This window comes from Lygodium microphyllum, chromosome 2 (genome assembly GCF_053477565.2).
Source record: "Lygodium microphyllum isolate KBCC chromosome 2, Lygodium_microphyllum_v1.1.10, whole genome shotgun sequence".
In the NCBI taxonomy this organism is placed as follows: domain Eukaryota; kingdom Viridiplantae; phylum Streptophyta; class Polypodiopsida; order Schizaeales; family Lygodiaceae; genus Lygodium; species Lygodium microphyllum.
The window spans coordinates 39,394,020-39,466,108 of NC_141136.1; the positions used below are offsets into that span (position 1 = coordinate 39,394,020).

Sequence of the window (72,089 nt, forward strand, 5' to 3'; positions counted from 1 at the left end):
CATACGAAATGCATATTTTATCTTCTCTTTATCTTGAATCTCTCTTACTATTTTTTTTGCCTCTCTCCCTCTCTCTCTCCCTACCCCTTTTCACCCCCTTCTCTCTTAGTGACTCCTCTCATATATTTGTTACCTCTCTCTCTCTCTCTCTCTCTCTCTCTCTCTCTCTCTCTCTCTCTCTCTCTCTCTCTCTCTCTCTCTCTCTCTCTCTCTCTCTCTCTCTCTCTCGTATATGCATGTATAAAAGGGTAAAAATACATTTGTACATAGGTGTACAAACACTCGTATATATGTGCAATGACCATGCACCAAACTTGTAAACTTGTATCCATACTTGCTTTGCGCAATAGTTAGAAGTACCTCTATATTATCCTTGGATGTCACAATTATAAAGTCTAAGTGTATCCAAGCATTACAAAAAAACTCTCAATATTAATAATACACATAGGTGAAGTAGAGCTTAAAACCAAAGTTTATTCTAGAGATTGCACCAATGTGAACAAAAAAATCAAAAATTTCATAGGGAGCCTAACCAAAACAAAGCTTTCTTTTCTTCGAGGAAACACAGGAAAATTTTCCACTCTCCAACACAACATGGTTAGGTGATGCAAGTCCTGTTGCCACTCCTCGCCTTGGCGATGCTATAGGGGACATGATAGTCTTTCCTCTCTTTCTTGCACCTAAAATTTTAGAAAGCCACAACGTAAACGTAAACACATCTAATAATTGACAAAGATTACTTAACTTTAAAATAACAATACCTTGCCTAACACCTACAAACCACTCAGCAAGCATCGTCGTAGCTTGATGTAGCATCACAAAGCAACCAAGGTATTTAAATTCATACATCGGCCACCCCCTTGGTATTCTATCAATGTGAGATCGTTGAAACCTCTTATCCTATTCAGCTTCACCCATATGCACTCGGAAACACTAAGTATATCCACAATGCACCACCTCAATAAAAACTGGAAGTAAAATCTCTATATTGACATCATCATATAAACGCTTAATGACCCTTGCAAGTGTTCTTCTTATAATATCATGCGTTGTTACTACAGGCAAGATACATTGTAGTTCCTTTTGATACTCATAAGCTAAATAATAGCCCCAACATGGAGTAAGTATTTGCAAAAGTGTTGCCAACACTTAAATATAGTGTAGGAAATAATTAGTTACTATTGAGTATATACCAACCGAACGTGGCATAAAGGCCATTTCACATATGATCCAAGCAATGACTACGAAGCTATCAAATTTCAATGGATACATCCCTGCAAAAGAGCAAGCATACCATTGCACCCTCCAAAAAAACACATCTTTGCATGCATCCTTGCAAAAAAGCAATACATCTTATTACATCTTCTGAAGCACATTCTTGTATACAATGTTCGTGGTGACATTCACAATGCTCCCATTTTCATCCAGCAAGACTCTCACGCCACATGAGGATTTCACCCTTGAAAATGCAACATACAACTGTCCATGCGTAAATATCGGTGTCTTCAAGTAAAGACCAACAATAAACAAAGTCTGGCCCTGTGACTTATTGATGGTCATAGCAAATACCAATTGAATAGGAAACTGCCTCCGCCTCATAGTAAATGGAAATTGCAAAGTGCTAGGAATAAAAGTGATCCTAGGAATGAAAACTCATTCCCCTACATTTGTTCCTATTATTATCTCAACATCTATCACCTTTCTATTGAATGCCTTACATATCAACTATGTGCCATTACACAAACCTTTTCCCGGAGTTAATTTCTTAAGCATAATAATAGGTGCATTCATCTTTAGCAGCAATAGACGAGGAGGAAACCTACCTCCAAGATCTAGTGCATTTAGATACTTTGTAGAGTACAAATATGAGCTACCATCTATCTCCACAATTGAATTCGCACTATAGTACTGTATAACCTCTCCATGCATCGATTGCAATGCATGATGATTTAAAGACGCCACCTTTGTATTCCGCGCTGCAAGTATAGCACGCTTGCTAAAATATGCTACAAAGTTTGTCATGGTGGACACTTCACTGTACACACTATCAACCAAGGTTTCAATAGAGTGTCCTTTTGATACCATGCCAGATGGATATATGTAACTTATCATAATTCTCTATTATACCCACTCCATCCCCTATCCCTTGAATCCAATCAATAAACTCATTATCGATTACATCACCAACGGTTGACACCCACATATTCCCAGACAACCTTAGCACCTTAACACACTACCATAAATGAGAGTAACTATAGTAACAAAATAATAAATCAAAATCAATAATTAGCAATAACAATAACAATTAACATTGACATTAACATTAACAATTAGAATTAATCAACAATAATAATTAATAATTAATAATAATAATAAAAATAAACATTAACTTAATAACTAACAATAACAACAACAAACACAATATAATAAGAATAAAATAATAATAACTCATCACAATGATAGCAATAACAATAATAATATAATAATAACTATAACTAATTAACAAATACATACAATATAATAAAACTATACAAAAATAACTAATAACTTTAACTAATAACCATCTTATCTTAATGTTAATCTTAATGTAAATCAACTAGTAAATATCAGTTAAATTAACTATGCTCTACTTAACAACAAACAAACAAACAAATATAATATAACTACATAAAAACAACTAATAATTAACAATAATCAAAACAAATAGTTATTAAATAGATTCAATAACAATAAAGAAAAAATTACACAATTATTAAAATCAATCAATTAATATTAATAATATTTAAATTAATTAATTATAACAATAATCTATATCTATATCTATAACAATAATAACAAAACAATTAATCAAAATCAATAATTAGCAATAACAATAACAATTATAATTAAACAATAATATCATATTATAATTATAATTGTTATTGTTATAATAGTTATAATATAATCATATGATATATTATAATATTATAACTATTATTATTATTGATAACTTAGAACAATAACTAATACAATATAATAATATAATAAAAACCAATATAATACAATACAATATAACAACATGATAATAACTATAACCAACAAATACATACAATATAATAACTATATAAAAACAACTAATAACTTAACTAATAATAACATTTATATCTATACTCTTTCTTATTTTGGCTCTTTCTTATTATAATATAAAGTATAGATCAATCTATAATATAATCTATATGTATAACAACAATAACATCAACACTAACACTAACATTAACTAGAATATAATACATTATATATGATAAATAATAACAGTTATAACATAATTATATAATCTATATCTATACTCTTTCTTATTTTGGCTCCTTGTTCGGTTATCTCCCAAACCTTCATTTTTACCCCCGAGCCTATTGTTCCTCCCAAGCCTATTTTGGACGAAGCCTATCTTGAATTCGAATTCATGCATGCATGGTATGTGATTGTTGATTCCAGTTGAGGTGGCTTTAAGGCCTGATGTCCTCTCTCTCTTCTTCTTCTCACGGTTAGAGTATAGATTAGATTATAGATCTCTTTCTCATTTTTGATTTTGCATTTTGCGGGCTTATGATTCGAATCAGTCATAGATTAATAATAATAATAACATTAATAATAAATATTAATTATTAATTAACATTAATATTTATATCATATAATAATAATAATAATAATTTATTGATATTAATAACTAATAATATAATATAATAACCAACCATTAACTATTAATTAACATTAATATTAATATCACATCATAGTATAATTATATGATATTTATAATAATAATATTATTATATCTATAATTATTATTCCACATCTATATTTATATTTACATCTATAATCTATAATTATAACTATAATAATTATTATATATTATATAATTATAATATAATGTCATCTAATAAAATAATAATTATAAAGTATAGATTAATCTAGAATATATCTATCTATCAATATGTATAAAGTATACAACAGTAATAATTAATAATCTGTATACAATATATATATTAATATTAATATACTAAATATAGATATAGATACATATACATTAATGATATGTATTTATATCTATAAACTATAAATATAATATAATATAGGTAATAATAATAGTTATACTATAATATAATATAATTATATTCATTCATCATCATTCATCATTCATCATTTATCATTCATATTCATATTCTTAATTAAATTAAAATTAATGATAATCATAGATTACTAATAATAATAATATAAGCAACCATTAACTAAACAATGAATAAACATAAAAATTAACAACAACATAACATTAATGTTAACAATAACATTAACATAAACACTAACATTAACATTAATATCCACATTATCTTATGACATTAATATAACCACATTAACTTAAAATATTAATGTCGAAGAGAGAGAGAGAGAGAGAGAGAGAGAGAGAGAGAGAGAGAGAGAGAGAGAGAGAGAGAGAGAGAGAGAGAGAGAGAGAGAATCCGCACCTGGCCCGTGCCTTGCCCGCGCTCGTGTCTACCCCTGCTCGGCCTCTGCCATGCCTCCGCTCGCGGCCACCCCCACCTGGCTCGCACTTGCATTCGCCCCCGCTCGGCCTTCGCCACGCCTCCGCCTTGCTTTCACCCCGCCTACCCAATCGGTCGAGGAGAGAGAGAGAGAGAGAGAGAGAGAGAGAGAGAGAGAGAGAGAGAGAGACACACACACACACACACACACACACACACACACAACGACACCCCCAAGCTTCCTCCTACGTGCTCCTTACTCCAAGCTTCCACCTGCGTGCCCCAAGCTCCCCGATCAAAGATGAGGTAAAAAATGAGATCTTACTCTAATCATGAGAGAGAGAGAACATCGGGCATTAAAGCCACCTCAACCCCCCTCAACCATACATGCATGAATTTGAATTCAAAATTTGCTTAGGAGATAGGCTTGGTAGGAACAATAGGCTCAGGGGGAAAAATAGTTATACTATAATATAATATAATTATATTCATTCATCATCATTCATCATCATTCATCATTCATATTCATAATTAAATTAAGATCAATGACAATCATAGATTAATAATAATAATATAAGCAACCATTAACTAAACTATCAATTAACATAAACATTAAGATTAACATCAACATTAACATTAATCTTAACATTAGCATTATCATAACTTTAATGTTAACACTAACATTAACATTAATATCCACATTATCTTATGACATTAATATTAATAACCACATTAACTTAAAATATCAATGTTAGAGAGAGAGAGAGAGAGAGAGAGAGAGAGAGAGAGAGAGAGAGAGAGAGAGAGAATTCGCGCTTGGCCCGCGCTTGTGCCTACCCTCTCCCGGCCTCTACCATGCCTCTACTCGCATTTGCCCCTACCTAGCCTGCACTCGCATCCGCCCCCGCTTGGCCTTCGCTATGCCTCTGCTCGTGTCCGCTTCTACCTGGCCCGCACTCGCATCCACCCCCACTCGGCTTCCGCCATGCCTTCGCCCTGCTTTCGCCTCGCTTGCCCGATTGGGGGGAGAGAGAGAGAGAGAGAGAGAGAGAGAGAGAGGACACCCCCAAGCTTCTACTTGCGTGCTCCTTGCTCCAAGCTTCCACCTACATGCCCCAAGTTCCCCGATCAAAGATGAGGTAAAAAATGAGATCTTACTCTAATCATGAGAGAGTGAGGACGTTGGGCATTAAAGCTACCTCAACCCCCCTCACATGAATTTGAATTCAAAATTTGCTTGGGAGATAGACTTGGTAAGAACAATAAACTCAGGGGGAAAAATGGAGGTTTGGGAGATAAGAGAACTTCCAGCCAAAATAAGAAAGAGTATAGATATAGATGTGGACTTGGACGACATTCGTGATCCAAGAAGAGCCCCGAGCCCCGAGTAGGGGCCATGGCGTCAACCCCCCAATTTCCAAAGTTTATATTGTGCACTTGGAAGTTGGGCTTGGAACCCTGTGATGACCGCTGAGGTCAAGTGTGACGACAAGAGACTGTATTAAAGGTCGCGCGTATAACGTAATACGAACATCAAAGAATTGTCGGAAGGCAGCTTTGCTGGTTCAGTCAGGGAGGCTTTTTGATCGAATCGCGCTATCTTTCTTGCCGCAACCTGCTGCAGAAGTCACTCGAGGGGCAACTCTTCCTGTTGACAGACAATTGAGCGGTCGCAGATGCAAAATCCTGTGTCGCACGCATGGGCGGCCAATTGTGACGAGAAACATGTATCAGAGGTCATACTGTGATCCCATCGCATGTGAATCTGTGCTGGCAGCGTGTTTCCCTGTGGTGTGATCGCCTGTGGAGCTTGCTTTATTACGGCTTCTACATCCTTGGTCATCCTTGTGCATGTGGCCTGTTCAAAAGCCGTCAGTTCAACCTTTGGGAGCTCCGCCCATAGGAGTTTCATAGCAGGCACATGTTAGCTTATTGTTTTATAAATGCCAATTACTGGTGCCGCGGCCTGCCCTGCTCATCAAGTTTATACATAAATCACAGTGCAGCATGTTTTCTCTGAATTGCTATAGCTTAGCATGACTCTGAAATTATGTTTGTGAAATCCATGACCGCACAGAGCCTGATACACCATACATCAAATGCAGCTTGTACTAGCTCAGTGTGCTCGGATGCATAATTGAAGCTTTAGCTTCCCAAGCATTCCACAATGTCTTTTATTTGCTGTTTGGTTAAGACTTTATCAAGGCATGAATCAACCTTTGCATGGAAGAGAAGATTGACTGTCAAGCAGACAAACGTGCAGAAAAAATTGTGCTGTTTTGAGTGTTTGTAAAGAGTGTGACTTTAGCTTTTCGCTTAGTATATGGGCCTGGAGCCATCCTCATGGTCCGATGACCAAGTTTGTGGGTCTGATGTGTTACACCTCAGTCAGATAATGTCCTCAGTGCAAGGACTGGAAACTGTACCTTGGTCAGCAGAATCTGGTCAAGTTCATGCAGGTTATCTGGTAGGAAATGAGACACAATCTTATATTGGACCACAAAAAGAAGATATTGACAAAGGGATACAGTTGAAGGACCTCGATGTTTGGGCTCTCAACACCAGTCTTGAGCCAGCTTTCCATTCCACTTGTATGTTGTACATAAGAAGGCTTACAGAAGCTTTGAAGGGAGGGCAGGACTTGTTGTATCATTTGAATAGAGAACTTGAGCAAGAGAGGACTGCAGCAGCCACTGCAGCTAATGAGGCTGTCTCGACAATTTCCCGACTTCAGAAGGAAAAAACACTTTTGCAGATGGAAGCTAGGCATTACACAGAGCTTGTAGAAGTAAAATTGTTTCATGATCAGGAGACCATTTCTTTACTTAAGGAAATAATAATAAAACAGGATGCAGAGAAGGCAGCTTTGGAGGATGAGCTGGAAAAGTACAAACGAGTCCTTGGAATACAGAAGAGAAGGGTAAGGGAAGAGGATCTTGATGAGGGTCTTTGGGAGCCATTGTCAACTGTTGATGTTTCATTTGGAGGAAAAGATCTGGATGATAGCATTTTTGGTGGTAATTTGGACCCCTTTACTGATTTAGAAGGAACCGATAAAAACATCAGACCTTCTATTTGCAGTGTGAAACCTGTACAACTGTGTGAAGAGAATACTTTTCCAGATACTGGTGTAGAAAAGGCCGCTGCAAATCCAAGGTGGACAGATCTTCAAATTGCTGCACACAAAATTGACTCAAACTTTGAACATCATGGATACACACATGTACAGAAGTTTTCACAGAAAGGTACATCTTTGGATGTGGCTTTGGATGAAAGTTGGCAAGTGCTGTCAGAACAGCTTTTACAGTTGCACAAATACATCTCATGCTTGCGAACAATCAAACTGACTGAGTTGAAGGAGCATGCTTCATGTAAAAAGGGTGGAAAATCTCTCTGCATCCATGGAAGCATGAATCAGTCCAAACAATCTTCTGAGCAGAGAACAAAATATGCCAGGAGCTTGTTTGATATTAAATGCTCGTTGAGTGCACTAAACAGCCATGTGATTGATGCATGCAATCATGAAGAGAAATTTGAGCATCCAAAACAGTCATCAACGTTTGAGGGAAGATTGCCAGATTTCCTATGCTGCAAATATGATGAAAGAACAGAAGTCTTTTTAAACACCTCAAATTCCATTGAGTGTTTAGGTTTCCATGTTAAGAAGAAAGAAGCACATGTATGGGAAGAACATGCCAGGTTAACTCCATGTAATGCTGACAGCTTAACATGCACAAACATTGAGGAGCTACAGGAACAGATTGAACTTTGTGAGAATAAATTGCAGGCATTTGATACTTTCAGAATTGGAATGGTAGAGGTCATTAAAATGATGAAGGAGAATGTTAGAAAGCCAGATGTCCTCTTGGTGTTTGCCACTGACCTTTTAGAGGTGAATTCACTTTCCTTTATCCTTAATTTGACATGTTCTGATCACCATTGGTTTTGTTTCTATTTGCAGAAGCTAATTTCGATGAGTTTGTGAAGGTAGAATAGAGGGATTGATGTGTTCTAAAACCATTAGAGAATAAGCTACATTATCCAGCTTTTACAAAAAATATATACATGTTTCCAATACCAATGATAGGTGTATTTTGGATCAACTGCAAGAGCTTGTGCTTTTGGAAGGATTGATCTAAAGAATGGGTAGTACTAGATTAGGACTCATACGACATCTCTTGACCTTGCATGCTGGCTACCCATACTTGTTGTCTCACTGTTGTATAATACTTTAACTAGTATATTCTTGCAAATTAACCTGCAAATGTTGTTCCACCAAAATGCATTTTGAGGCTCCTGGTTTGCAAGCCTTGGTTTATGAGTTGAAATGAGAAAAATTTGTTGGGTAATCTTTTGGGTGTGTCTAATTGGGTCACTTCATCTCAAAATGCAACCACGATCTTGAGGCACCACAAGATCGAGTGGATTTTGCAGTAAATGTGCCCATGCAATTGCATGAACCTTATGTTTTGTCTCAACAACAATACGTGTCTCCTCTTGGGCCTCTTCAAAAAAATGGGCAAATAAATTTGCTTAACACTAGGCTTGAGGGTGAGCCCCATCTCACCTCTCGAGAACAAGCTACAAAGGAAACTCCTTGGTTGACCCCTCTAGGTGTAGGGTTGCATAACATAACTTTGTTTCATCATTGTGTGGATAGAGGATAAAGTGCATTTTTTGCTTATTCATCCATTCTTCTAATTTTGTTGGTGAGGGGTTATCTCCTTTGAACAAAGGTATGCTAATCTTCTCCTTGTATTCTTTGTTATAGTAATAATGCTATCCATTATTGTTAGGTAGACCAATTGGTTGTTGTCTATGAGAGAAATTACCAAATGTTTGTTGTCCATGATTATTGTAAAAAGAATACTATCAATTTATCTTGTTGTCAAATGAATGATGACCAAGTGAATTAGTTCCATGTGGTGGATGATTTTGGTTGTGTTGACCATGTGTCATCATATCATCAAGGTCTTCATCATACTGAAATCTGTCATCTCTCCTTGGTTCCTCGTGAATGTGTTGATCTTGTCCATTCCTTGCATTAGGAACTTGAGGATTTTGTGGATAAATTTTTTTGTAGAAGGAATCACATCCGGGTGTGTCATCATCTTTATTAACATGTTGAAACTCTCTTGTTGTCCTTGATTCTTTGAGAAGTTTAAGTGGTGAAGTGCCATGCACATGAAGAATCCCATTCAGCTTCAATCCATCCATCCCCAACCAATGTTACTCACACTTTTTTTAGTGATGAGGCAAAGGATTTTACTCTAAGCCTCAATTGTCTTGGATGTCATTGATGGGTGTGGCCAGTAAAAGATTCCACTTTGCAGTTAGATAATCAGCAGCAGTAGTATACTTCTTGGATGATAGTTGCTGGTTTGCAATGGGCAGACCTTGTGGATGTTATTCAAAGTGAGATGGAGAGGTTCTAGATAGGCAAGTCTCTAGAAGCAAAAGGGAAAGCACTGCAACAGTAGTATTTACTCGCCTTCGTATTATGAAGCTAGCATTATGGAATGTATAGGGTCTTACATTTGGTAGTAAACAATATAGGATGTGGAAGACTATCTTTGCTGGTAATTGAGATGGATTCAATGCAATCAAATACAAGTAACACTCAACTGCTGGTGCCATTTATGTATGTAAGGGTTCTACTATTTTTTCAGTGCTTATATTCACCATATATTTGGATTATGTTGGCTGTTTGTTCTGAAAACGAGGTTCTATGGTTGGTGTGAGTGTATACACCTAATGCAGCTTGAGATCATAGTCAACTTAGGGAAGAGCTACAATATCTCCTTATGGTGTGTCTGCATTCTACGATGGATGGTCCTGCATACCAAGCTTGGGGTGCTTTGGCACCTTCCTCATTGAAACAAGATGTGTGGTCTTGCCTCCACTCGTCCCTTCCAAGCCAGGATTTACATATACTTCTCTACAGCATCTTGATACTTGGGCTAGATTGGACAGGATGCATGTTTGCTAGAGTGACTCTTTACTTCTTGTAGTACTCAATATGTGAGTGGAGAGAGATGTCCTTTTTGATCATTACCCTTTGGTCTTAGAAATGATTCTTCGGACAATGGATGCTTTCAAGGCCCTATTGGTTCGTTTGCCTTCGCAATTCAATCAATCTTTTTTGCTGCATAATCAGTTTTCAGGGTATAGGTTGTAGTTAATTGCTTCGTTTGGTGGGCAAGTCCTTTCTAAGGGCATGGATGCGTGGTTGATTTTTTGTGAGAAGGCACATACATTGTCCCAAGAAGATTTAGCATGCATATTGCAGCACATGTGATCTTGAAGATTGACGATGGTGTGAACTACTCCCTTTGGTTCTACAAAGTGGAGTATATACTTGATATTTCAACTTATGGGACTTTGTGTCATAGGGACGTGAAATTTTGAGATGCTTTAATCCTGCTGATAACATTTGATTAAGTTATTAATCAAATGTGCAAGGTTGTTTAGCACATGTGATGCACATGGCAGTTGTTTCATGGTAATAAGCCAAGAACCTCGAGGATGCAATGGGTGTCAATGGCAAAAGTTATGATAAGTTATGCCAATTGGGTTTTGGTGGTCAGTTGGTGTCAGTTTTAACTCTAGGAAAATTGTTTAGCCAATAAATGTTAGTGGTGACACCAGGAACTGGTATTAATTAATTAATTAATGCTAGTCTAAGGGTCAACAGAGGTTGGCGACCACTCTAAGTTGCAAATGGCCTAGCCAATTTAATTATGGATGGGCAAATTTAATTTTGGGCAGGATCAGAAGGGTTGAAATTAATTTTCAAGATTATTTAATTTTAAAAATTAATTTAATGGTTGGATAATTCTGAAAAATAGATTTAAAAGGTTGCCACTTGGCGAAAATGCCTATGCAAGATTGAAAAACGTTTTTTAGAGGTTGGGGAGATGGATTCAACTCATTGAGAGAGAGAGAGAGAGAGAGAGAGAGAGAGAGAGAGAGAGAGAGAGAAGGGTGCTGGTCTGATTTTCTTGTAGTGGGTGACCTCCTAGAGGTTGGAACAATAGCAATGAACCCATTTGATGCAGGCGACAGTAGTTTTGGAGTCTATAGGAGGTGGAAACAACAATTTTTGGCATCTCTGGCAGTAGGTGATAGCTTCTGAAGGGTTTCTTTGCAAAGAATTTTTGAATTTTCTCTCTTTGGCATTCTCTCATCTTCTCCAGCTTTTACTTAGTCATTCTCAACATTTCTCAGCCATTTGGAGTAGATCTCAGCCATATTTTATAGACAACAGGAGAATTTTTGGTGTAAACCCTTAATTTTTGCAGAAATTAGGGTTTAGCAACTACCTTGGGACTTGTGCGAACAAGAGAAGGCAGCGTACACTAAAATCAGCATCTAAAATTCATGGAATTGATAGGGTTTAGCAACTACCTTGGGACTTGTGCCAACAAGAGAAGGCAGCGTACACTAAAATCAGCACCTAAAATTCATGGAATTAATAGGGATTTCAGATGCCAGGCATTTGGCTAGTTGATGGTTCCAATTGTGCAAGTCCTTCTTCATGAAAATCAAGGGGCAGTTGGCTTGAATTGCTTAATGATTGTTATTATAACAAGGGGCTTTTGGAGCAGCATTTGAAAATTTGAAGGATAAGATGACTTGAGATCCTGTGCTTGTGTTACCCAATCTAAGAAAGTCATTCATGGTTCAGTCTGATGTATGTGGTAATAACATTGGAGCTGTGCTTATGCAGGATGGTTGAATTGTGACTTATGAGAGCCGAATTCTCCACAGTGTGGAGAAGAATTTGTAGATCTATGAGAAAGAGCTCTTGGTTGTAATTCATGCACTGTCTATGTGTAAACATTATTTGTTGGGGGCTGATTTTATAGTGCAGATAGATCATCAGACTTTGAGGTACTTTTTGACGCAAACAAGGTTGTTAGAGAAGCATATGAGATGGGCAAATTTCCTCTCTATGTTTTATTTTTAGATTGTATATTTTGATGGTTTAAAAAATGTGGTGGTTGATACACTATCATATAAGCCCCAAATTTCAGCCATCAAGATGGTTTATCACACTGAGTTGGATGCCATGAAAGAACAATATGCTATTGATTTGGACTTTGCTAAAGTTTATGATCAGCCTTGCAATGGCCAGAGGCATGAGCACTTTGTGCTTAGAGATGGTTTTTTGATGATGCATGGATGCTTGTGTATCACAAAGCAGTTGACGCCTAGAGTTATCACTAAAAGTCATGCCTCTCCGTATGGAGGACACAAAGGTATTGATGCCACAATGAAGGTAGTGGAGTATTTCTTTTATTAGCTAGCTTTGAGGTAAGGCCTAGAGTAGTTTGTTAGGGCATGCATCATATGTCAAAAGGTAAAGCATGCTAGGCAAAAGATACCGGGGGCTTATTGTAGCCCTTACATATTCTAGATAGGCCTTGGTAGAGCATTGCGATGGCTTTTATTTTTGAGCTTCCTAGGACACCTATAGGGAATGATGGAATATGGACTATCATTTGCAGGTTTAGCAAACATGTGTCAGAAGTGGTGTAGCAATGGAAGCATAAACATAAGCTGTAATAAACTACTAAAACACAAGACAAGAGAGAAGGAGAAAGAAAGAACAATATACATATGTGAACTCAGATATATGCTCAGGAAATGGAATCCATATATCAGACACGAGACTGTCGCATACAAAGCGAGTCACTGGCTGCGTGGGCATTGGCTTCGGCTCCTCTCTCCAGGGGACCTCCAAGTGGTGAACTGAACTATTTGAGGAGGAGCCCAGAATATATATAGTCATGCATAATGTCAGAAAATATGTTAAGTCATGCTGACCGAGTAGGAGCGATAAATGCCACAATAGCATAAAATGCTACACACTAAAAATGCCTAAATTAACTATCTAATATGCCCAACCATAATACATGCTCAGACTCACACATGAGTTGACATACTTTGCTAACACCCCTTCTCAGATCATGGGTGATTTGATACAATACAATGGTACAATGAGAATGAATCAGAAAGCATATAACATAGAACCACCAAGTAGAACCATGGATACCCAAGCAGTGGGTGATCAAGCTGCTACCAAGGTGCCTTAGAGAGAACCTGATGTTGGTATCGATCGTACTAGCTCCTGAAAATAGAGAAGATCATAGCATATTTCTATGCTTGTCCAATGTTGCTCAGTAGGCATACATGACCATCTTGTCAAAAATATCTTTGGAAAATATGTGACCATGGATTCCCTGCCTCTGGCTAGACTGCCAAAGTGTTCTCTCATGTGAGCTCCGGACGAAAGCCACCCGCTCTTTGTCAAAGAACCAGTTCATCATGAACTTGGATGTCAATCCTAGCTCCAAGATTTGAACTTGCCAGACTCCATCAATGCGTCAGGGATGTCCCTCTTTGGATCCTGTGTATTTGTATAGAAATATAGATGAGGCACGGCTGCCCCATCTCACCACCTGTTCACACTTCCTCTTTGGCACTGGAGAGTCGTGAGGAATGATCTCATCACCACCCCTAGAAAGCAACTGAGGAAGGGGCTACCAAGCCCTTCCCGCGATTCGAAGAAGAGGATCCCTTCCGCGCCTTGGACTTCGCCTTGGTCGGAGAATTTGAGGCAGACGATGACTCGTTGAAGGAGTCCGCATCCCGCTTCATCTTCTGCTTCTTTTTCTTCCTAGAAGTTGCTAACTCTTTGCAATCCTTCCGTAAATGGCTCTTTTTGCCACAGTGGTAACATTGGGCCTTTGACTTCTTTATCTTCGAACCCCTCTCCAAAGCTGCAAGAGCCTCACCTGAACCTCCATAATGTGATGGAAGCTGCCCTTGTAGTCGCAAAGTCGCCTCATGCTCAAGCAACATCGAGGACATATGAAGAAAACTGACAGGAGTCATAGATGTCTGCGCCCGTAAAGCATTCGCCACTCCATCAAACTCTTGAGGAAGCTTGTAGAGTACCGTACCAACAAGATGTGCCTCTAATAGGGCAGATTGCATAGTGTAAAGATGGTCCTGGATTTAGGTAACTCGAAGTAGGAATGATTGGATCGTATCTTTGGTTTCAAACTTCAGTTGTTGGAGTTGACCATAGAGAGTAATGGCCCTCATGGTGGAAGGAGCCTTGTACATCAATTGCAACTTTGACCATACGTCTGAAGTTTTCCTGCAGGAGGTGACTGCCAATAGGACTTCTTTGGAAATACACCGAAGTAAGGCCGAATAAGCACGAGCATCATCTAAATCCCATGTAAGCATTGCTTCCTCATGGTTGACTTCATCAAAATCAGCTAGAATAGGAGAAGGTTGTTGAGAATGTGCAATAGCTCCGCCAACCACGTACCATAACCGCTTCTAGATAAACCAGATCTTCATTACTGCAGTCCACGTGTAATAATAAAGTCCATGGAGCTTGTCATTAGTGGATGTGCATGGATGAGCCATTTATAGAGGATTTAGAAGAGAAGTAGAGAAGAGAAGGTATTTGGAGAGGAAACATAGCCAAAACACGAGCACGGACTGCAAAAAAACAAGAGTTCACATACAATATAGCCCAAAATCTGACCAAAAGAAGACAAAGGCTGCTGCAAAAAATCAACAAATTAGTCAAAAACTGCCAAAAATAGCAAAAACGACCTACAAGTACAGTCGCCTGGCCAAGGAGTCAGGAACACCAAAATGCAGGGTGAGTACTGTCACAAATAGGCCGAAAAACTATCGCAGCAGCTTGAAAACTGAAAACTTAGGCAATAGAGGGGCTGTAGACAACAGGCGATGGCAAATTTGCAGAAAATGCAAGTAAAACATGTCGCCTGTATGGAGCAGCAATGACCTAATCAGTAAGGGTGTAAACAGTCCTGAAATCAATAAGAAAACACAGCAAAAGCACAAATCTTGAAATTTGATACCATGTTAGAAGTGGTGAAGCAATGGAAGCGTAAACATAAGCTGTAATAAACTGCTGAAGCACAAGATGAGAGAGCAGGCGAAAGAAAGAACACAATACAAATGAGAACTCAGATGTATGCTCGGGAAATTGAATCCATATATCAGACATGAGATTGTTGCATACAAAGTGAGTCACTGGCTGCGTGGGCACTAGCACTGGCTCCTCTCTCCATGGGACCTCCAGGTGATGAACTGAACTATCCAAGGAGGAGCCCATAATATATTTAGGTATGAATAATGCCATAAAGTATGTCAGGTTGGCCAGCATTTAATACTGGCTGATTGGCAGCAATAAATGCCACAATAATACAAAATGCTAGACACTAAAAATGCCTAAAATAACTATCTAATGTGCCCAGCCATAATACATGCTCAGACTCACACATGAGCTGGCATACTCTGCTAACAACATGCCCATTTCATTCTGATGAGGAAGAAAATAATGTCTAATCATATGGTACGATTATTTTTGCAACACATCTTTAAGTATCATGGTATGCCAGAGTTGATCATTAGTGATTGAGACCCTCGGATGACTAGTTTATTTTGAAAGGGGTTGTTTGAGAATATGGGTACCATGCTAAAATTCTTATGATTCTTCTATCTGCAGACAGATGGTTAGTTTGAGGAAGCAAATTCCATGGTATTGGATCTTTTGAGGTGCTATGTTTCAGACCACAAAACATAGTGGGAGCACTATTTGCCATCAGTTGAGTTTACATATAACAATACAGTTCATAGTTCCATCGACAAAGCTCCATTTGAGGTAGTTGAGGGTGGCAAGAAGGTGCCACCTATCTTGTAGACTAAGAATAAGATCTTTGAGACTGATCGTTATGTGGAAAACTTGGATGCAACCTATGCAAAGATAAAATATACACTTCAGAGATCACAAGAAAAGCAAAAGAAGGCAGTTGATTGCCATAGATGTGCTTTGCAGTTTACAGAGGGTGATTATATATTTTTGCGTTTTGAAAAGGCAAGGCTGAAAAATATGAAAGGAAGAGAGAGATTGTATCTGAAGTTGAGTATGAGATACTATGGGCCCTTCCAAGTGTTGGAAAAGATTAGCAATATAGCATATCAGTTGAAATTACCTCCACATTGACGGATACACAATGCCTTTCATGTCAGTTTGTTGAGGCCTTTTTGTGGTGATGTGCCAGAGGATATGTTTGCTGAAATTTAGCTTGAGGTTGATGTCAAAAGGTGACAAACCAGTGAGACAGTAGGGTTGGCAGGGAGGAACACGGAGTGAACTCGGCAAACATGGAGAAGAGAAGAGAAGAGAGAAGAAACTCTGATGAATGGAATGATGAAGTTCTGAATCATAGAGTGAATGTGATACAAGGAAACAAGGGTGCTGTAGCACAAGGAAGATGATAATGACAGCCACGAACCATGAACCACAATGTCCTCCTGAAGGGGTGTGAGGGTAGTGGAGAGGCTAGAGAGAAGAGGTGACGGGACTGAATGAATCAGCCGTGAGGAATGAATGAGAGTGGCCTATAAACAGGCACAGCCAGTCTAGGATGGCGCCCCTTTTTGGAGCTGCAAACCCTAAATGCAAAACACAGAAACGCAAAAACGCAAACTGCGGGTGAAGTGTTTCTCAACACCCCCTATGAGGCCTAAAAAGGGGAACAAGAGAAGAGTGAGATGGAGATGCAATGCTTATGTAGCAGGTGCCACTTGGATAGTGTCCCTTGTGGGAAAATTGTTCACTTGCCCAAGTGCCCTAGTACATAGATGATGAAATCATGCAATGCATAGGAGGAATGTCGGACTTTGTGTGGTGCCGAGAACCATAAGGATATGCTCGTACTCGATCTCGGGAGGTGGCTCCATGCTAACCAAGTGACCAAGGCAAGAAGAGGAGGAAGAAGATATAGAGGATCCCTAAGATCCAAGATTTCCACCGGACAGAGAACCTGCAGTAAAGAACAGTAGACAGAGTGAACTGGAGAACCCGAAACACAACCTCGGGAAAGAAGCCACTAGCTCCGTGCATCCATGCTAGAAGGAATAGAAAGGCCTCGTCACCAAGTCGTAGTAGCTGAACCTTCGAGGTCCCAATCTAGGTGGTACATGAAGATTATGCGTATCAGGAGAAGAGATGACTGGTCGAAGATAGCCACCCCAAAAAAGTAGAGGATAGGTGAAGAACTTCATGTGGAGTAGGTTCCCTCTCTGAGGTGGGAGGTGGAGGGGCCCCCACTGAAGTCGAAGAAGAAGTAGATGCCCCCTCTGAGGGCAAAGAAATAACATCCCCCTCTGGATCCCCTTTTGAAGGGGATAGGAAATCCAAAAACTCATGGATCACAGACTCCGAAATGTCTAATGATGAAGTGTCGTTGGTCGTGCCGAAGAAGGTATCTGGGGTGCCGAAGAGCACCCAGAGGTAGCCTCTCCAACCTGAGTAGTCGAGGGTGGGAAAGGGTGGGGCTCAGAATGAGCAAGAGGTGGGCAACAATCGCTATCTCTCAGTGGAGTAGACTGGGTAGCCGAAGAAGAGGAAGGAGTCGAGAAGCCACTGTCTCTTGAAGGAGTAGACGGACGAGGAGACGGTATCAAGCAATCACTGTCTCTCGGTGGAGTGGACTGCAGAGCCGTAGGTCGTGGAAGCCACTGTACTTGAAAATAGGTGGGAGAAGACTGCCGCTGGCATTGCGACGATCTCCAGGAGGTCGTAGCACCAATCGATCCTCCATGTGCTCGAAAGGACTTAGTGCGCATCGGATGCGTCTTAGTGCCTTGAGCATAGTACTCATAGTCGATGCAGAACAATCTTTGTGGCCCAGAAAGGAGAGGTGGCACAAGGAGTGCCTAGTGGAAGACGCATATACTCCAGGGGGGTGGGGAGCAAGGGTCGAAGTTGGCAAGCATCGGTGGTATGTCTGGTGATGCCACAGTAGGAGCACCCAGTAGTCTGGTCATCTGTTGGTAAAGAAGCCATGGATACCAGTGCGCCTTGTTGAAGAAGGAAGAGATCAGCCACCATGAACCACGAATTGGAATGTCCGCCTCAAGGGATGTGAGAGCAATGTGAAGCACAAACCGCAATGTCTGCCTCAAGGGGTGGGAGGGCAATGGAAGGGCTGGATGTGAGCTGCCTGTGGGAGGGGGATGCGACCAGCAACAGTAAGAGATTGCAACCAGTAGAAAAACGCAGGTGAGGAGAGAGAAAGACTAAAAACGCAGGTAGGATAACCTGCGAGAGAGAGAAAGACTAAAAACGTAGGCAGTAGGTGAGAGAAAGACTAAAAACACAGGCAGAACAGCCTGCAAGAGAGAAAAAGACTAAAAACGCAGGCAGCAGGAGAGAGAGACTAAAAACGCAGGCAGGACAGCTTGCAGGAGAGAGAGAGACTAAAAACGCAGGAAGAAAACAGCAGCAGCAGTCAATATGCTGAAATCAGCTCCGAACAATGTGTGATAGGCTGGGAATAGGTGCGAGACTATTGTAGACAGCAATGGCTAGCTTGGACCGTGATGTCCTCCGTGTTTGGGGTGTGCGCAGCAAGCTGAAATACCTAAAATCTGCAAAAACGAGATTGTTTTCTGAATGGAGAGTGATCAGCAACAGTCCTGCTGTAAATAACTGCAAACTGTAGGTGGAAGGTTGGAAACATGCGCCAGATTGTAGATGACAGCAAGGGACAGCTGAGATTGCGATGCCCTCCGCGAAAGGGGTGTGGGCAGCAAGCTGAAAACACTTGAAACCTGCAAAAACGAGGTTTTGATGCAGGGGAAGAAGAAGAAGATAAGTGGATGTCGAACCCGCCACCGGTCTTTGCCTTCACTGGAGTGGAGGATCTTTGCCACTGTTTGAGCAAAACCGGCTCTGATACCATGTCAAAAGATGACGTATCAGTGAGACAGTAGGGTTGGCGGGGAGGAACACGGAGTGAACTCGGCAAACATGGAGAAGAGAAGATAAGAGAGAAGAAACTCTGATGAATGGAATGATGAAGTTTCGAATCATGGAGTGAATTTGATACAAGGGAACAAGGGTGCTATAGCACAAGGAAGATGATGATGATAGCCATGAACCACGAACCGCATTGTCCTCCTGAAGGGGTGTGAGGGTAGTGGAGAGATTGGAGAGAAGAGGTGACAGACTAAATGAATCAGCCATGAGGAATGAATGAGAGAGTGGTCTATAAATAGGCACAGTCAGTCTAGGATGGCACCCCTTTTTGGGGCTGCAAACCCTAAACGCAAAATGCAAAAACGCAAAAACGCAAACTGCGGGTAAAGGGTTTCTCAATAGTTGAGGAGCTGGATGAGATTTTGGTACTTGAGCAGATTTTGGCACATTAGGAAAAAAAGGTTAGAGGTAAAGTTTCTAGGAGATACTTAGCGAAGTTTTAGAACTAATCACCAATGGATGCAAATGGATGGAAGAGGATGACTTGGTAGACCATTCTCAGTTGTTGCAGCTTTACCTAGATGCCTTTTAGTGAGAGTCAACTTCAGTTTGAGCTCAGTCAGGTTTAGTAGAGTAGGGGTCTGGAGTATTGCTTGATGCTTAAGGGGGAGGTAGCACTTCCATTTCCCCAATTGTGGATAGCTCTTGTATGTAGTGGATCTTTGATGTATTTAGCATGCATCCAAGGTACTGTCCTGATAGTATGTCTGCCATGAGGTCACTACTAAGTATACTAGTCACTGTGAGATGTATGTGGATAAGTATGGTTGTTACCGTGGCTTTGAGACTATACTTTTGCATCAGTTTGGGATCAGTTCATGATCAATTGGGCATGAGCTTTAGCCTCAATTTTGAGATCAAATTTTGATAAGTTTCGGTTCAGTTTTTGATTAGTCTGAGAACCACTTATGGTCACTTTTGAAATTAGTTTTGCATTGCTTTTTGCATTAGTTACTAACCAGTTTTTGCAATGAGTTTGTGATTAGTTTGGGGTCATATTTGCAATAGTTTGTGATCAGTTCTTAGATTAGCAAATGATTAGTTTATGATCAGATTATGCTCAGTTTTCAATGGTCTTCAACTAGTTCCATGGACAGCAGCATGTTAGTCAATGCCATTGATAATTTCGACCATGGTTGATGCCGAGTTTATGCTTCACTATGGTTGTAAAGTCAGAACAGTTGAGAAACATGAGTTATGGATGCATCCAAAGGGTTTCTAGCAACAGTTTTGGACTGTATTTCAGATTTATATCATGCTTATGTTGGTTGGAAATTTTCAACTGGTTTGGGACATATGGCATGGTCGGACAATAGTGGCCAATGTTGTGACCATGATGCCTTGTGGAAATTCCAGTGCAGTATGTTTTTCCTTTAGCAGAATGCAGTGCAATTGAGGACAATTGTAGGGAGGAGATTCGTTACGAGGATGTGAAATTTTGAGATGCTTTAATCTTGCCAATAACATTTGATTAAGTTATTAATCAAATGTGCAAAGTTGTTTAGCACATGTGATGCACATGGAAGTTATTTTATGGTAATGGGCCGAAGACCTCGAGGATGTAGTGGGTATCAAAGACAAAAGTTGTGATAAGTTATGCCAATTAGGTTTTAGTGGTTAGTTGGTATCAATTTTGACCCTAGGACAATTATTTGGCCAATAAATGTCAATTAGCATCAATTAACTAATTAATGCTAGTCTAAGGGTCAATAGAGGTTGGAGACCACTCCACATTGCAAATGGCCTAGCCAATTTAATTACGGATGGGCACATTTAATTTTGAGCAGGGTCAGAAGGGCTGAAATTAATTTTCAGAAGTCTATTTTAGTCATTGTGAGAGAGGAGGTTGTTAGAGAGTAAGAAGATACTGCTGATGTGATTTTCAACCACTAGGGACTATTCCTACACCATGTAATAGGAAATTGCAGCCACCTCGAGGTACATGCTTAGAATTGAGGGCCCAAGACTTGAATTCGAGTAGTTGAAATTGAGGAATTTTAGGGACAATATCAGATTTGGGACCGAATTTGTCTTTCAAGGAACAAGGTGAAGGCCAACAAACCAAAGGGCAATTGGTCTAAATTGCTTGTTGATTGTTTGTATAGCAAGATGCTTTTGGATCAGCAAAGGAGATTGTGGGATTTCAACTTGTACTCAATCCCTTAGCAATTAATGTTAAAGAAATGCTGAAAGGGGTGCTAGTTTTGAGGCCACTAGGTGTCTATTGTCCAAGATTGATAAGGTAATGTATGCATTTCAGTTTATACTCATTTATTAATTGCTGTAATTAAGTGCTTGAAGAGATTTATCACCCTCTCTGAGAAGTAAGGTTGGTTTTAAGGTTCCATCATCGAGATACCTTCAATTTCCTCAAATTCCCACTTGAAAGTCCAAAGCTTTGCTCTAGTACTAAAATTGAGTTCAACTGAGCATTATAGTAAGAATGTCTTCAGGTAGTGAGATGGGATCCAACAGGGATGATGCCTCTCAATTTGAAAATTCACAAAGTATTGGGGAAAATGCAATGTTTGATCTTGGACAAGGTAGGCAACATGGACAACAAGCTAATAATGTTGGTTTAGACCAAAATGTGGGTCCTTCTAGGCCTTTAGAAGCTAACGATCAGCAAGAGGAAGATGAATTTGATGACTAGTTTAAATATCATTTGAGGACAGCAGTTGAAATGTTTATGCAATTGTCAAATGATGCTTAGTTCATGTGCTTTTTGTACCCCTTAAAAGAGGGCACCAAAGGCAAGAAGAGGAAATCATCTTTAAGAGCTTTAGGATAGCAAGATACACCGAAGTAAGAGCCAATTCAACATCATGATGTTCCAAACGTGGGTAATGAGCATAAGCAAATGATACCGATGGGCAAATTGTGTTAGCAAAGTATGTCAGCTCATGTGTGAGTTTGAGCATGTATTATGGCTGGGCACTTTATGTAGTTATTTAGGTATTTTTAGTGTGTAGCATTTTATGATATTGTAGCATTTATTGTTGCCAATCGGCCAACATTTAATGCTGGCCAACTTGACATATTTTACGGCATTATTCATGCCTATGTATATTCTGGGCTCCTCCTCAGTTAGTTCAGTTTACCACCTGGAGATCTCGTGGAGAGAGGAGCCGGTGCTGGTGCCCACACAGCGAGTGACTTACTACTATATGCGACAGTCTCGTGTCTGATATATGGATTTCTTTTTTTTTTTTGCAAATAAAGTGTGGCTAATTATATTACTTTAGAAAAAACCTGAATACAAAGAAGTGCTCATGCTCAACAGACCAAGCTGGAGCTTGTGAAAGTCACAGATACATCATATATACAAGCCTCTCAAGGCGGTCTAGGGGGGATAGGGGCTAGAAGCCATGGAGGGTGGGTGTATCGCCATCTGTGGCTGCTTGCTTGCATCACGAAGAACAGGTCTTGGCCGCCCCAAGTGCGCCTGAAATGACCTCGGAGCTCCTGACGAGCCCTGGACTCACCCTGAACCTGATCCCATCGGCCTCGAAGGGAGTGGATGATGGGGATCCAGAGCTCCACTAGGGTTGCCTGTACTGAAAGTCTCTCTCCGCCGAAAGCCACCTGACACCGCACCTTCCAGATATGCCAACCAATAAGACTCCCTATGATTTCCTATACCTCAGAGCGGTCTGCTATGGGCTCCAGTAACTGGCGGATGGGAAGAGCCTCTAAACCCACCACTGCGCATGACCCTGCCTCGATCATGAAAATCGTGTCTTGCATTCCGGCCTCATACAGAAGGTGACAGCCTTGGCTGACCTCCTGCCAACAGAAAGCACCCCAAGAGATACATCCAAGGCTGGGTGCTATGCGGCGCAAGATGCGACATACTCCTTTCCACACGAGCTGTGCCGCCTCACAAGACCAAAGGCAGTGCTTTGGGGTTTCCATTGATTGCTGTGTGCAGCACTTACAAACTCCCTCCTTTTGTATCTGGGCAAGCCAGCTTCCCACTGCCAAGCCTCCATGTGCCACCAGCCATAAAAAATACGATACCCTCCTCGGTCTCTAGCTGTCTCATAGGTGGCGCCAGAAGGTCCGTCGAAACGGCTCCGTGATGTTGTGCTCTGCCCAGTGCCTGCTACGTGACGACGCCCAATCCATGTCCTCCCACATCAGTACGTGTCTGCCAATCCTGGCGGTGTACTCCAAGAACCTCTGTGTCTTCTTGGCAACCGCAGTGGCCGGCCAAAGCCACTCTCCCTGATCCCACTCCAGCTCCTCAAGTGGCCTTCCTTCCAAGATCTAGAGGCGCCACTCCCTTAGCTCCTGCCAAAACACCAAAGGGTCCAACCGCCATGTCTTCCCCTGAATGCCAACCACCTGGATTCTCTTCCATGAAAGGACTGCTAACCCCTCATCCTGGTGCCCTCTGTCAAGAGCTAGACGCCCCCCCTCCTGCACTGTGAAAAAGGTTCTAGGTGGAGCGCCACCCACTCTTCCTGCCACCTGTAGGGAGATGCCAGTTGGTGAAAACCTAGCGGCCTATACCTCCTTGGGCTCTATCGGCTCTCGAATCGGGGGGGCAAGCCACTCCTAAGGTAGCGCTTCGTCTATCTCCCTTCTCCTCAGCTCCACTCCTCGCTGGCAGCTTGATGCATGCTTCAGCACCTCCTCGTCCGCCATCCTATACACCTCCCGCCATGTCCTGATGGTACGAGCTGGGCTAGCTTCCCATCCAGCCCATTGGATGTGAGGGCCCTCGCCAATTTGTGCCCCTTTCCGATCCCTGACCTTGGGGTTCCAAATCACCGACTGACGGTCAATCTCCTCCTTGTAGCCTGGGGGGCTCTGGATAAGGGCCTTGCGGAGGCCCTGCCGCACATGGAGCAAGCTGCATAGGAAGGATGATCTGGGGGGGGGTGATCTGGGCTGACGTGAAGATCTATCTCAGGGACGGCCTCTACTCACCGCCAAGCCTCGGTCTACAGTCTTGAAGACCCTCCTGCAATAGGACCTTCCAGGTTTGCCCTCCCGGTGTGAGGCCTCGGACAACTAGCTTGCCCAGGAGGGCCATACTCTGATACTCTGGGTCTATGATCCCGAGCCATCCCTCTGACCGATGTCGTATAATGGTCGCCCACGCCACCTTGGCTCTGGAATCCCTGGAGCCGTCTGACCCGAACCAAAGGAAATTCCGCACTAGGCGGCGAAGCTGCATTACGCAGGAGGAGGAGAAGCACCAACACAAGGCGATGTACCAAGCCATCGCTAGGAGGACCTGGTTAACTACCAGGGCTTGGCCGGCTAGTGAGAGGCGAGCCGTGCTCCAGTAGGTCAGCTTCCTCCGAATAGAATCGAGGACTGGAAGAAACTGCTGGGCGGGAGTGATGTTGAGTCTCACCTCGAACCCTAGTTACCGGATGGTCTGTCCTCTACTCACCCATCTAAATCCCAGGTGGACGCCCCACTCCGTGCTAGAGTTCGGGTCTGTGAGGAAACCAACCGACTTTTGTGAGTTGATTTTCGCTCCCGTTGCAGAATAGAACACCTCAAAAGCCAACCTTACTCTTTTAAGCATCAACTCGTCGTCCTCTATGTAAAGCGCTGTATCATCTCCATACTCTGAGTCTAACAACTCGGTCTCCTCTCTTACTGGAAGTTGGAGGCCATGTAAACCGCTCACACGTGACCTGAGGAAGTGAGACATCGCCTTTGCAAAGAGAAGGAACAGGTAGGGGGCCAGGGGGCAGCCCTGTCGGACCGATCTCTCCAGCCGAAACTCCTCCTCTCACCTCCCTTCTATGAGAACCCTGCTGGAGGCCGATCTGTAAAGTGCGGAGACCCCGGAAATCCGAGCTTGGGGGAAACCCAACCTCACCATGGTGCCCTCTAGGAAATCCTAGTCCACCCTGTCATAGGCTTTCTCAAAGTCCAAGTGTAGTACGGCCAGTCTTTGCCCACTGTGCTGGGCCCACTCTGTCGCCTCAAAGAAGGCGAATACATTGTCCAGGATGCTCCTATCCTTGACAAAGCCTGTCTGTGTGTCATGGATGATGTCAGGAAGCAAGGGGCGTAGTCGCCTACCAATCATCTTTGCCAGTGCCTTATAGGCCCACTGATAGTAAGGTGATCGGTCTCCATTGGGAAAGCTCCAACCAGTCTCCCCCTTTGGGGAGAAGACTGATAAGGCCTGCCGATAGACTCCCTGGCATCTGTCCTGAAGTGAAAATCTCTTGAAAGGCCAACAGTAGGGGGTCCTTCACCACTTTCCAGAAGGTAGTGAAGAAAGCCTTAGAGAGGCCATCCTCTCCCAGGCATTTTTGCCCGTCGTGTGTATGGAAAGCCTCCTCTAGTTCATTCTCTGTGAAGAGGGCTAGGAGGGAGTGTCCCATCTCCTCTGTGACAAGGGACGGGATATTATCCCAGACTTGCTGTCTACCTCGCTGTCCTCTAGCTGAGTTCGTCTCCTGCTGGAAGAGGCGACTATAGTAGTCGGTGGCAATCTCCATCACCTCGTCTGGGCAAGAATGGATCCTGCCATACTGATCTCAGAGGCTGCGTATCTGCTCTCCTAAGGTGCGAGGTTGGTGCGCTTGAAAAAACTCCTTGCACATCGTGTCCCCCTTCTGCATCCAGAAAGTTGTTGAGGTGCGGAAAGAGAACTCAGAGCGCCTGTCCTCTAGACTAGCAATGGCTGCTCGTGCATGCACCTCTTGTGCGTGGAGAGTGGGGTCCCCTGGTGCTACCTGTAATAATCTCTGCGTGGTTGCAAGGTCCCGTTGGAGTGCTCTCTCCTCCCAGCTCTGCTGCCTGGCCTGTATGGCTGCCTCTTGGCAGATCCTACTCGACCCAGCTAGGGCCTTTGCGACCTCCTCTGCGATCTGGCCCCTCCTGCCCCACTCTCTGGTCCAAATCTGCTCTATCTGTCTCGTCACCTCCTCCCTCTTGTAGATCGAGTCAGGGATCTGGCAAGATCGTGAATCTAGGGCAGATGCTGGGGGATCTAGTGCCAGGAGAACTGGGCAATGATCGGCGGACAACGTGGTGCCCGCCAACTGCCCAATTTGGCCTCCCCGAGAGCCTCCCTACTCTCCCACATAAAACCTGTCCAACCACTCTAGCAAAGCTCCACCTAGCCGTCTGTATCCCCAAGAGAAGTCCAGCGACCTCTCCCTCCTGTGGAAGGCAGGGTCTCTCCAAGCATCGCGTGCTCCTACTGCCAGTAGAAACACCTCCCATACCTCCTGCTCCTCCCCGACCAATGCCCTGGTAGTTTCTCCCTCTACCCTACTGGTCCTCCAAAGCCTCTAGGTTGTTGAAGTCTCCTCCAACAATCCAGGAGTCCACCTCTGAGAGTCCTGCGATCTCCACCCAGAACCTGTTGCGTGCCCTAACCTCCTTGGGGGCATATATATTAAGGACTCCAAGGCAAGAGTCCCCGATATCCAATCTGATCCATAGCACCCTCCCTGCCACTATCGTCTCGTGGTCGTGAACACAAGCGGTAAGACTCGGACCAATAGAGGTGCACACGCCTCCACTCCTGCTGTGGGCACCTATGGCGTGCTCCCAGTAAGCGTGCAAGATGCCTGGGAGTACCTTCCCTACCCGCTGGGCCTGGGCGAGGGTGAGCTTGTGCTCCTGTAGAAGTAAGATGTCGATCCGTAAGGCCAGGGCAGATTGTAGCTTCTGCTGAACAATCAATTTCCTGGAACCACGTGCCCCACTGTAGTGGAGGCTATTCACATTCCAGGATGCAAGGTGTAAGCTCATAGGGAAACCTGTGACTGCCCGAACAGGCATCTGTTTGATGTGGAGGCTCCTGATGATGAGGAGGAGCTATGAGGCATGTAGGTGTGCTTCGTCACCGATTTGGATGGTGAGCTCCATTCCCCCATGGTGGCCCTTGGCTGGACCATAGGGGTGATAGACGTTCCAGGTGGTACTACCAATTCATCTATCAGCCATGCAGAGAGTCGAGACTCTGTGCATTGGTAGTGTGCCAGGGGCCACTCGATCACATCCCTTGGAACCCTCCATTGTGGAGAGGCTCGGAAGATAATGCTCAGGTGAGGGACCTCGGCACCAGCCCACCAGTTAATGTTCATCATGCAACTAGGCCACTCCTGTGCTAACAATGCTATCCTTCTTCTCCCATCCACTGGGAGGTGTGGTCCGCCACCTGACTCTTCAACTTTTCCTCTATCTGTGTCATCATCCACTCCCCTGAGTGAGAGGGCTGAAGAAAAAAAGCATAGTTTGGTCCATCCAGTGGTGCTAGAAGATGGACCTTGCCCCTCCTTGACTTACGAACCACGAAGATCCCCACCTCTAGAGGTAGTGGGAACTCTCCGTGCTCTGCAACTCTCAAGTAGGACCATGGGTCACTGCGGAAGAACTCCTATGGCAATAGGTGAGGCTATCTCGGGAAAGTGTGACGGGCGGCAGGGGTGGATGAGCTGGTGGCTGTGTGGGAGGGAGGGGACTACTGGTGCGAAGAGGATGTAGGCATGTGTGGCTCATCACCTCCTGTGGTTGGAAGGGGGGGGGGTCGCTTGAACTAGGTGCGGATCAGGGGGGTGCTCGGTACGGGAGGTGGTGGAGGGAGGATGATCGAGGGATGGTGGGATGGACAGAAGTACATGGCGGGTGTGGGGGGGGGGGGGCTGGTGGTCTTGGAAGTGGAGGGCTCTGGGCCAGGGTTAGTGGGGGGGGGGGGCATGGGATGTGGAGGGAGATGGGTGTGGGGGCTGTGGGGACTCAGGAGAGGTAGTCTGTGGCATGGGTGGTGGTTGTGGGGGGTTGCGGTCCTGCCGGGTGGGGCGGGTAGGGGGGTTTGTGGAGTGCTCTGCCGAGGGGGCATCACACGCCCTCCTACTCCCTGCCGAGGCTGGGTCTGAGATGCTGGCTGCGCCCCTCCTGCCGTCTCCCTCTCTGTCGTCTCTGGACCCATGTAAAGCCATCAATGTCCACCTGCGGGCCTGTTGGCGGTGCCACCTTGGCTCCGAAACGCGTGCAACCTGCTGCCTGATGCCCAAAGTCGTGGTAGCGTAGGCACTGCCCTAGCTGCCCCATCACAATGACCTGTTGCCTAAAGGAGTGCCGGCCCGCCTCAATCTCTAGGAACTATGGGATATTCTTGACCTCTTTCACTGCCACCCGTACTTTTGGGACTTCTATTGCTTCGCGGATGCGGGAAGGATAGTGCCGAAGAGCCGACCAAAGTCTTCCACCAACTGGTGATACTCTATTGCCAGGCCGGGGAAAAGAAGTGTGACTGGGTGTCAGAGAAACCTTTTGTGGAGTGCAAACGCCTCCACAATAAAGCCACTGTACCAGGGGACCATGTATATGACCCCCTTCGTGGACGCATACGGTGAACTGGCAAGTAACTCACGAGCTGTGTCTGTCGAACTGAGCTGGACCATGAAGATCCCTTGGCCTAGTAGGACCACCTCCATGATCTGCGTTGTGCCGATGTGCAGCGTGGAGTGAAGCCAGTCCCGAAGCTGGGCCCTGGCTAAAGAGTGTCCTACTACCTGACCATAAATTGCTGTTTCCTTTAGCTCCAGCTCCTTACCTCGGACGGCTAAGAGCTGCTCCTTAGAGAGGACGACATGCAAGGTGTTTGACTGGGGGGCACTCGCTGAGTGCGCCGGCGTCTGACCAGAGGTTTCCATTGCACGTTTCTTCTGCGAGACAACCAGTCACGTCGCGGTGCTACCTGGTTGGGGGGGGGGGGGAGTAGTTGCTGCAGATAGAGAGAACAACTGGGGGGTGGGGGGATCAATCGCAAGGGGGGGGGGGGACTATGTTGGTTTCCGTGGAAAGGAGGCCTGGCGAGGGAGGCCTGTAGACAGATCAATGGTGAGGGAGGCCTGGCGGGGGGGCAGCGAGTCTGTCAGGGCGTGGGGAAACTGCCAAGCAGGGGGGAAACAGCCAGGCGGGTGGGGGGGGGCAGCAGACAGGCGGCCATATATGGATTCCATTTCCCAAGCATACATTTAAGTTCTCATCTGTATTGTGTTCTTTCTTTCCCTTTCTCTTTTGTCTTGTGTTTCAGCAATTTATTACAGCTTATGTTTACGCTTCCATTGCTACTCCACTTTTGACATGGTATTAGATTTCGGGATTTGTGCTCCTGCTGAGTTTTCTTGCTGATTTCCAGACTGTTTTTACCCTTGTTGATCAGGTGATTGCTGCTCCATACGGGCAACGTGTTTTACTTGCGTTTTCTGCAGATTTGCCATTGCTGCTGTCTACAGTCCCTGTGCTGCCTGTGTTTTCAGTTTTCAGGCTGCTGCAACAGTTTTCCAGCCTATTTGTGGTAGTATCCGGTCTACGTTTTGGTGTTCCTGACTCCTTCCTGGCTGGGTGATTGTACCTTCAAACCGTTTTTGCTGTTTTATGGCAGTTTTTGACTTTTTGCAGTAACTTTGGTCTTGTTTTGTTAGATTTTGGGTTATATTGTATGTGAACTCTTGTTTTTTTGCAGTCTGTGCTCGTGTTTTGGCTGTGTTCCCTCTCCAAATACCTTCTTTTCTGTACTCCTCTTCTAAATCCTCTACAGATGGCTCCTCCATGCACATCTATTGATGACAAGCTCCATGGACCTAATTATTACACCTGGAGTGCGGTGATGAAGGCGTGGTCTATCCAGAAGTGGTTATGGTACATGGTTGGCGGAGCTATTGCACGTCCTCAACACCCTTCTCCTATTCCAGTTGATTTTGATGAAGACAACCATGAGGAAGCAGTGCTTACATGGGATTTGGATGATGCCCATGCTTATTCGGCCTTACTTCGGTGTATTTCCAAAGAAGTCCTACCGGCAGGACAGCTTCAGACGTATGGTCGAAGTTGCAATTGATGTACGAGGCTCCTTCCACCATGAGGGCTGTTACTCTCTATGGCGAGCTCCAACAATGGAAGTTTGAAACCAAAGATACGATCCAATCATTCCTACTTCGAGTTACCCAAATCTAGGACTAGCTTCGCACTATGCAATCTGCCCTATTAGAGGCACATCTTGTTGGTAAGGTACTCTACAGGCTTTCTCATCAGGAGTTTGATGGAGTGGTAAATGCTTTACGGACGCAAACATCTACGACTCCTGTCAGTTTTCTTCATATGTCCTCGATGTTGCTTGAGCATGAGGTGACTTTGCGACTATAGGGGCAGATTTTGTCACATTATGGAGGTTTAGGTGAGGCTCTTGCAGCTTCAGAGAGGGGTTCGAAGATGAAGAAGTCGAAGGCCCAGTGTTACCATTGTGGTAAGAAGGGCGACTTGCGGAAAAACTGCAAAGAGTCAGTGGCATCCAGGAAGAAAATGAGCAGAAGGCGAAGTGGGGTGCGGACTCCTCCAACGAGTCATCATTTCTCTCAGATTTTGACTCAGATCCTTCGGCCAAAGCGAAGTCCAAGGCGCGGAAGGGATCCTCTTCTTCGAGTTGTGGGAAGGGCTTGGTGTCCCCTTCCTCAGGTGCTTTCTAGTGGCGGTGATGAGGTCATTCCTCATGACTCTCCAGTGCCAGAGAGGGAGTGTGAGAGGGTGGTGAGATGGGGTAACCATGCCTCATCTATATTTCTATACAAATGCACAGGATCAAGAGAGGGATATCCCTGATGCATCGATTAAAGTTTGGCAGGTTCAAATCTTGGAGTTGGGATTGACATCCAGGTTCGTGATGGGCTGGTTCTTACAGAGAGCAGGTGGCTTTTGTCTGGAGCTCACATGAGGGGACACTTTGACGGAGACGGCCACGGGAGGGGATGTCACAAGATGACAGACCAGTGAGACAGTAGGGTTTGCGGGGAGGAACATGGAGTGAACTCGGAAAACATGGAGAAAAGAAGAGAAGAGAGAAAAAACTCTAATGAATGGAATGATGAAGATCTGAAGCATAGAGTGAATGTGATATAGGGGAACAAGGGTGCTATAGCACAAGGAAGATGATGAAGACAGCCACTAACCACAAACTGCAATGTTCTCCTGAAGGGGTGTAAGGGTAGTGGAGAGGTTGGAGAGAAGAGGTGACGAACTGAATGAATTAGCCGTACGGAATGAATAAGAGAGTGGCCTATAAATAGGCATGGTTAATCTAGGATGGCGCCCCTTTTTTGGGCTATAAACCCTAAACGCAAAATGCAGAAACACAAAAACGTAAACTGTAGGTGAAGGGTTTCTCAACACCCCCTCTTAGGCCCAAAAAGGGGAATAAGAGAAGAGAGGTGGAGATGCAATGATACATGCTAAAGAATACTCATGCAGCAGGTGCCACTTGGACAGTGTTCCTTGTGGAGAAGTTGTTTGCTTGCCCAAGTGCCCTAGTACGAAGATGATGAAAACATGCAATGCATAGAAGGAATGTCATACTTTGTGTGGTGTCGAGAACCACAAGGATATGCCCGTACTCGATCTCAAGAGATGGCTCCATACTGACCAAGGAACAATGAAGATCCACTCTGTAATCTGAGAATACCACTTGAAAGGAAACCTTTGAAGATAGTCAGGAGATTGAATGAGTTGTAGAGCCCGAAACTCAAACTCGGGAGAGAAGCCACTAGCTCCATGACTCTAGTCTGGAAGGAATACGAAGGCCTAGCCATCAAGTGGCTGTTGAAGACCCAAGGGCTTCGATGTAGGCAGATTTTCTATTGAGAAACCCTTCACCCTTCACTCACAATTTGCGTTTTTGCATTTAGGGTTTGCAACCCCAAAAAGGGGCGCCATCCTAGACTGGTTGTGCCTATTTATAGGTCATCCTCTCATTCATTCCTCATGGTTGATTCATTTAGTCCATCACCTCTTCTCTCCAGCCTCTCCACTACCGTCACACCCCTTTAGGAGGACATTGGGGTTCGTGGTTTGTGGCTGTCCTCATCATCTCCCTTGTGCTACGGCACCCTTGTTCCCTTGTATCACATTCGCTCCATGATTTAGAACTTATCATTCCATTCATCAGAGTTTCTAATCTGTTTTCTTCTCTTCATGTTTGTCGAGTTCACTCTGTGTTTCTCTTTGCAAACCCTACTGTCTCACTTGTACGTCATCTTTTGACATGGTATCGGAGCTGGATCTGCTCAAACAATGGCAAAGATCCTCCACTCCAGTGACGGCAAAGATGAGTGGCAGGTTCGGCATCCACGTCTCTTCTTCTTCCACTACATCAATATCTCGTTTTTGCAGATTTCAGGTGTTTTTAGCTTGCTGTCGACATCGCAGTCTTAGTTATCCCTTGCTGTCATATACAGTTTGGTGCCTAATTCCAACCTTCTACCCGCAGTTTGCAATTGTTTACAACAGAGCAATTGTTGCTGATCAATCTCCATTGAGAAAGTAATCTCGTTTTTGCAAATTTCAGGTATTTCAGCTTGCTGCCCACACCTCGGACGTGGAGGATATCGTGGTCCAAGCTGGCCATTGCTGTCTATAACAATCTGGTGCATGTTTCCAGCCTACCACATACTGTTCAGAGCTGATTTCAGCATATTGATTGCTACTGTCGGTTTTTCTTGCGTTTTTAGTATTTCTCTCTCCTGCAGCTTGCTTTTTTAATCTTTCTCTCTCCTTACATGAGTTTTTAGTCTTTCTCTCTTGTGTGCCATTGTCTACATCAGATTGAACCTTCCTTGGCTGCGTTTTTTTGCAAAGATCCTCCTCATCAGAGAAGACAAAGACCGGTGCCGGGTTTGGCATCAACATTTGATTTCTCTATCATTTCTGCTGTGCATTGGGAGATATTCTTTTTCTCCCTCCCACCCTTCCTTCTTCAATTTGCCATGCCGGTACCATGGCGTCTCCACCAACAAATTGCCAGTCTACTGGGTGTTCCTACAGCGGCAAGAATGGTCATTCCACCGATGATTGTTGACATCGACCTTTGTTCCTTAACCCCCTAGAGTATATGTGTTTGCCACTAGGCATTCCTTGTGCCACCTCTTCTTTTTGGGCCACAAAGATCGTTCTGCATCGGCTATCGGAGTATTATGTTCAAGGCAATAAGCCACACCCAACGTGCTCTAAGTCCTTTTTCGAGCACACGGAGGCTCTAAGACCTTTTGTGGCGATAAACCCTCTTGGACACCACCCCACTATGTGGAGGTTTCCCCTTCCCACTTCTGGGTACAATGGCTTCCAAACCTAGATCTTCTCCATAGTCCACTCTCGTGAGAGCCCGTGACCCATCCTTGGCTCATCCCGAGCCTCCTCCTTCCCCACCCTCTTCCACTCAGGTTTGAGAGGCCACTTCTGGGTGCTTTTTGGCTTCTTCTTATGAGCCCCAGATACCTTCTTCGGCACGATCGGTGCACTTCCTTCATCATTAAATGCTTCGTAGTTCGTGAGCCATGAGTGGTTGGATTGCCTTTCTCTCTCAGACTGGGATTCAGATGGATATTTTCTTACTTCGCCCTTAGAGGGGGCTTCTAGTTCTTCTTCGATTTCAGAGGGTGACTCCTATTTCTACTCCTTCAGATCCAGAGAGGGATCCTATGTGCCATGAAGTTCTTCATACACGACCACATTTCACTTTCGAGGACTGGCTCTCCTTTGAGCAGTCATTTCCTCAACTCATGTCCAAGATCTAGAGGATCTATCTAGATCCGGGCCCTTGGGACTTTAGTAATGACTTGGTGACTAGGCCTTCGTATTCCTTCTAGCATGGAGTCACGGAGCTAGTGGCTTCTCTCCCGAGGTTGAATTTCAGGTTCTACAGCTCATCCAGTCTCTTGGCTATCTTCAAAGGTCTCCTTTCAGGTGGTATTCTGAGATTACAAGGTGGATCTTCTTTGTCCTTTGGTCAGCATGGAGCCACCTCCTGAGATTGAGTACAGGCATATTCTTATGGTTCTTAGCACCGCACAAAGTCCAACATTCCTCCTATGCATTGCATGTTTTCATCATCTTTGTACTAGGGCGCTTGGGCAAGTGAACAATTTTTCCACAAGGGACATTGTCCAAGTGGTACTTGTTGCATGAGCATTCTTCTGCATGTAGCATTGCATCTCCACCTCACTTCTCTTGTTTCCCTTTTTGGGCCTAAGAGGGGGTGTTGAGAAAACCTTTACCCTTCACCCGCAATTTGCGTTTTTGCGTTTTTGTATTTTACGTTTAGGGTTTGCAGCTGTACCGGAAGTGGATGGGGGAAACCTCCACAGAGTGGGGTGGTCTCTAGGAAGGCTTATCACCTTGGAAGGTCTTACAGCCTCTGTGTGCTCGAAAGGACTTAGTGCGCATCGAATGTGGCTTATTGGCTCAAGCATAATACTCTGATAGCCGATGTAGAACGATCTCTGTGGCCCAGAAAGGAGAGGTGGCACAATGAGTGCTTGGTGGAAGACGCATATACTCTGGAGGGATGGGGAGCAAAGGTCGAAGTCGGCAGTCTTCGGTGGGATGACCGTTCGTGCTGCAGTAGTAGCACCTAGTAGAAGGACAATCTGTGGTGGAGATACCATGATACCGGTGTGGCAAACTCGAGAAGGAAGGGTGGGAGGGAGAAAAAGAATATCTCTCAGTGCATAGTAGAAATGATAGAGAAATCAAATGTTGATGCCGCACCCGCCACCGGTCTTTGTCTTCTCTTAGGAGGAGGATTTTTGTGGGAAAACACAACCAATGAAGGCTGATTTGATGTAATCGACAGTGCAGGAGAGAGAAATACTAAGAATGCAAGTTGTAGGAGAGAGAAAGACTAAAAACGCAGGAAAAACCAGTAGTGGCAATTAGTATGCTGAAATCAGCTCCAAACAGTGTGTGGTAGGCTGGAAACATACACTAGACTGTTATAGACAGCAATGGCCAGCTTGGACCACTATGTCCTCCGTGTCTGGGGTGTGGGCAGCAAGCTGAAATGCCTGAAATCTGCAAAAACGAGATTACTTTTTGAATGGAGAGTGATCAGTAACAGTTGCTTGGCTGTGAACAGCTGCAAACTGCAGGTGGAAGGTTGCAAACAGGCGCCAAACTGTAGATGACAGCAAGGGACAGCTGAGACTGTGATATCCTCCGCGAAAGAGGTGTGGGTAGCAAGCTGAAAACACCTGAAACCTGCAAAAACGAGATTTTGATGCAATGGAAGAAGAAGAGAAGCGAATGCCGAACCCGCCATCGGTCTTTGCCTTCATTGGAGTGGAGGATCTTTGTCGCTGTTTGAGCAGATCTAGCTCTGATATCATGTCACAAGATAATGGACTAGCGAGATAGTAGGGTTTGTGGGGAGGAACATGGAGTGAACTCGACAAACATGGAGAAGAGAAGAGAAGAGAGAAGAAACTTTGATGAATGGAATGATGAAGATCTGAAGCATAGAGTGAATGTGATACAAGGGAACAAGGGTGCCATAGCACAAGGAAGATGATGAAGACAACCACGAATCACAAACTGCAATGTCCTCTTGAAGGGGTGTGAGGGTAGTGGAGAGGTTGGAGAGAAGAGGTGACGGATTGAATGAATCAACCGTAAGGAATGAATGAAAGAGTGGCCTATAAATAGGCACAATCAGTCTAGGATGGCGCCCCTTTTTGGGGCTGCAAACTACGGGTGAAGGGTTTCTCAACAGGGGAATTCATGGTCATTTATGCGATGCGGCATTGGTGACAGGATGGTCACATGTGCTACATCAGTGGCATTCTTGATAGACATTGAGAGTTGCTATGATATTCTCTATCTTCAGGAGTTGGTACGATCGACATCGACATCAGGTTCTCTCCAAAGCACCTTGATGGCTTGATCACCCATTGCTTGGGTATCCATGGTTCTACTTGGTGGTTCTATGTTATATGGTTTCTGATTCATTCTCATTGTACCATTGTATTGTATCAGATCACTCATGATCTGAGAGAGGGTGTTAGCAGGGTATGTCAACTCATGTGTGAGTTTGAGCATGTATTATGGCTGGGCACTTTATGTAGTTATTTGGGCATTTTTAGTGAGTAGCATTTTATGCTAGTGATATTTATTGCTGCTAGTTGGCTAGAATTAAATGCTGGCCGACTTGACATATTTTATGGCATTATTCATACCTATATATATTTTGGGCTTCTCCTCCTCGATTAGTTCAATTCACCACCTGGAGGTTCCATGGAGAGAGGAGTTGGAGCTGGTGCCCACACAGCTAGTGACTCACTATTGTATGCGATAGTCTCGTGTCTGATATATGGATTTCATTTCCCGAGCATACATTTGAGTTCTCATCTGTATTGTGTTCTTTCTTTTCCTTTCTCTTTTGTCTTGTGTTTTAGTAGTTTATTACAATTTATGTTTACGCTTCCATTACTGCTCCACTTCTGATAAATTGATGCATATGCAAGGCCAACTTGGAAGTGTCAATCCAATGCTTTTTGTATAGTAAGACATGCATGCAATGATGGAGCAACTAGGTTACTTTGGTGGTGGCACTAGTTTCCATGCTATGGTGAGTCAAGGACCGCATACAGGGATGCATGGTATAACTCCTTATGGTATGCAACAACCAATGCATGGTGTACAAGGCCCAATGTATCCAGGTATGGCTGGTAATATGCATAACCCCATGTATAACAATGTTGGCATGATATTGGGTGGGTCACAAAGTTGCAAGTTTGGCAATGTATATATGTAGCCCATCGTGTTTGGGACTCATAGCATTAGTGCTGATAATGCAAATGCTTCGTATAGTGTTGGTCATGAGGAAAGATGCAGCTAGTAATGCATGCAATGTGTGGGAAAATGTATCTTGGTATGGCTGACAACATGGAAATTTCCATACATAGTCACATTGCAATGGTCCAAGGTATGCAAACATGAATGTTTCCTTATGCATTTGGTGCTCCTAGCATGTCAAGTGTACATGAGGGGTGAGTCAATTGGATGCGAGGTTTCATGCCGATTAAGATAGAATTGCAGTAATGTAAAAGTTACAAGGATCTGTGCGTTTCAAAGAGACAAAGATCTAAAACTTAGTAGAGGTTTTGAGGCAAGTAAAGTTAGAGATAAAGTATCCATGTGCTTCTTGGTGAAGTTTCAGCATTGTTTCACCAATGAAAGAATACAACTAGATGGAGGAGGGTGACTCGGCAGATTATCCTCAGTGATGCACTTTGCCTTGATGTGTTTAAGTTGGAGCCAACTTTGGATTGGGCTCTTTTAGGTTCAGCAAAGCATAGAAGGTTTAGAGTATTGCCTAATGCTCAATGGGAAGGTTGCACCTCCACTCCCCTAATGATGGATAGCTTAATTATGTAGTGGATCTTGGATGTACTTGGTTTGCATCTAGGGTACTGTATGCTGATAGTATTTTTGCCATTAGGATCACTATTTAGTATATACGTCATTGCAAATGATATGCATATGGTATGGTTTGCACCTAGACTCTGAAACTATACATTTGCAAGGTTGCTAGCATGTATGGAATCCATGGAATGTACATTGGGATGTCATGTACACTTACAAGGCATGTATGGGATACATGGATAGTATGTAGCGTACATTTACAGGTGATACAAGAGAAGCACAATTGCATAAGTTACATGTGGTTTGCAGTTGATGTATGCCTTATATGAGTATCATGTAGTACACCATTGTGATGAGGCATTGGTTATGCTTAATTTATGCATTACAATGTCTTTGTGGTTAGAACAACGTTGGGTTTTGGCATGTGATGGATTCCTTATGCTTGGACAGTAGTTATGATTCATGTACGTGGATCGTAGCTAGTTTAAGTGACTAGAACTTCAGACATGTAGAAGGTATGAGCTTGATTGTGCAATAGGTGAACATGTTGTTTGACTACGAGGCTAGTATGCATTTTCAGTAGTTGGGACCCGTGCCAATAAGAGAAGGCATCGTACATTGAAATCAATACTTGAAATCCTTGGAATCGATAGGCATTTAAGGTACCAAGCCATCCATTGTGAATTGGGGCAACATTTGACCAGTTGATGGTTTCAATTGTGCAAGTCGTGAGTGAAAATAAAGGGAAAATTGGTTCAAATTACTTGCTCATTGTTATTACAGCAAGGGGCTTTTGGAGTAGCAAAGAAGATTGTGGAATCTCAACTTGTATTCAATCCCTTAGCAATTAAAGTCAAAGAAATACTGAAAGGGGCGCCAATTTTAGGGCCAATAGGGTGTCCAATGTCCAAGATTATTAAGGTAAATTATGCATTTCAATTTATATTTGATTGTTGATTACTGTAATTAAGTGCTTAATCACAAAATTACCGCCCTCTCCAAGAAGGAACATTGGTGAGGTTTATCACAGGGACGTGAAATTTTGAGATGCTTTAATCTTGCTAATAACATTTGATTAAGTTATTAATCAAATATGTAAGCATGTGATGTACATTGCAGTTATTTCATGGTAACAAGCCAAGGACCCCAAGGATGTAGTGGTTGTCAAAGACAAAAGTTGTGATAAGTTAGGCCAATTGGGTTTTGGTGGTTAATTGGTGTTAGTTTTGACCCTAGGATAGTTGTTTTGCCAATAAATGTCAATGGTGATATTAGGGACTAGCATTAATTAATTAATGCTAGTCTAAGGGTCAATAGAGGTTGGGGGCCACTCTAGGTTGCAAATGGCCTAGCCAGTTTAATTATGGATGGGCACATTTAATTTTGGGTAGGGTCAAGAGGATTGAATTTAATTTTCAGAATTAGTTAATTTTGGAAATTAATATAATGGTTGGATAATGCTAGAAAATGGATTTAGAAGGCTGCCACTTGCAAAAATGTCTATGCAAAAGTGAAAACGTTTTTTGGAGGTTGGGGAGATGGATTCAGTTCATTCAATTTGAGAGAGAGAGAGAGAGAGAGAGAGAGAGAGAGAGAAGGCTACTGGTCTGATTTTCCTGCAGTGGGTGTCCTCCTAGAGGCTGGAATAGCAGCAATCAACCCATTTGATGTTGTGATGGTAGTTTTGGAGTTTACAGGAGCTGGTGACAGCAGTTGATGGCTAGCGATAGCAATTTTTGGCATCTCTGGCAGTAGGCGATAGCTCCTTGGGCAGTTTTTGACAGGTAGTAGCCAATTTTAAGGGTTTCTCCATGAAGAATTCTTGAATTTTCTCTCCTTTGGCATTCTCTCACCTTCCTTAGCTTTTGCTTAGTCATTCTCAATATTTCTTAGCCATCTGGAGTAGATCTCAGCCATATTTGGTGGACAGTAGGAGGATTTCTGCTGCAAACTGTGTAAAAATTAGGGTTAAGCAGTCACCACATCATACACATTGAAATCATCACTTGAAATTCGTGGAATTGACAATGATTTTAGATGCCAAGTCATCCATTGTGAAATGGGGCAGTATTTGGTCAGCTGGTGGTTCCGATTAATCGTATAAGTTCTAGGTGAAAATCAAGGGGAAATGGGCCCGAATTGCTTGTTGTTTGTTATTACAGCAAGGGGCTTTTGGAGCAGCAGAGGAGATTGTGGAATCTCAACTTGTACTCAATTCCTTAGCAATAAGTTAAAGGAATACTAGAAGGGGTGCCAGTTTTGGGGCCAACAAGGTATCGAATGTCCAAGATTATTACGGTAAATTGTGTATTTCAATTTATGCTGATTACTGATTGTTGTAATTAAGTGCTTAATCAAGAAATTACCACCCTCTCCAAGAAGAAAGGTTGGTGAGGTTTGTCATGGGGACGCGAAATTTTGAGATGCTTTAATCTTGCCGATAAGTTTTGATTAAGTTATTATCTCAAGTTGTACTCAATCCCTTAGCGATTAAAGTTAAAGATATGCCGAAAAAGGCGCTAGTTTGGGGCCAGTAGGGTGTTCAATGTCCAAGATTATTAATGTAAATCGTGCATTTCAATTTATATTTGATTGTTGATTGCTGTAATTAAGTTCTTAATCAGGGAATTACCACCCTCTCTAAGAAGAAGGCTGGTTTCAGTTTGTTACTACTCCAATCCCTCGTTTAGTGGAGAATCTCCTCATTGGTTTTACAATGGATCAAGTAGCGCTTTCAAATCTACTCAATTCTAGAGTGCAATCTTTTCTCATCAAGAGTTTGTAGGACTTTTTCCTTGTGCATGTGCCAAGCAGGAAAAGCTTTGAATGTATATGGCCTATCAAGTGAACTATTCTCAGCTTATGCTGATAAGCTTAAGTAACCACTCACTTGACTTTGTTAGCAAGTTTGGAGAATAGGCTAGATGCCATTTGATTGGAAGATTGTATTTCTTCAATTGTTACTGAAGGTTCCCTCCCCTCGGGCTTTGTAGAATGGAGACCCCTTTTTGTTATTGGATCTTTGTATAAAATCTTCTCCAAGATCATTGCTAATAGGCTTCAGAAAAATTTTCCATAGTTGATTCACCCATGGCAATGTGGTGTTAGTAAGGGATGGAATATTGTGCATAATGTTTTGAATGTTGAATTGGGGATAGATTAGCTAAAGCTTTTGGTCAGGAAGTTGTTATGGTTCAGCTGAATATTGTAAAAGCTTTTGATCATGTCAATTGGTCCTTTTTTCAACAATTAATGTCTTCCATGGGTTTTTCCCTTGAATGACTTCTCTTATTGATACAATCAGCTCTGATGAGTTGCAAATATAGTGCTAAATGGGGGGGCAACTAAAGAGATTGCTCACACTCAGTCCTTAATAAGGGATGCCCAGGTAGTCTTGGTTTTACTAGAATCCAAGCCTCTTGGTGGCATGTCTTGAATTTGACCAAGCAGTCAAAATGCCATAGTCTTTCTTCTTTCACACTTGATTGTTTCTTGGCAAGAGATTCTTTGCTTACACTACTTAGCATCCACCTGACTCTAGAAAGGAGGTTAACTCATTGCAAGCTGAGATTGTGGCCACATCCAAGTTGCTTGACTAGACAAATAAGCACATGGAGTGTGATGAGTTTAATTGGATGGCATGAATGGGTTTGAGGACTATACAAGATGTCATTCCTAGTCAGTCTCAGGCGTATTCTTTCTGTTATAACTGCCAATACTTTCGGGTTCCTTAGGTTTACAGGCTGATTCGGACCAACCTGGAGGAATGGCTTTGGAGCCAGTTCGATTTATCTGCATTTCAGCCTTCATCCCCATGGTTGGAGTGGGCTTTTGTGCACCCAGATTATTTCCTGAAACGATCAGCCAATCAGGTTTATCATAAGATGGTTGATGACTGAGAAAGCAAATAAACTGCGGTCTTCTTGGGATGGCAAAGCTAAGTGGCACGATTTGTTGCTTCAACTGGAGAGAGAGAGGTGTATGTGCTTGAAGAGACACAGGTTTTTTGTGTGTGTGTGTGTGTGCGTGTGTGTAGTGGGCAGTATGTTTTATGTATGTGTGCAGAACCTTGAAAATTGTATGGTTTGGAATTCTTGATGCTGCTTTGTCATTGGCTAGTTAAAAGTTGGTAGTTACTACAGCCTTTGTGACCCTTGAATATAACACTGGTGGAGGTAAATGGATTTCCTCTGAACTTCTGTATTAAGAGAAGGTTTTTTGGTGAGATAAAACTTGCCTCAGATTGGAATTTGAATGGCCAGCTATCCAGCTTAGTACATGATGTTTTAGAGTAGCTATAACTACAGATGACAACAAAGGATGTCGAGAACTCAGAATGCCAAGTGTGTGATGTGGCACTAACAATCACATTGCCAGACCCTTGACATCTTCAAAAGCCTCAGATGTTCAGGAAGTATAAACTTGCAGTGAGTGGGGACCAGAGAGATAATTCATAAAAGCTTTTTAAATGTCCAAATGCTCTCTCAACTTTCTGTATCTTGTTGTACAAAGTGGTTAACTTGTTCAGTCAAAATCGTCAATCTGCAAGTTGATTTTCATGTGCTGTTTTACAGACTTATTGTTACAATATAATGTAAATTGCACATTGCCTTATCTTTAAACTACCAAGTAAGATTGTGTCATATCTCACACAGTTGTTATGGAGTCTATATCTAATGGTTATATTTTACAACCCCTTAATTTTTTTCTAGGAATTCCTGTCTTTCACGGATTCCAGCAGCCTTATATTGGGACTTTTCTGCAAGTATGAAATCTTCTCTCTCACGAATTTCATGTTCAAAATGATTATATTTGTTACATGCATGTTCACCTGTGTAGCCAGGGTGGTTGTCTGCATGTCCAGATTGATCTATGTCTTAATTGTTTGTCCCTTGTTTTGTGTCCAGATTATTGAATTATCTGAGTGATCATGTGAAAGGAGGAGATGGTATGAGTTTAGCAGATGTATATCATATATCTGAATTGGGCATGCCTGTGGAAAATTACATATCACGTGCCATTGAGGAAGCTAATTCAAGAGAGTCCAATGCTGAAGACATGGATCCCGAAATTGGCTCTCTTTCATGGTCAAGCACTTTGGCATGGTTAAATGATGAAAGAGGCAGAGCAGAAACTGCACTTTCTGGATGGGATTGCTAATGCATGGCTCCAACTGCTGTGGAGAGGAACTGGGTTTTTGGCATAAGATCAGGATTCACTGCTTGAGGCTAATACCTAGATTTTCTATTTGTAGGGTAATACTGAGAATGGACGATGATCCTTTCGTGGCCATTTCTGTGGAACCACTGGTTACTCATAAATTGGGTAGTAAGTCAGTCCTTTCTTGGCCATTTTGGCATACATTTTCAGTACTTGTACATATTCATCTGCAGTGAGTAATTGATAGCATATACTGGTTTTGATCCACCACTGAGAAACAAGGATATCCTGTTTACATGAGAATGGTGATGCATGATGTTTGGGTTAGACATATGTATGCTACTCTATAAAGCACTTACATGTCTATAGTGTATCTGCTCAGCTTTTTAAGTATATGCCAATTCTTTGGAGTCACGTTTAGCCAATTAAATGCATCCCACTTTCAACTCCCACACACCATTGATTTGCTCATTGTTGCTCGTTCTTAGTCCTTGGATCCTTCCTATTGTGAGTGTATATCGGCGACTTGCTTAAGCCTATAACTCATGTGGTCATTATCATTATTGAGTTGCTTTACCTCTCTTCCAACATCTCTCGAGCCCACCACACTTCCACCACTGCCTGGGCAAGATTGGATTGAAGAGGTAAACATGATTTTTTGAATATAGATTCATGCATTCATGTGCTTGGTTATATTCAGGTTTGTGTTCTATAACGTTGCATTCATGCGCTTGGTTATATTCAGGTTTGTGCTCTATAACATTGCATGAGCTATTGCTTGGCATAATGCATACTTTTAATCTTGTGATTATTTGAGTTTTGACATTGGTTTTGATCATGCTTGTGTTTTGGGCTTCAACAATGTGGCTCATGCCTAAGTTGGAACCTTGTGAACTCGCATAATGCTTTATGTCACAGTTGTCTATATGCCAGCTCTATTAGATGTATAATTGACAATTTTCATGTTTGAAAACATAGTACATAAAAAAGTCTCAAAGATCGGAGCTCATAGCTAGACTCACTGTTTGGTACATATGTATTACCAGATGTAACCATGACATAGATTTATTGGACATATCTACTACAGAGACTCTCCAAGATTGTGACAAAGATTGTCTATGCTCTCCGCAAGACATGGGAGAGAATACAAGGTAATTTGAAGATCGTGGGGAGAGGAGAGGATTTTCTCGGGACCTAGAATTTTGGTACTTTTTTCCATTAGTAGCCCCATATAATTTGGCACTATAGACACCCTAACTAGTTATTCATTCAGGCTTTGTAATAGACTTCCCTTTGTTGTTGTATATATCTTTTGGTATGGAAGTCCCTTACAAGGATGCTTTGTACTTTGTATTTTGACTTGGGATACTTTGTGTGGAGGGGATTTATCAATAGATTTTCTCTTCTTTTTGTCAAGTATCTTTGGGCTCAACACATGGCACATGGATTGTGAAATACACTTATTGCATGAGCCATGTAACTGGTCGTTCTAGGGGCTTGCTAGCTAGGCGCCATTTACTATTGGTAGCTTGGTTGCTTAGACATTGGTATAGCCATTTGTGCATGGCTAGTAGGCAAGGACGATATTGTTCTAGCCACATCTCCATTGGTGCCACCAATTGTGCATCACGTGGAGTCATGTTAGTTGCCTTATCACTGTTGGCTATATGCTAGTGTACAATGTCGCTGGTTGCTTGTATTGAAACATTAAATGTCTAGGTTATCACTATCAAGGTCAAGGCTCAGTTGTTAGTAGTTGATAAATATGAGTGGAAGAAGAGCATATGCTTGCTATGTTGATTTACTTGGATCTTGCTTGGTTATTTGTTCATAGGGGACTTCTCATGAGGGATACCTTACCCTCACCTAATGGTGCATTTATCTTACCTTTGTTTAGTGGAGATTTCATTTGTTTGTTGTGGGCCAATGGGGGGTCGCTCTCACCAAGATGGACTTATAATATCATGGAGGTAGCTTATTAGTCCTCTTGGTTAGAGGGGGGGACTATATAAAGTAGGGTTTGAGAGGGGGCAACTAGTGTCCTTACTGTGGTTCGGGACACCACATATCGCTAAAGGTTATTGGCTAGCCTTCTTGGAGCTTTGAATGGCTCTTGCTTTGGTCTATCTTGAGATATTGGTGATTGAGTACAAGGGAAGTTGGTCCATCCTCTACTGCATCCTTGAGGAGTCTTTGTTGCACTATGTTTGAGCATATTCTATTCCAGAAGTGCATATGAAGAGTGGGTGTTAGAAATATGTACATTAGTGCATGAAGTGTTTTAATGGTTTCTTTAGGAGACATTCATAACAAATCTTCTTGATTCTCAAATATGCACTCTTTAGTCTTGTAGATCTGTAATCCATACAAGGGTGTCCCATTTGATTCACTCATCTCAGTCACTACTGGGTAATGCTACACTAATAGCTCCTTATTGGGGTGGTTCATTGGTACCTTGCTTTAGGATAACTCTCATAAGTAATAAGTTATTATATATTATCCTTATTTATGCTTTCCTTGTTTTAGCTTGTGATGTTATAAACACAGATTAATATTTTATTTCAAAATCCGTCCCTTAAAACTTGATTGTGTACTTAACTGATGAATTCTATTGGATAGGTGACTTGCCATGTACTTATATTTGTAAATGGTTTTCTAATGAGCTTTATACTTTTCCTCTATTGAAATAACGATTTAGGTGCTTGCAAAAACCAAATGTTTTGCATAAGTGTGGTTTATCATCCTAAAAAAAGGCCTTATTTTTTGCTTTCTTTTAGACAAGTCACCATGAAAATAATAAGAACAAGTATACATACAACAACGTGTTAATATGATGATATAGCCTTTAGTGATGGTATGGATATGAAGCTAGAATATATGTAAGAAATATCTATGGTATAATAGTATGTTGAGTTTTCCTTAAAATGCATAATTATCTAAATGGCCCAAGACAATAGCTTGAAGGATGCTTTGAGGTGCCTTATAACATATAATTATAGAAAGGATACTAAGAATTTGAGTGACATATAGTAGAAATAGGCCACATAGGAACACAATTTTTATTGCAAAATTAGGAAAACGTGTGATGAATTGCCAAAGAATTCACATCTATATAGAGAATGCACCTATTCAATGAAGAAAAAAAAAAGAATGTGATGTTTAGAGGGAGAACTCCACATGTATAAAGTTAAAAAAAAAAGGGAGTTCAAGAAGAATGTGAGGGGAATTGCGATTTTCTCTTTTGGTGGATGGAAGTTTTAAGAGAAAATATTAATCATAAAAGTACATTTCAATCTATGGGTGTTAACATCCTACTTCCTTCTCTTCAATACCCTTATAGAGAATGCTTAGTGCACTTTCCTTAAGAGTGGTTGGTTATAACTCAAAAACTTTCATGATTTTGCTTATAACTTTGTGTCCTTTTCTCCCTTGCTCTTTATTTCCACATGTTTTAACCAACTTTTTGAAGAAATTACCAAACCGAAATGATGGTGATTGAAAGACAAAGAAAAGTAATGGAAAGCTGATTGAAGATAGTCAATGCCAAAGATAGGTCAACGGAGCTAATGGAGGCCAATGGGCAAAGAAGAAAGTAGCCTTGAAGATGAAAAAGGTGAAGGTGATTAATCAAGTGCTAGAAAAATGACACATTGATTTTTGGGATGATCTTAGTTTCCAAAAGCTCTTAAATAGGACGTTTTTGTTCTCTCTTTTAATTCCATAACACAGAGAATATTCTTGCAAAATCCAAGAGTCAAGATCACTTCTATTAAAAATGTAGTTAATTTGCCGATAATAACTTTAAATCCATGAGGACATAGAAAAGTCCCACAAAAATTCTTTAGTCATGTCAACAAGTATAGTGCAAGTTGTGACCTACCACATCTATGAATGCCCAAGTGTATTGTAAATAGGAAAAATGACTAGGCAAAAGAGAAACAAGACGAATGGTGATTGCCAGTGAAGCCCATGTATTTTAAGTTCAAAACTACTAGAATATCTCATTCTTCTATATGCAAACTTGTGAGGCATTGCTTATCCATCTTCTTTTCCTACTCAATTTCACCATAGCTTGAGAGAGAGAGAGAGAGAGAGAGAGAGAGAGAGAGAGAGAGAGAGAGAGAGAGAGAGAGAGAGAGAGAGAGAGAGAGAGAGAGAGAGAGAGAGAGAGAGAGAGAGAGAGAGAGAGAGAGAGAGAGAGAGAGAGAGAGAGAGAGAGAGAGAGAGAGAGAGAGAGTTATATTAACGTCTTCTAAAGACCAAAACTGACCTATGAGACAAACTGTGATACAACTGATGAGGTCCAGCTATCCAAAATAAAAGTGTTGAATGAAAAGCTAAAAACTGGAAACTGAAAATACGGTGCTGTGAGTGTGATAAGTGTTGTGTATGTGTATGTGCGTATGTAGCTCTGGTACTCCAGATAATGGCTACAAAAGGGGAACAAATGTCGGCTGTGATAGGGGAACAACTGTCGGCTGTGATAAAGTGGTGCGATGTGTATATGTAACAGATGCAGGGAGATATACTATCCTGGGATGTAGTAGCAGTCGTCGAAGTCGCTAATAGCAGGTGATCCCTCCTGGATGCAGGATGTGGTACATCGGCGGTGGAGAAAGAGCAAACTGGAGATCTGAGATCCAATGTGTCGAGTGTCGTCGGATCTCAGTCTGCTGTCGATGTAGATCAAGAATCCTCCGGATCTCTTGTCGGTGTGGCTGTGGGGTCCGAAACCCACAGATCCTCGTGCGGCGTCGGGTACGCTAGTCCTCAGCTTGCTGTAGTGTGAGCCCGGAGGTCTGGCTGGAGGCTGGTACAGTAGCTCTCACTCTGTCTGTCTGAAAGAACTGTGTAATAGTCGTCTGGGTGGGCCCCTCTCTGACAGGGACCCGCTGTGTGCTCTGCTCTCTGATGTGCCATGCCTAACCTAGAAAACGGCCAAATGATCTCTGATCCATATCAGTCATACATCCCTGAAGTGAGCTGCTCAATGTGTATCTAGATCTCAACTCTGAGTATGCAGGGCATCCGAGAACAAAATGCTCCTCACTCTCCACCTCTGATCTGCAAAGGGGGCATATCCTCTCCTCCCGCGGGATGCCACTGGCTCTGCCACTCTCAATCATAAGCTGATGTGATGATACCCTGAGCTATCCAATAAGAACTCTCAATCGATGTGGCATATAGATCTGCATATATCTCGGAATCTCTATGAATCCCTGCTTTGATATCCTCAAGAACTGTGTATAATAATGTGCCCTCTTTGATGGCAGTGGCTGTGCAGGGCTGACCCATGTCCTCTGTATATAAATATGCCATATCTCCTGTCTGATGACTCTGTTCCTCTCAGAGAGAGAGAGGGTGTAAGTGGGAGCCTGAGTATCATATAGAAGAGGTGGGAGTCTATCAATGTCCAGCCCATGTCTATCAAACCAAGCTCTAGTCTGTGCATACCATGATGTGGTATCCCTCGCTCGAGCCATCTCTTGAGATGCCATATATGCTCTATATGCAATGCGATCTCTGTCCATATCCTGAAATCTGTGTAGGAAGCAGACTGTCTGAAATAATGCCTCGACTAGTATGGGCGGTGTGGCAAGCTCTGCTCGCACAATGTCATGTGGGACTGAGGCCTTGCTGCGAATCAATCTAGATATCATGATCACCTGAGGTCTCTCCATCAATGTCCATACATAATCGGCAAGACCCGACCCCCATATAGCTGCTCCATACATCAGTGCTGGAGTGACTATAGTATCAAAGAGCCACCCCTTGGTGCGGGGCTCCTGGAAATGTGCCTGATGACACTGTCGCTCCATAAGAGCCAATGCTGAGTATCCTCTAGTGAGGCGGTCACGAGCTGCCTGTGTCATCGAGAAAGTCCCTGAAGCTGCTGTAAAGGTGACTCCCAAATATACATATTATCCAGTGACCTCAATACTCCCTCCTGCTGCCATGAAAATACTCTGTCTGCGTATTTGAGAGAGAGAGAGAGAGAGAGAGAGAGAGAGAGAGAGAGAGAGAGAGAGAGAGAGAGAGAGAGAGAGAGAGAGAGAGAGAGAGAGAGAGAGAGAGAGAGAGAGAGAGAGAGAGAGAGAGAGAGAGAGAGAGAGAGAGCTTGAGCTTGAAACATGTGTTTTCTCTCCATGTCTTGCTTCGATTCTCTTCCTTCTTCCTATATCATTCGTTAACTGCTATGGTGCAAAAGAATGCAAGTGAACTAGAAGTGCAATGTGCCAAAATTAATTTTGAAAATGATTATGCTCTTTGGTTGGCATTGTAATATTTTGGTTATTGTCGCCCGCTATATGTAATCATGATGTATTTGCATTATCTCTTATGATTGTACATCTATTTTGTAACAAGTAGTTGAGAGTCAGGCTTGTATTACATGTGCAAATTAGTTAGAAAAACCTGTAGCCATAAGACATTAGGGGAGATTTGAGGTCAATTTTTGGCTTTGTAAGAAATTGATGAGAGAGAAAGTGCTGTGAAATTTATAAAATACACAATTGGAAAAAAAAATCCACAATCCATGGGAAAGTTAGACCTTTGTGAGTGAAAGCACGATTTGTTGTACAATATGTGCCTAGTTGGTGCTTCTATTAATTCTTGATTTGGATTTTAGAGGGAAATCCCTAGATAAGAAAAGTTAATATTATAAGAATTTTGAGCACGTTGTTGGCCCAAAAGCGACAATGTATCTGTATGGTGTTATTATGATCACATATGGATGGAGTTTAGTTGAGTAGATTCAAGTTTTAACTATTAAGAAACATCCTATCTCGCAAATGAATCTCGTCATCATCCAATTGATGGGGCACATGAGATGTGCTAAAGCTCGTTGCCCTAGATACGCATAAGTACACCTCCAGCCTTTAAGCTCTCAACACTACCCCCAGGGCTCTTTGCTATGTTGGTCAAACTCTCTTCTTGGTGCTTTGCACCTAGTTTGCCAGTTGCCATGAGGACTCCATCAAGGAAGGGGGATGTTAAATCCACCTCAGTGAAGCCCTCCATGATGAAGCATAAGGAGGGGACAAAATCCCCTTGCAACATCAACAAGACACTATGGTTTGTGATAGGAGACACGGGCCCCAAACACTCTTGCAAGCAGGGATAGCTACTCCATTGAGCAATTCAAGAAAATGTCAGTCATGTTTGGTGATGAAGATAAGTCCTTGACAAAACCCAAAGGTGAGCTTCCCATGGTGTTACTTTGTTTGGGATTCACTTTGTCTGTTCTGTGTTTTTTTATATTTAGCGAGGACTTCATGCAATTTGCCATACTGGCAACAAATGGTGAATGGTGACATCAAAGAAATCGTTATTACTCGATCTCACTATTTCAATTCCTATGAGCTTGTTGCTCGGTCATGACCCTCACGTGGTTTAAATCCACAATGGGCCACCATGAAGTGAAAGAGACCCCTCTAAAGGGTGAAGAGTACCATATCGCTTGGTGGTGACTCTTTTGTGAGGTGAGCCCTGCATGGGTCACCACCAAGTGAGAGCTCCCCATGTCAATGGTAGAGGGCCCTCATATTGCATGGTCAAGACCCTCATATGTGGTGAGGGTGAGATTTGTGTTCAGGAGGTGAGAAAAGTCTATAGATTGGAGACCTCCTCTTGATCATGGATTTCGAAAAAGCTTATGATAGGCTCTCATGATCCTTTCTATTAGGAACCCTCCAAGTGATGGGTTTTGGGGCCAACCTTTTGCAAGTGAAGGGGTTTGGGGTAACCTTCCACGAAAGAACTCCTTCAGATGTATGAAATTTTTTTGCATTGTCTAGCTCTAAAATTAGTAGGGAAAAAATAGAGATAATCATGCGCTCATGGAACCTGCCCTTGAGCTAGCTCATAGAGATCAATTTTAAGATAGTACAACCCATTACACCACTGAGATACATTGGATGTCCTCCACGCCGATTGGGGTTGGGGGACTCATGTTGATGAAGCAGAGATTTGATTGGCCGTACAACAAGATTAAACTCAAGGTGCAAAGATGGTCGAAGGGTCTCCAGCTAGTCCTAAGAATGGTGAAATAACATGAAACTTTTCATTGGATTGTCAATCTACATGGAATTGTGAAGTTTTTGAAAAAAATATTTATTGATGGGAAATAACAAAGAATGCCCATCCAAATGTAGAAACAATTTAAAGCATATAATAGGTGCTTGAGAAATATCAAATCATTTTACTCTTAAGCGTTAAAGTGGGTTTTCTATTGGAACTTTGAACTTCAAGTGGTAATATACACGAATTTAGTACGATTGCCATAGTCATATGTAATCCCCATATCAAGTGGCCATAGTTATATGTAATGCTTGATATTTATTAATTCAACTCTATATTTTCGTGTCCAAATTTACTATGATTGTTAATGGATATATGTAATCCCCATATCAAGTGGCCATAGTTATATGTAATGCTTGATATTTATTAATTTAACTCTATCTTTTCGCATCTAAATTTACTATGATTGCCAATGGATTAACAATGTTCAAATTTTCCAGCAATTGGGATTGGTAAGTTGTTCTAAAAGAAAATATCCTATGAAAAGTAGGTGTGCATATCAAATCCTATTGATGCTTAGGATGTAAGAAACATGTATAAAGTGGTTGCTGAACTTTAAAGCCTTAGTAGGCTTTGACTTCTTTTTGAGGCTGTAAATTTACCTTAGACATTAGTACAAATATGTGTGAGTGTTGAAAAAAAACACCGAAGGGGTTAAATCATCCAATGCTTGCTTGTGCATATAGTGCTTCTAGTCAATGGTGACATCAGAGCAGCATTATTGCATGATCTCCCAGTTTTAGTTCCTAAGAGCTTGTTGTTGCAAATGGCTATTTAGTTTTGGACCTTTCCAGGATAACCAACAGAGAGATAAACCTTTATAGTACCAAATTAGCATATGTGATTACTTTGTATCCACATACTTTTGGGAAATTGAACCCACCCCTTGCCTCCCCCACCAATACATACATACATACATAAAGCATTGTTTATTTTTTAAAAAAGGGCCATGGTATGTCTAACTTTGGAATATCACTTGACATCTCTCACAAAAAACTAAAATGGAAGAGTACCCACACTTAAGCAAATTTTGCTATATAGTAGAGGAGTTGCATGAGGAGTATAGCAACTTGATTCTAGAAGGGGTGCTTCCAAAGGAGTTAAGTGAAGACACCCATTGTGAAGACTAGTGGTTGACCACCATCTTCAAGCACAAGTACAAAAAAAGTGCAAAGATCTAGTTGAGCCATCTTCAAGCATAGTGGTTGATCGCCGTCTTCAAGCACAAGTACAAAAGAGGTGCAAAGATCTACTTGAGCCATGTGAACCCTCACTTGGCAAAAGATTGAAAGTTGCTTTTCCACAAGATGTATCAAACACCTCCATCTTGTGGTGAGATCACAACCAAGTTTGCATAGGGCTATGCATTTGAGTGATGCCATGATGGGATAGAAGACCCTGCACGCCATAAAGTGACATGGGCTAGGTCTGGGGAAAGTGTACTCTAGATGTGCAGGAGTTGGCCAGGGGGGTTGGAAAATAAAATTGAGATATAGAGAAGGGAAAATGGTGCCTCCATGCTAGTGTCCCTCTTGGAAAGAAGCCTCACTTTTTGCAAAGAACATACCATTAGTGAATTTGGGAATTTCCCACAAGTTTAGGACTTGTGGAAAAAAAAATCTCTTTGCTATAACGCTTACATCATGGCTCTAAATTTGGTGTTCAATAGCTCAATATATTTTGTTTTTTATAAGGTTTCCAATTATGTATTAGATGGTAGCTTTGGGTGACTTGAAGGCATCTTTTTTTGAGTCCCAATGTTCTAAATAATAAACAATGAGACTTGAAAGTTTTCCAAATCCACCAAAATTGTGTTAAAGTTTACGAGCGATATTGTACAGAGCTGGGACCTAGGTATTCAGAGTTGATATGTGATTACATTGTTGGCTTGGATTCATTTTTGGAGAGGATGCTTGGCAAGACCAAGAGTACACTGAATAGGCTATCAGAGCTGAAGGCTTTGTTCTAGCAAAAGAAGGAGGCATTGCTCAAGTACGAGGGATTGAATGTAATGGCTGAGTGCATGAAGGATGACATTAAAGTGTATGAAGCACGCCTCTAAGAGCTCTGATAACAAATTTTGTGTAATAATATAGAGGTAAAGGAGGTGGAAGTTGACCTAGGAGTGAGCTAAAAAATGCTGCAATGTCTCAGGGTTAGTGAGAACATAAATTGGCTCTAGCTTGAGCAGGTATACTCAATGTACTTTGTCTTGGTTTGTGCATGGTACTGCCTCTTAATCTTTTGGGATTCCATGGATGTTTTGGATACATTTGGTACTCTTGAAACCCTTTCAATACCATTTGGTGCTCCTTAGAACTTTCTCTGGTGTTCTTCTTACTAAACAATGTATTGGTACAAACTTTGGCTCTTTCTGGTATAGTTTGGTGTTTTTTGTACCCTTTGGCACATTCTAACCTCTTTGGTACTTGAAGCATTCAGTAGAACTTGGTACATTCTCAAAGTATTTGGTTGATCTAGTACTGCTTGATACATTTGATTCTCTTTGGTGCATTAGGTTTAGGGGTTGCATTTGGTACACTTGAAAATGTAGGGTACATTTGGTGGTTTTTGGTACTCTCAGATTATAACCTGTTTTTTGAACCTTTAGTGAAATTGTTGCTTTATTACCTCTTAATCCTTTTGAAGCACTTGGTTGTTTTGGATACATTTGGTGCTCTTGAAGTGTTTTTAGTACCATTCGGTGCTTCTTCGTACTCTCTTTGGTTGTTCTCATTACTAAAAAGATTATTTGTACTGCTTCATGCTCTTTTCGAGATATTTTGATGGTTTTTGTACTTTTTGGTATATTTTAAGCTCTCTCGTACCTTGAAGCATTTCGTAGAACTGGGTACATTCTTTTTGAACCTTTGATACAATTGGTGCCTTTTGGTACTTCCTCTTAAAATTTTTCTAGCATTTTGCATTTTTTAATACATTTGTTACTTTTGAAATCATTTTAGTACCATCTAGAGATTCTAGGTACTCTCTGGCTGTTCTCATTACTAAAAAGCTATTTGGTGATTTCTCTGTCTCTTTTAGGTATATTTTGGTGGTTCTTGTACTCGGTGTACTTAAAGCCCTGTAGCACATGAAAAGTAGGTTGTTAAATTTGGTACATTTGGTAACTTTTGCTTCCTTTGGTACTAAGTGTTTTCTTGTACTCTTTGGCACCTTTGGTATTTATTGGTACTTTCTTGTGCTATTTTTGGTGGAAAGTTTTCACTTGGTGCTTCTTGTAGCTATTATTGGTATTTTTGGTGGACATCTGGTGCTCTTTGGTACATTTGGTACAATAGGTGTCATTGCTACAATGGTTGGTAATGGTACTATGGTTGGAAGTTTTGGTACTTGCTACTTGGTTCGTGTGATATTTTGTTTTTGTAAGTTTAATCCTCTTTATTTCTTTCACTTGATAGTCACAGTATGACAAGCTAGAGGCCTCTTGTAAGGAAGGGTAGGTCCGCATAGACTTTGTCAACCAAATGATCATTGACGTGAAGAAGGGGAAGAGGTTCACCTTATTCCCCATGCCACATATTGTAGATGAACATAAGACCATCCATGTGTTTGGCATTTTTGTTTCATGTAGGGAGTTTCTGGAAGTGGCACGTGTTGTGGACAACTTCACTCTTGACTGCTGACATCAATACCACCCCCTTTACTTTGGTGCAATTCTACATAGTAGTGGGGTTTGTGTGAAAGAAGGGTGTAGTGTTGAAGTGCCTGTGGTGGAAAAGGCATGGATCACTGGGCATTATAGTGTGAAGAGTAACTTGGCATGGTTATCCATCGTGGTTATTTTACATGCGGATTACAATGTTGACTTTGTGCTCATGCATTTGGACTTGCATGTGGTTACTGGGTAGATGAGAAACATGTGGCTAAGGCCGTTCAAGATGGAAAGACTGTAGATAATGTGAAATATGATGGGCTAGGGCCAACAAAATCTGTTGCTAGTCTCATGTTCAAGGAGTCGTATAGTACAGAGAAGGTGAGAGATGTCCCATGGTACCTGAAACTGGGATTTGGTGCTATTGAACCTAAGAACATCGAGGATGACATGCTAGATGTGGAGCACACCAAGGCTGAGAAAGACTCCTTGATTGATGAGGTGGTTCCATGTGCCATGGGGGGGGGGGGGGGTTGAGGGGGGAGATTCGGATGCTATTAATACAAGTGTTGTGGGTAAAGGTGCTTGTGCCTAGCCGCTCGTGTATTAGTTACACACTAATAGTGCTTGCATACCCGGATACCTATACATTGCAGCTGGGGATCTCACTGTCACTTCATTCTTTTTTCTTTTAGTGACATTTGAATAAAGGGAAGGCTGGTTACACATTGTGACTATTGGAGTTCCCACATCTTGTGTGTCTCTCTCTCTTGCTCTTGATCCTTCCACCATAGCTCTTGGTTCTGCTCTCTTTGCTTCCACTTCAAGGCTCACTCCCTTCAACTGGTATTAGAGCCATTGCATCAGTATTAAGGAGCCCTTTCCCTTTAATTTACTTTAGCTCGAGAAAAGCTTCAACTTGAAGGTTCCAATGGCAATTCAACCTTCTTCTTCTTGAGGTATGAATCTTCCTCCCGCTTCTTTCTCAATTGCTTCCTCTACTTAAGGCTTGTTCGGAGCTTCCAGACTATTGCTCGAGTCTCACAAAGTGCTCAGTTTAAATCATTACCATTAGTAGGACTAGCAACAACATTAGCATGATTTCTACATGTTCTTGGACTAGTCTTCCCTACTTCTCCTCTAGCCTCTCTAATAAGCTCTTGGCACTCTTGGCATCCTTGGTGATCATTGTAAAACCTCCCAACATTTGTATTTGGAATTGGGCATCAGTTGGAGCTCTTGGGATTAGACATTGATTCATAGCTTGTGATAGTTTGCTATCATATAGCTCAGGACAACACTTTATTCATTGTCTGGAGGTCACTTATGTTTCCTGGGATGTCTATTTGATGCTAGATCATCTGGGGATGTTATGCCAATGTATTGGAATGATATGGGATTTATTTGAGCACTCTTTTGATTAGTTTTACAAAGGTTTCTTTATTGTTGTAGTAGGCAAGTCTAAATGTTATTTTATTAGTGAAAGCATATGCCTATTGCTCTCCGGTTCTTACTGATTATTTGGGGTGATCTACCGATGCTTATGATTCATGTTACATGCTTGGTTATGCTCCTGGATTGTTTTTGAACTGAGATTGGAGTCGACATTGACTGTCATTCACTGTTATGTATGGCTACTTGATGCTTCAACAAGAGCTTTGCAAGTTACTTGGGTTGCATGCTCCTGGATATATGCTACTTGGATCTTGGATTTATGGATGCCTTCCACATTATGTTTTGAGATTTTTTTGCTCATCTGGCATTCGACTTTTGTTCCATTGGGAGCCACTACTTGACACTTGGATATCACATTGAGCATTTGGTTATGCAGTTGAGGTTGAGGGTCTTACAGTGAGATCGTGGGACTTGGTGACGTGTACATGCTTGTCGTGCTTTATGTACATAGTTGATGCTTAATGGGCTGATCTAACATTTCTCTTGAGCTAGCACCTATCTCTGTCACAATGTTTTCAGTGATATATGCATCTTGGTTGGCTATGTACTGAGCTTCCGTTACATTGCTTTGTTCGTTGTGCCTTTGGGTGGTCTCTTCTATTACCCATGAGACCCACTCTATGCATGATGGTTATGCCTATGGGATGTATCTCAATCTAACACACTAATCCTTTGATAGTTCTTGATGCTAGTTGCATATTCACTCACTGCTAGTTGGAGCAATTCCCTAGCAGTTGTAGTTTGTGATTACCCATCTTTGGCATTGATTCCTTACTGTTATACTTCATTTTCAATATTCTATAATTACAATTTATTACACTATTTATGTGAGAAATCACCTCCATTTGACAGTTCTTTGCATTAAGTTTGTGAATAGTTCATTCCTTAGTCAATACCCCTTGTTTTTAGCTTGATTTGGCAGTAGTTTTAGGGATGTTTTAGTAATTACAACATCTTTCTTTGATAGTTTGTACACTTGTTTGCCTTCATTATGGCTAGTGGCTTGAGTGATAGTGCTATCTTTAATATTGACAAGTTGAATGGCACCAACTATAGCTATTGGAAGGCCCAAATCTAGCAAGTTTTAGTGCAGCAAATGAAGGTTAGGCCTTTGAAACATGAGGGTGTCAAACCCAAACTTATTGATGTAGAGGATTGGCCCGAATTAGATGACCTATGTAAGTCTAGCATCATATTATCCCTCTCTAAGCATCTATTCTATAATTTTTTCTTTGATAGCCAGTCCACATGGGAATTATGGGAAAATATTCACAATGTCTATGACAAGCATAGCCTTGCTTCTCAGATATATTGGCTGGAGCAATTCAAGAATCTTCACATGAAGGAGGATACTTCTATGTCAGCTCACCTAAATGAGTTTTATTCCATTATTAGTCATTTTTCTTTGTAAGGGATTGAATTCAAAGGGCACTCTTCTTCCCTTGTTCCTTGTAGTTACACTGCTTGAATCATGGGATACCTTTCGTACCACTATGTATGCCAACATACCTATTGATGGATTACAGTTATAGGATGTAGAGGGTGGATTCTTGATTGAAGAGGTTAGCAAGAAGAATGTTGATGCTTCATGCATCTCTCATGCTTTGATAGTTAGAGGCAATCATGGTAGGGGCAGTAATGATCACCATGGGAGAGACTCTCAACAGTCTCGCTCTTAGTCATGTGGACAGTCTTGCAGTACGTCCCATGGGAGAGACTCTCAACAGTATCACTCTTAGTCACATGGATAGTCTTTCAGTAAGTCCCATAGTTGTAAGTCCTCATTGACTTGTTACTACTATGGAAAAGTAGGGCATATTTAGCCACATCACCATAAGATGCATGAGGAAAAGTGCAAAGAAAAGGGCAAGGTTAAAGTACAGGACAAAAATGATGATCACAGCATTGTCCCTCTAGCAAGTCCAATGTTAAGATTGAAGAGATTAATGCTGTGTAGATTGATTCTGATGATTTCATACTTGCAGTTTCTTTCCTTGATACTTCTCGTAGTTTATTGATGCTTTGTCAGGGTATACTTAGTGTTGGCTGATAGATTCAAGAGCTTCCTTTCATGTGACCCCTTATAGAGAGTGGTTTCACTCTTATTACAGTATAATTGGATTTGTCAGTTTGGGTAATGACCTAGCATTGGAGATACATGGTATTGGTGATGTCCCATTGCAGTTTGGTTTAGGTTGCATATTTACTCTTCACGATGTACATAATGTATTGGCTCTCACGAAGAGCCTTATCTCTATTTGCACTTTGGATGATGCATGTTAAGTCATTTCTTTTAGTGATTCCTCATGGAAGATTATACATGGAAATCTTGTCATTGCATGTGGTGTTAAGTCCAATACTCTCTACCCCTTGTATCTGAGTTAGTTGACCATATTTTGGCAGTGGCTCCACATCTACCTTTGTGGCATCATTGTCTTGGGCACATGTCCTTGAAAGGAATGAAAATGCTTATCCGTTTGCAGTATCTTCTGCTCCTTGACTATAAGTGCTTTGAGTCTTGTGATAATTGTTTATATGGTAGGCAGACATGCAATATGCATAAAAAGTTTGGTATGACACACATGGGTGAGCCATTGGCTCTTATTCATTTGGATGTATGTGGTCCCGTGCCCTACTAGTTGTTAAGTGGCACAAAGTATTTTGTTACTTTCATTGATGATTATACACATAAGGCCTGGGCATATCTTATTAAGCAAAAATTGAAAGTTGGCTACATTTCAGCACTGGCTTGTTTTGGTTGAGAACTAGTCTGGGTATAGGCTAAAATGCCTAAGGTTAGATAATTTAGGTGTATGTCTCTAAAGCCTTTGAGTAGTTTTGTGACAAGAGAGGTATTATCTTGCATATGAAACTCCTTTTGTGTTAGCAAATAAGGAGCCCCTTACAGAAATCATGCATGTGATGCACACCCCGAGAATATGTGAGGCCTATCCCATGTCCTTCATCTCAAAGCTCTTCTTGAGCTGAGTTTTTGATGCCAGGAGGCACATTCCACGGTGGATTCCGTGAGACCACGGTGGATTCCATGAGGTTTTGCGGTGGATTCCGTAAAACTATATTTATTTGCCGGGGCTCATACACAAGGTGGATTCCTTGTGGTGCGAGAAGTTGACGGGGATGCTTGTCCTTTTTGGGTGTCACATTACTTTAATGTGCAAGTGGGTGATTCCATAATAGGTGATTTTGCAAAATACATATTTAAATTAATGGATATTTATGAGTATTGAGTACTAAATGGGCATCAATAGGAATAAATGAAAGCTCCAAGCATTGAAGTAAACTCTCTTAGGTAAATATTACATCAACTCTAATGTATATTACAACAAATAATAGATTTGGGACTTGAATAAATGCCCAAAGCATCTCAATACATGGGCCAAGCATCCACCAATGATCCCAACATCATATGAGCATCAATAAGCATGGGTAGGAGCTCAAATAGTGAATGTAATGGATGTATTTTTTTAATGATAGCATTCTACCCTAAATATCGAGCCATAAATAGAGGTGAGAATATCAAGATCAATGCTCAATGATGAATTCAATGTTGGGAGAGTAGGGAAGAAATGCCTAGTGACAAAGCAAGCCGTAGTGCTACTATCAATGCTAGGAAGAAGAGCCCTAAAAATATGCACAATCTGGGATGTCTAGACTGACATGTTTGTTGTGTTGACCACATTGGAGTGCTTCTTAGTGCTAAAACACTCTTTTAGAAGGCCCTAGGCAAGCTCAATCAACCCCGAAGCAAGCTAAGATCAAACAGTTACCTTTGAAGCTAAAGCCATGGCTACCATGAATGAAGAGTTGAAGCTTTGTAAATTCAGGCATTGAGGTAAACCAAATAGAAGCTCGTAGAACCAATGCTCTGATACCAACTGAAGGGAGAAGCTCAAGTGAGAGCACGAGCAAGCAAATGCACAAGACGTGTGAGCTATGGTGGATGGAGCTGTCACTAAATTGATTGCTTATTACACATTCTCTATTTTTAAAAAAATTATGTCAATAAATTAATGACTCACTTTTCTTTTAGTGTTGATGATGATCTAGCATGGCCATGAGACCATTTAGAGACCAGTATTCCTAGTGCATCACTTAATGGGGTGATCAAAGCACTGTGACGGGGATATCTGGTACATGCAATACAAGTTATGAAGGGGGAAATAAGTGTCCGCCAAGTGTACGAGTATACAAAAGAACCAAGGAGTTACACATAAATAAAGATTGATTAAGTTCTAAGAAGAGGAAGTGCATTAGCATTGTATATATGTATTTATGTGTGGATCCGGGGACGCCTAGGAATGTTTACTTATGTGTAATGAGCATTGCATTCATTTGGGATCATCCTCTCCCTTATAAGTCAAGGTTTAATGTATTTTCTTTCATTAAGAAAGATGAGAGAGGTAATTCTCTCACTAAGAAAGACAAGAGACATGGTCCTCTGGAAGTGAAGAGAGAAGTGATTCTCTCTTTCTAAGGTCTAAAATGACACAAGATTTTGTGTGGAAGTCAATCTTAAGGTTGAGGCCCAAGGCAATTTAATGAACTCTCCTTAAGGTGGTTACATGGACCACAAGTTAAGAGTACAATTTGAGAAGCTATTCTTTTTAAAAAAGATACGGTGAATCCATTTTTAAAATATATTGCGATAGAAAGATGATCTCTAAGAACAGGCCGTGAAGGTTATCAGAAACAAGGAGATCTACAACTTTCGTGTTGGACGTTTTTTCATCCGAGCAACACACAGAGAGATATCTCGAAATTGGTGCTACATAGTAGGTTCTAGAACAGAAATCTTGCATGAAGATCAACTCAAGTCTCTCTCTAAGAGAAGAAGCTCATGAAAGCCTATAAAAGAGGAAGCTCTCCTTGGGTGTGAGGGAGGTGAAGAGCATCACTTTTCATGCATCCAAGAGGAGAAGAGAAGGTGCAAGTGCTGTGGAAGCTTTGCTGAAATCAAGTATTACGAAAGCTCCGCTGAAATCAAGTTCCAAGAGCAGAAGAGAAGGTGCAAGTGCTATGGAAGCTCTACTGAAATCAAGTTCCAAGAGGAGAAGAGAAGGTGTAAGTGTTGCGGAAGCTTTGCTTAAATCAAGCGCCAAGAGGATAGCTCTGCACATTGTGTAGGAGAGAGGAGACTCAAGAAGGATCAAAAGGGGCCAACTTCCAAGTTGTGCAAGTGTTAGCCAGTTGTATACCATGCAAGGAACTGTGATCTTATTTCCAAGATCTACAAGTAAGAATTGGTTTATGTGTAATGGAGGAGCTTGCTCCTTGTCAATAATATAACTTCACAAGGGGGGGGGGGACCGGCCCATCTTCTAGTCCCTAGTGTGTTGTCAATTTCTCTATCTCTACATCTTTCTTTTCTCTCATTAATTCTCTCTCTACGCCGGCATAATATTCACCATATATATATATATATATTAAGTATACAAGAAAGTCGAGGGTGTATCTCAGATCCTATAATAGTGGTATTAGAGCAAGTCTCTTGCTTTTCTCAAAGTTAAGACAATCATTGCAAGAAGAAGGTAAAGATGGCAATTGATGAAGTGCCTACAAGTGAGCAATTACAAGCTCAATTGAGAGATTATCGTAGCTTGTTGGAAATTCCCAAAGTACTCAATTGATTGATAGCTTAAGGGCAAGGGAAGAAGCTACTTATAAAGGATTGAATCCTCCAAAAGATGGTGATACTGGAAGAAACACCATTGCACCAATTGATGGTGAAGGTGCAAAGCATCCAATTGTTGAGAAGCTTCCTAGAAGGAAGAAGGACTATCTAGTCAAGAAGAGTAAAAATACCTCACCTCAAGTGAGGCGAATAAGGAGGGAGTAATCTCCCTCAACAATCAGCTACTCCCTTGATTACTCAAGTTCCTCCTCCTCCTCATCAACTTCTTGTTCCTACTCTCTTGGTTCTAAGTCTTGTACAATCCGCAAACGGACAAAGAGGGATCATAAGAGGAGCAAGCTTAAGAAGACTAAGACTTTCAAGTCTGGGGATAAGGACATAAAGTTTGACTCTTATTCTGGTAAGAGAGATCCTGCTAAGGTGTTAGCCTTTGTTAGGCAATTTGAAGTTGCTTTTTCTGATGGTGATTTCTTAGAAAAGTCCATCTAAGGCATGTAGGCATACACTTGAAAGACACCGCTAGCAATTGGTGGTTGACTCTCATTTTGGAGGGAAGGAAACATACGACTTGGGAAAAGTTCAAGAATAAGTTTTATGCTCAGTTCTTACCTCCTGATTTTGAGAATGATGTCAAGAAGGAGTGGGTTTGGCTAGGCCAGAAAGAGCATGAGAAGGTCACTAGTTATGTGGACAAGTTTTGGTCTACTCTTCTCAAGATTACTCCTTTCATAGAGATCAGTGATGAAGAGAAGAAAAGGAAGTTTGAAGTTGGCCTACTCCCTCATTTCCACAGAACCATGAAGGTGCATCAACATGAAACCTTATCTCGCATGATGAAGTCTGCCATCATAGCTGAAAGTTTGCATACACCTGGTACATCTCAAAAGTTGGAGATGAGTTCTTATAGAGCTAGAAAAGAGCAACTCTATGATCAACCAAGAGACATGACTAATCAAAGAAGACCTATATTTACCCATGACCAATATTCAAAGCCAGAGAGTAACAAGAAGAAGCGCAAGTATCTCTTAAGATAAAAAAGTACAAAGAGGAAGGAAGGTGTTTTGTTTGTGGTGAGTTAGGGCATATGAAGCTTGATTGTCCTCATAAAAGGAAAGAAGCAAATGTGGTTAACGATCCTCCTCTACCATCCTCAAATTCTATTCCGGATGTGCAAGCTAACACTCATTCAAATGAGAAGAAAAGACAACTCTTAAAAAGTTGGGGGACACTCAACAATCAACGAGTTTTGATACTCTTTGATCTAGGGTCCACATATAATTTTGTATCAATACATACTATTGAAAGACTACAAATTCCACCGGATCAATTGGGAACACCAATTGGATCAGGTTCGGCATTTGAAGGACTTACAACCAATTCTACTCCTATCCAAGGGAAGTTGAATCTTATAATTGGGGATCACCGTGACCAAGAATCTTTTCTACTTGCACCCATTGGTAACTGTGATGTTATCTTAGGTATGCCTTGGCATTACAAGATTAGACCTCTTCTCGATTTTGTTAAGAAGACCCTTGCATTTCAATTCAAGGGTCAGAGCATAGTATGAATTGCTGATGCTCGAGATTGGCATGTGCCAATGGTTAGTCATGTTAGCATTTCTAAAGAAATGAAGAAAGCTATTTCTACGTATATGATTTTTGTGAGAGAGTCAAAAGAAGCTAATGACTCAAGGGCACTTGATGCCTCTAATGAACACACAATACCAACTAATGCTTCTAAGCCTCAAACTTTAAAAGAACCCCTCTCTTTAATTGATCAAGCCAAACATGATTTTGTTAAACAATATGAAGATTGTTTTAGTGATTCACTCCCAAAAGAGTTACCTCCTAAGCGCACGAAAGATCACACAATTGATCTTATCCCAGGTAGTTCACCACCTAACCAACTGCCTTACCGAGTAAGTGCAATTCAACAAGAGGAGATCCTAAAACAAGTAAACAAACTATTGGAAAAAGGGTTAATTCAACCTAGCTCTTCTCCATACTGCTCTCTAGTCTTACTTGTTCAAAAGAAAGATGGTTCTTTCCATATGTGCATAGACTATAGATCTTCGAACAAGATCACAATCAAGAATCATTTTTCTATCCCAAGGATAGATGATATCTTGGACAAGTTGCAAGGGGCTAGTATCTTTAGTTGCATTGATCTCAAGAGCGGCTATCACTAGATATGGATGGCACCTGAAGATGTTCATAAGACATCTTTTCGTACAACATTTGGACTATACGAGTTTTTAGTCATGCCATTTGGTTTGACTAATGCACCCGTCACATCCAATCGAATGATGGAGAGAATTTTCAAACCTCACTCAAAGTTCACAAGTGTCTTCTTTGATGACATTCTAATATTTTCACGGTCTAAAGAAGAGCATATAAAACATCTATCTACTATTTTTCAAGAGCTTCACAAGCATAGACTACAGGTCAATGCTAAGAAGATTGAATTCTTCCTTTTGGAAATTCATTACTTGGGCCATATTGTTTCTCATAATTTGGTGAGAATGGATCCTGAGAAGATTCGAGCCATTGTTGAATGGCCTACACCTACTTCAGTACATGAAGTTAGAAGTTTCTTGGGTCTATGTTCATACTACAGGAGGTTCATACGAGGTTTTGCATATGTTGCATCTCCTCTACATGATCTTACTAAGAAGCGAATGCCTTTTCACTAGGGATCAAGGCAAGTACAAGCCTTTGAAAGAATTAAGTTTCTTGTGACTCAAGAACCAATTCTCATAGTTTCGAATCTTCAAAAACCTTTTGAAGTTCAATGAGATGCTTCTGGGGATTGCATTGGAGCTGTGCTTAACCAAGAGCATCATGCAGTATCATTTGAGAGCCGACACCTCAAGGATCATGAGCTACATGCTCTAGTATATGAGAAAGAGCTTATGGCAATGGTACACACTCTTCAAGTATGGAAATAGTATTTACTTGGTGCAAATTTTGTTATTAAAATAGATCACCAAAGTCTAAGATACTTCCTCACTTAGAAGAAGCTCTCAGAGAAATAGATGCACTAGGAAAATTTCTTATCTATGTTTCATTTTCAAATCCTTCATACATCTGGAACTAAGAATGTAGTAGCAGATGCTCTATCACGACAACCTCCAGTGAATGCGATCACAACCGTTTACCATAACGAGTTCATGGATTTACCCAAAATGTATGCAACTGATTCGACTTCTCAACCATATGAGATCAGTCGATTACACCTTACTCGATTCGAGATGGTTTTTTGTATCATATCATCAAGCAATTCGTGTAGCATTACCATTGTGACACAAGGTAATGGATGAAGCACATGCATCTCCATATGCCGGACATAGGGGTATTCTACCCACTACTTAAGCATTGAAAATATATTTCTTTTGGCCCACTCTTAGAGCTGACATTGAAAGATATGTCTGCGAGTGCAAGATATGCCAAAGAGTAAAGTATGACATGCATAAACCACCTAGTCTACTAAAGCCATTACCTATTCCTAATGAGCCTTGGGAAAGTATAGCCATGGACTTTATCATGGAGCTTCCTCGCACACAAGCAAGCAACGATGCAATCTGGAGAATCATTGATAGATTCAATAAGCAAGCTCACTTTATACGTGTGCGAAAGACAATCAAAGCCGATCATATGGCTAAGCTATTTAGTGCTCATATTTTCAAGCATCATGACGTGCCTAAGTCCATTATAAGTGATTGAGATCCCCGCGTGATCAGCCTCTTATGGCAAGCTCTCTTCGAGAACCTCGAGAAAAAGTTAAAGTTTTCATCCTCTTATCATCCTTAAACGGATGGGCAGAGTGAAAGTGCTAATACTAATGCTCTGGACCTTTTGAAATCCTATGTCTCTAATAATCAAAGAGAATGGGAAAATTATTTTTCTTTAGTAGAGTTTGCATACAATAATATGGTACATTCTAGTATTGGTAAGGCACCCTTTGAGATCATCTATGGTAAGCCTCATTTACCACCCATTCTTCTTATGAAGGATAAGATCTTTGCAGTAGATGGGCTTGTTAGAGACATTGATACAACTTTCACTCAAGTAAAAGCTGCTATCCAAAGGACACAAGAGAAGCATAAACACGAAGCTGATAAGCATCGTCGTAAGTTAGATCTCAAGTTGGACAATATGTTCTTCTTAAGTTTGAGAAGGCTCGCGTGAAGAAGTAGAAAGGTCAAAAGGGTAAAGTGGTTAAGCTTTCTAATTGCTATTATGGCCCTTTCAAGATCATAGATAAGATAAAGGATGTGACTTTTTGTTTGGATTTACCAAGTCATTGGAACATTCATAATGCTTTCCATATAAGTTTCCTAAGTCCCTATATTGGAGAATCTCCAATGGAACCAATCAAGGAAGATTTACCGGTCATAGAAGAAACATAAGAGTTCCTTGTGCTTGAAAGAATTTCACACCATCAGGACAATACTCTAAGGTCAGGTAAGGTATTACGGAAGTATCTGGTTAAGTTTAAGAATTATCCCCCATTGGATGCTCAGTTTATGACTGAGAGAGAACTACAAGACTTTCCAGATCTTCTTAAGGACTATGTATCCCCTCTACAGTTGAGATCAACAGTTTACAAGCCAGAGGGATGTCGCTAAATTGATTGCTTATTACGCATTCTCTATTTTTAAAAAAATTATGTCAATAAATTAATGACTCACTTTTCTTGAAGTCTTGATGGTGATCTAGCATGGCCATGAGACCATTTAAAGACCAGTATTCCTAGTGCATCACTTAATGGGGTGATCAGAGCACTGTGACGGGGATATCTAGTATAGGCAGTACAAGTTATGAAGGGGGAAAGAAGTGTCTACTAAGTGTAAGAGTATACACAAGAACCAAGGAGTTACACATAAATAAAGATGGATTAAGTTCTAAGAAGAGGAATTGTATTAGCATTGTGTATATGCATTTATGTGTGCATACAAGGACGCTTGGGAATGTTTACTTGTGTGTAATGAGCATTGCATTCATTTGGGGTCATCCTCTCCCTTACAAGTCAAGGTTTAAGGTATTTTATTTCATTAAGAAAGACAAGAGAGGTAATTCTCTCACTAAGAAAGACAAAAGACGCGATCCTTTGGAAGTGAGAAGAGAAGTGATTTTCTCTTTCTAAGGTCTAAAATGACACAAGCTTTTGTGTGGAAGTCAATCTTAAGGTTGAGGCCCATGGAAATTTAATGAACTCTCCTTAAGGTGGCTGCATGGACCATAAGTTAAGAGTACATTTTGAGAAGCTATTCTTTTTAAAAAAGACACGGTGAATCCATTTTTAAAACATATCGCGATAGAAAGACGATCTCTAAAAACGGGCCGCGTAGGTTATCAGAAACAACGAGATCTACAACTTTCGTGGTGGACATTTTTTCATCCAAGCAACACCCAGAGAGATATCTCGAAATTGGTGCTACATAGTAGATCCTAGAATAGATACATCTTGCATGAAGATCAACTCAAGTCTCTCTCCAAGAAAAGAAGCTCATGAAAGCCTATAAAAGAGGAGACTCTCCTTGGGTGTGAGGGAGGTGAAGAGCATCACTTTGCATGCATCCAAGAGGAGAAGAGGAGGTGCAAGTGCTGCGGAAGCTCTGCTGAAATCAAGTATTGCGGAAGCTGTGCTGAAATCAAGTGTTGCGGAAGCTCTACTGAAATCAAGTTCCAAGAGGAGAAGAGAAGGTGCAAGTGCTGCGGAAGATCTGTTGAAATCAAGTGCCAAGAAGAGAGCCCTACACATATTGTGTAGGAGAGAAGGAGACTCAAGAACAATAAAAAAGGGTCCAACTTCCAAGTTGTGCAAGTGTTAGCCATTTGTATACCGTGCAAGGAACCGTGATCTTGTTACCAAGATCTACAAGTAAGAACTAGTTTATGTGTAACGGAGGAGCTTGCTCGTTGTCAATAATATAACTCCACAAGGGGGGGGGGGGACTGGCCCATCTTCTAGTCCCTATTGTGTTGTCAATTTCTCTCTCTCTCTCTCTCTCTCTACATCTTTCCTTTCTCTCATTTGTTCTCTCTCTACGCTAGCATAATATTCACCATATATATATTTTAAGTATACAAGAAAGTCAAGCGTGTATCTCGGATTCTATAACAGGAGCAAGAGAGAGAAACTTAAGATGTGGAAACACCAATAGTCATCATGTGTGACCAACCTTCCCCTTATTCAAATGTCACTGAAAGAATAAAGAATGAAGTAATAGTGATAGTCACCCGCCACATGCAATGTACAATTGTGCAAGTACTATCAGTGTAGTAATACACAAGCAATGTAGACACATGTGCCTTTACCCCCAACATGATGGGTAGTCACCACTTATAGTGTACAAGTGTGTGGGCACTAAGTACAAGATAAATATAGGCAACTAGGCACAGGTAGCCCTTAACCCCAACAAGTCTAGATTATAATGGCAATGACATAAACATTGAAGTCCTACAATCTAATGACTAAGTAGCTGATATGGCATATGTAAATTACCATATCTCCTATATGTAGCCTATCAACAACTTATAGTTTTTGTTTCAAAAGGACTTTGTGTAATACATGATGGCATTTCAAATCATCACTCAATGAGCTCTTCCATGCAACTATTATCATTTTGAGGGACATGGGGCTCACATACCCATGCTCAAGAGTCTTGATGGCTCTACACTATTAAAAGCATTGATCATAATGAAAAATCTACATGATTAATGGCTTTTCTAATGACATAAGTCTTGATTTGGGCTTTTCATAGAAGGATATAATTCCATGAGTTTGTATATTCATGAAGATAATAACTCAAATGGCCATACCCATTAAAATAGAGTTTGTAACCATGATATAATGACCTCCTAAGTGAGGTTCTCTACACTCATGTGAATTATCCCTATAATGGATGTAAAAACATTATTAAATGTGATCTTCAAAATCTATTTGATAATGGAAAAGTTAATTTCTTTTGTTATCATGATTACCACATCAGGGTGAGAGAATTTATATTGAAAATAGGTGCCATCTTGATAATCAATTTGCCATATATGGCTCAAATAGAAGGGAGGATACTCAAAGAACTGATTAGTGGCATCTTTAAGATCACATTATGATTTTCAAATCTAGTTGTGAGGTTGTAGATGAATAAGATGAGGCTTTTTGTAAGAAGTTAAGTGCTTATTTTTTGGGGATACGCAATAGGGCCAATTTTGAGGCCAAATGGGCCATGCCAGGATTTGGTTTAGTTTTTAGTCACATCGTATCTATATATAAACCTACGGTATAATTCAAGCTAGGTATCTGAAGCTATTTAGAAGGGACACCTCCCTCAAACTAGTCATGGATTGTCTAGAACATGAGTGCTACTTAGGCCTAGAGTGCATTATTTTTGTGAGCTTTTCATTTCCTGCTTTTGCAATTGAAACTTAATTTTTGAGCTTTTGAAACAACCTCGGATATTTTCTATAAATGACATCATTATTATAGTTCACTACATAAATGACATATCACACACTATTGCTCTTTTTTAACATGAAGATATGTGATATATCATGCATCCATGACCATTTTGGAGCTCACAAAAAAATGTACACTATCCAAAATAGAGGGAGCAATGCTATTATAATTAAAAATTTCAAGATTTTTAGCAAGAAATTGTTACTTAATCCACTCTTGTGCGAGGGAAAAAAATGGTGACCAAGAATTGTCCAATCACAAGGCCACATTACCAATAATAAAAACACAAATTACTCTCACCTCTTGAGTTATATATCCTTATTAGCCTATGAAAAGTGTCTATAACTAGGCTTTAGCCAAATCTTGGTAGTATCTTCTTTTATCAACCTTATGGTGATGGAGATAATCCTTTGGTATTTGGTATCCAAACAACATGGCAACATCAAATGCTCAATAAGCATGGTCATAATAGCTTGCTAGCTATGGATGCGACATTGGCACTAATAAGGTACTATATTTCTTATTCTTTCTTAACTTTAATTTTCTAATTATTTTATCCCTATTTTTTTTAAATTTTTAGCTTCTCTATGCAGTTCCATTTGTATACAATCCTTGTTTTTGATCACTTTCACAATGGAGTGCCTATGGCATGAACCATTACATCCTCTTCTTGTACCACATCAGTTACATCATGGCTACCTGCATTAAGAAATTAATTATTGGACTATAACAATTCATAGGAAACAAATACTTTTATGGTGGATGATGCTTAAGCAAAAATCAATGCTATTCATTAAGGTTTCTTTCTACAATTACATTTGTCTTCTCTCATCTCATGGTTAACCACAAAGTGGTTTTATCCATTTGTATTTTCACAGGGAGGTTTTTGGTGTTCCTATATATCTATGTATATGGAAATTTTGTGTTGATATGTTTAGAGCACTTTGCAACATTATAAACATGCAAGGTACACCTAATTCACATGAGAATGCTAGGATAGATGAGGCTCAAACTCTACTATCAGAGTTCTATGAAAAATATAAGAGGAAGCATCATCCATCAAGTACTTCAAGGATACATGGTCATCTTGTATAGGTAACCCTATATACAATAGTATGCTTTTGTTGCCCAAGTCAAACCTGAGACCAATATTGAAGAAAGCCATGCAAATGTAGATATTGTGTATGACTCCCCTTCTTTCTATATAGTTCCTTCTCTTCAAAATTTTCATATTAGGGACAATGAATATATGCTACTATTAAACATCCAAAGAATCTTCAATCTTAGGGAGGATTATTGTTTAGCAATCATTGCAAAAGGCTTTTGATGTTACAAATGGCATAGTTGATGTCGAAAATGAATCCAATGAAGAGTTACTTAAACTGTGCACTAAAATTGTAGATGAAAAGTTTATTGATGTAGGGGATGCCCTTTCTCTTTGTTTCAACAAGGCAAAGGATGCTGAGAAAGAATTGGGGATTACTAATGAGGAGTTTAGCCATCTTCAAGATTGACTTGGAATTTCCGATTTTGAAAGAGAGCAGTCAGAGTATGTTAAAGGATTGCAAGATACCAATGAGGCATCATCATCAATTAATATTTGGAATCCAACTAAGCTAGAGCATGATGAAAACCAATTTGTACTATTATCGTAGGAATGTGGATATGTGCTATAAGAATTATCCCGCATGCAAATCAAGAGACAAATGGTAGCATTGAGTCTTACCACTTAGTTTTGAAGAGCCACTTTCTTAGTGAGAAATGCAACTTGCATGGTCAGCACGCATTGACTAGTTGATTGAGAAGTTGGTTTTCTCTTTCATGCATACTATTGGTACCAAGATATGCTAAAATATGTGGATTTCAAGTAGTACTTTAATGTTTTAAAGGTAATAGGAAATTCCATTCAAAGAGCTAAAGAAATACCAGATTTTCATTTGAATTTTATTCATGGTGATAGAAGCCAGGCTTCAATATAGAGTTGCACAAGAGATGGCCATTGGTACCATGTTCAAAATGTCGATTGTAGTTGGGCATATTGTACTTGTGATTGATCACAAACATGGAATATATGTAAAAATCAAACCAAGGTCCTTATGTTAAATCGAATAGAAGTGGAGACCATTGTAGAAAAGTCCAAGGATTTATATGGTGCACAATTTTATGAGCAACAAAGTAAGTATTTATATCACCACTATGGCTGATTGAAGAATTTTCCAGTAAATTTTTAATGTTGTATTCTAAGTTTTTTCTTATTTTGGATACAGGACAAGTTTTGCCCTCAAAGGAGATTGGGTCACAGGTTCACTCACTTAACATGCACACTATAAAGGTATGAGGATAAAAGGTATGGTGTAAGAATACTGATGTTAGCGAATGCCATATGGTGTAAAATGTAATGGTAATATGTGATATACATGGTTACATAGAATGTAAGGGATGGTGTACAATATTGATCTATGTTCAATAGCATTATTGGGAAAAGCAAGGAGAGGTATGCCACAAATCTGTTGTAGAAATAATTGACTATCATTAGCTTTATCATATGCCCCATGGTTGACATACATATGAGAGCTTGGATTTTGTGAGTTCTTTTACAAATGTATTTTGACCTAACAATTTTGACACCATCATAAAGTTGTCTTAGTAAAAACTTCAATACCTTAAATGTGGTCATGGACTTTGTGATACAAGCCAATGCCACATCAAAATATCATGCAAAGTTTTTTATCTTGAAGATACAAAGTACAAGTCTTAGGTGTTGGTGGTATAATTTTATGAATGTAGCTTGTTGTGATTCCATTTGCATTTGCAAACACATCTTCTCTCTACTATGGGACGATGGTAGAAAAACTACAAGAAAATATCTAAAATAATCCTAGATATGACTCACACTAATAGTGTGGCTTTTCTTGATTATCATTATCATTGTTGTAATGAATTTAGTTACAATGATTGATCAGAGTGAATCAATACTATTAGTATTTGTTATCAATTGTATTTTAATTTTATTCCAATTTTATTACTTATTTAATTATATTCCACATCTATGGATCCCATGTATTTCAGCATCATTTTTAGGCCTCTAGTATC

The 72,089-nt window shown here is 41.3% G+C and overlaps 1 protein-coding gene across 1 annotated transcript; it reads left to right on the forward strand.

The window, feature by feature from the left end:
- Window positions 1–5,888: 5,888 nt before the first annotated feature.
- LOC148039642 (uncharacterized) lies at window positions 5,889–43,180 on the forward strand. The gene is made up of 3 exons (XM_087692239.1): window positions 5,889–8,406; window positions 42,291–42,343; window positions 42,486–43,180. The coding sequence occupies exons 1-3, from the start codon at window positions 6,838–6,840 to the stop codon at window positions 42,736–42,738; spliced, it is 1,875 nt and encodes a 624-aa protein (XP_087548365.1). The 5' UTR covers window positions 5,889–6,837; the 3' UTR covers window positions 42,739–43,180.
- Window positions 43,181–72,089: the final 28,909 nt, after the last annotated feature.

Excerpts from the sequence above, each read along its gene's own strand:
- LOC148039642 (XM_087692239.1), top strand. The coding sequence starts at position 6,838 with ATGGGCCTGGAGCCATCCTCATGGTCCGATGACCAAGTTTGTGGGTCT. Across the intron at positions 8,407-42,290 it reads TTGCCACTGACCTTTTAGAG|GAATTCCTGTCTTTCACGGA; the intron begins GTGAATTCACTT and ends ATTTTTTTCTAG. Across the intron at positions 42,344-42,485 it reads ATATTGGGACTTTTCTGCAA|ATTATTGAATTATCTGAGTG; the intron begins GTATGAAATCTT and ends TTTTGTGTCCAG.